Source organism: Sciurus vulgaris (genome assembly GCF_902686455.1).
Source record: "Sciurus vulgaris genome assembly, chromosome: 7".
In the NCBI taxonomy this organism is placed as follows: Eukaryota; Metazoa; Chordata; class Mammalia; order Rodentia; family Sciuridae; genus Sciurus; species Sciurus vulgaris.
In genome coordinates this window covers 111,455,764-111,522,028 of record NC_136467.1, presented here as the reverse complement: position 1 = coordinate 111,522,028, position 66,265 = coordinate 111,455,764, and the positions used below count along the sequence as shown (strand labels likewise).

Below are 66,265 nucleotides of genomic sequence, written 5' to 3'. Positions count from 1 at the left end.
TATATATACATGTTTAATTCATGTTTTCTTTTCCTCCGACCTTCAGAATCATCTTGTGTAATGCCTCTGATTTTATTATTCACCGCATTTAATGCTCAATTTCCTTCTTAATGTGTGTTTAAACATGCCATAGTTTAAAGAAGTATTATCAATATTAGTTTATTAACTATTATCCAAAACTTGGAATTTGATAGATTTAAATAATATAAAATCTTATTAGTTGATTTGAGTTAACAAATATGTAATTATATTAGCCTTTATTTTTGAGTATGCATGGAAATTATACCAGTATTTGGCCTTCATTAATAGCATACAAATGCACATTTCGCCCACTCAGTGGTTTCATTATTTCTGAATTTTGAGAAGTACGTGATTATTTTTCTTTCCCCATACTTTACCCCCAGCAGGCTGCTGTGATTGTCAACAGCAGCAGGTGCCACTTTGAAGGTTTGATAAAAGCAGATGAAGATGCTTAAAGAGGTCTGTTTACTGAAAATATCTGGTAACAAACAGGAATATATGTGAGTAAATATAGTGTGTTATCCTGATTTTTAAAAATAAATGTTATTTTTAAATAACTAATTGGTTGTTTTCAAGGATTGTTTTTTTCCTGGTGTAGTTTTAAGATGCTAGTAAAAAATTTAGAGACAACTTAAAAAAAAAAAACCTTAACCTTTATTTCTCACAGCTAAAATAGAAACTGGTTTAATTTAGGGCATCTGGTTTGATGCCAAAAGAATTCTTATACTCTGTAGCCATAATTTTTACTCATTGGTCACTCCCTATGAACTCAGTTATTCTCTCATTAAGAAGGATGGATAACTAAGAATGAGTGCCAAGCATGCTTACTGGCTGGGATAGAAGAGAAAAGTAAAATTGAAATTTATTTAAATATTGGAGAACTAGTCTCATCTGATACTACGTTCTGCTTTGATTTCTGTGACACTGTTCCCTCTTGACCCTCATCCTGTATGGGGTTTTCATTTGTCCTTTGTTAGTCTCTATTGGCTATTTTTTTGATGCCAAGAGTTCTTAAATTTTGGTTCCTTAAAGTTCTCTTCTTGGACCTGTTCTCAATTTTTATTCTTTCATTAGGAAGAACAACACATTTATGGGATTTCAGCTACTATCCTTATGTTGGCAATTCCCAAGCACATAAGGGGTCTCAATAAATGGCAGATGTTTGTATGATCAGTATTTCTGGTCTCTACTCATTTCTCAACTTTTAACGATGCATATCTATCAGGATGGCCTGCAATCCATGTGAGCTCAAATTTCTCAATCTTAAATCAATACTTTTTACACTTCCTCTCCTGTCCTTTCAAAGCTGCTGTTCATCCAGGATTTCCTGTTGTTCTATACACTAAGAAACCTCAGGGTCATTCTTGACTTCTCATTGTTTCTCTTATTTATCCAAAATGCTTACATTCAATTTTTAAAAAGAAAGCTACAGACCAATATTTCTTATGAACACAGGTGCCACAACTCCATGAGCTCTACTTCACACCCTTTAGGATGCCTATCATATATAAATAGATAGATAGAGATAGAAAATAACAACTGCCATTGGGATTCTGGAGAAATTGGAACCCTTGTGCATTGCTGATGGGAATGTAGAATGGTGCAGCTGCTGCACAAAACGGTATGGAAAATATTAAACATAGAATTACCATAGGATCCAGCAATTCTACTTCCAGGTATGTGCTCAAAATGACAAAAGCACAGACTCGAACAGATAGTTATACAGCAATTCCCCCCCCCCCCCTGGTACCAGGGATTGGATCCAGGGGCTCTTAACCACTGAGCCACATCCCCAGTCCCTTTTTTTGTTTAAATTTTGAGACAAGGGCTCACTAAGTTGCTGAGGCTGACTTTGAACGTGCGATCCTCCTGCCTCATTCTCCCAAGCCACTGGGATTATAGGTGTACACCACCACTCCTGGCTACAGCAATTTTTAAAGCAGCATCATTCACATGGCCAAAAGGTAGAAACAACCCAAATATGCATAAATAAATAGATAAACAAAATGTGGTATGTACATACAAAAGGAAGAAAATATATGTTATGAATGGATGACTCTTGAAAACATGCTGAGTGAAATAAGCCAGGCAAAAATATTATGGAATTTTACTAACTTGAGGTACTTAGAATAATAAAAGGGACAGAAAGTGGGATCATGATTCCAGGGTCTGGGGTGGGAGGAGGGAACAAAAAATTACTGTTTTGAGTACAAAGTTTCAGTTTGGGATGATGAAAAGGATCTAGAAATGGATAGTGGTAATGGTTGAACAATATGAATGTATGAATGTATGCCCCACAACTCCATACTTAAAAGTGGTTAAAATGACACACTTCATGTTATCTGTTTTTTGCCACAATAAAAGTCCTGAAAATCTTTAAAAATCCATGAGCATAGAAGTGAAAAAAAAAAAAAAATAGCAAATGAATCTGGTGTTATAAAAAGTATAATACATTGTGACTTAGGTTTATCCCAGGAATACAAGGTTGGTTCAAGATTTCAAAATCAACCAAAAAATTCACTATTGCCAAATCAAAAAGGAGAGAAAAAACATGTTAATAGAATGTGAAAAATATTTTATAAAATTCATTCTTTTCATGTTAAATGTTCTCCCCAAAAATGAAAAAGAAGGAAACTTCCCCAATCTGATAAAAAGAATCTGAATAAAATCTATGGGTAGCTCATATCATACTGGTAAAAGACTTTCCCCTCAGATCCCGGATGGAACAAGTATGTCCATTTTTATCATTTCCATTCACATCCATACTAGAGGTCTTAACCCTTACAATAAAGCAAGAGAAAGAAAAGGTACACATATTGGAAAGAAGCCATAAGTTGCCCTTATTCCTAGATGATACAGTTATATGTGTAGAAAATCCCAAGGACTCTTAAACATCTTCAAATGTTTATAATCAAATCTTAGGAAAGTCACTGATGTAAGGTCAATCTAAAAAATGAATATAGTTCTGTATGCTGGTAAAGAAAAATTGGAAACTAAAGTTTTAAAAACTAATATTTATAAAAGCATCAAAAAACAGGAAGAACTTAAGCCTAAAAAGAAAGATGTATTCACTGAAAACTGCAAGACATTCCTAAGAAAAAGAAGATTTAAATGGAGAGATAAACTGCATCCACGAATTTAAAAACTCACTATTGCTCTGAAGTCAATTCTTACTAAGTTGATCTCTATCTATAATGCAATTCTAATGAAAATCCCAGCAGGGTTTGTTTTTCTGCAGAAATTAGTAAGTATATTCTAGAAAACATATGGAAAAGTAAAGACTGTATAGCCAAAAAGAGTTTAAAGAAAAAAAAAATGTTGAAGGATTCATATTACCCAATTTCAAAACTGACTTTTAAGCAGTTTGAACAATAATCAAGAATGTGTGTTTTTGACATAAAGATGGACAGGTAGATTAGTGGAACAGAATATAGAGCAGAGGAACAGACCCATAAACAGGTGGCTAATTTTTGGCAAAGGCACCAAGATAATTTAATTAAGAAATTATAGTCTTTGACACAAATGGCAGTATAGCAATTGTATATCCATATACAAAATAAATAAAACCCTCAATCCTTATCTCACCACATACAAAATTTATTAAAAACTAATCATAGACCTAAATATGAGATCTAAAAGTATAAAACTTACAGCAAAAAACATTGGAAATATTTTGATACAGTTAGGCAAATTTTTCTTGGAGCAAAACCACTACTGCCTAGGAAAAAAATTAATTTGATTTCATCAAAATCACTTTTTTTTCCTTAAAAAAATAAGAAAGTGAAAGGCAGGACATATACTGAGAGGAAAATAAGTGCAGAACACATGTCTGACTTGTATTCAGAACATAAAAGAGCTCTTACAACTCAAAAGTAAGATGACAGCCCTTTTAAACGTGGGGAAAAGAGTTGAACAGACACTTCACCAAAGAAGATAGATGAAACCAAATAAGCACATTAAAAATTGTCAGCATCTTTAAGGACACAAAACCACTGTGCAGTATCACTACAGAGCAGAAGAATGGCTAAAATTCAAGAGACAGGCAATACCAAGTGCTGCTGAAAATGCAGAACTGCTAGTATGTATATTGTTAGGAATGAAAAATGACAGGGCCATTTTGGAAAATAAGTTGGCAAGTTTTATACAAAGTTAAGCATCCATTTACCACATGATCCAGCAACCCCACTCCTACTGGTTTCCCATGAAACCATATGTCCACACAAAGAAGGGTATGTGAATGTTTACAACAGCTTCATTGATAATCACCAAATATTGGAAATAACCTGAAAGTCCCATCATCTATTGAATAAATGTGATATTTTCATACAATGGATGATACTTATCAGTAAAAATTAACTACTGATACAACAACATGGATGAATGCAAAGGCCTTATATACTAAATGATCAAAGACAGCTACAAGCCATGATCCATTTATGTGACATGTTGGAAAGGGCAAAAGAATAAGCAGAGCAGTTTCAAGAACTGACCCCATGAGTGGTAGACAGCAAACAGGAATGGAGTATCTTTCTGAATAATGAAAATGTTTATATTTTAATTGTGGTACTCTATACTTCCAACTATATACATTTGTACTTAGTACTGGTGTGCATTTACATCATATGCAAATTCATATTGTATAAAAATCACACAGAATATTTAACCATGAATCCCACTATTATGTATAATTATAATATGGCAATAAAATAATAAAGGTATACAAACAACTGCATACATTTGTCAAAACAACCAACTGCACAATAAAAGGGTGAGATTTATTGTATGTAAATTCTCAGTAAGTCTAATTTTTAAAATATCTATGATTTTTTAATGATTAAGAGACTTAAGAGAGAAAGCATTTTTAAGAATTATCAGTATTACTAATAACTTAAAATTCATTACATGTCTACTGTACTGGTCCTTTGCCCACATTGAGTCATTCAGGCTTTGTAATTAAATTAAGTAAGATTTCTTTTTTTTTTATAGATGAGGAAACTCATTTGAAAATGTCATTCTCCATGTTGCCCTGACATGAGAAATAGGGACTTTCAAAATCTAAAATTTTTCCCTTTTCTGTTATGTTTTATTGCATCTCAAGCATTTATTTAATACAAACATATTAACTGTACTTACATTAATGCATGTGATCCTCAGAATAATCTCACAAGTTATGTATCATTGTGCCTATTTTCAGATGTGGCAACAGAAAATAAATAATTTGTGTGAGTCACATGGCTCCTAAGAAGGGAGGCCGATCCTGCAGTGACTCAAAGCTCACAATGAACTAGTCTTTAATTCTCTGTGTGTCATCTAATACAACTATTTGTGGACACCGAAATCTGAACTTCATAGAATTTTTTAAAATATGTTTAAAGACTTTTAAATTTTTATAGGGTTGCAAAAAAAATATACAGGGAGGTCCAGCACACCCTTCACTCAGTCTTCCCTAATAATAACATCTTTGCATAACTGTAATACACAATCAAAACCAGGAAACTGACATTGGTAAAAGCCACGGATCTAGGCTTCATCAGTTTACAAGACCGTGTGTGTGTGCGCGTGTGTGTGTGTGTGTGTGTGTATGTGTGTGGTTCTATGCAATTTTATCAACTTGTGTACCACCACATTCAAGATACCAAACAGTTCCATTAGCACACTTTTTCGTGCTACCCCTTTATAGCCACTCTCTTGCCTTCCCCCAGTTCCTGGTAGCCACTAATCTTTTCTCAATTCTGCTAATCTAAGAATTTTGCATAAAGACAAATTATAACTTGTGGGGAGGAGCTAATCTTTTTGCTGTTCTGAGCTACTATTGTCAACTTGCTATTGTACGTATTGTTATGTGTAAGGGCATAAATATATCATGTTTGTAAAATTCATTCTGTACAATTGCAGCTCAAGGTTGCTCTTCTGTGATATATGGGATATTATGTTTTAAAGACCATCTTGGAATACAATTAGAGAACTTAGAATTTTCATGTACTAGGACCTATTTTAATATTTTACGTTTGCTAAAACGTTAAAGATTTTTAAAAAAGAAAAATCATATGCAATGTAATCATATGAGTTTTTTTTTTAACTCTACATGATTCCCTGGAGAACATTCCAAGGTGTTGCACATATTGCTGGTTCCTTTCTTTCCCTTTTTGTTGCTGAGTAGTATTCCACAGTATAAAGATCCTGCCAAACCATTTATCCACTGAAGGATATTTGGGCTGTTTCTAATTTGGGGACTATTGGGAATATAGCTGCTATAAACATTTGTGTACAGGTTGTTGCATGAACATAAGTTTTCATTTCTTTTGTATAAAAACTCAAGTGCAACTGCTAGGTCTCATGACAAGTACACATTTTGTTTTTAAAATGCACTGTACTATCTTACATTCCCACTAGCAATGTGAGTGATCCAGTTTCTCCATATTCTTGTCATTGTTGATGTTAACACTATTTTTTAGTTTAGTCATTATCACTGGTATGTAGTGATAAGTCATTGTGGTTTTGTTTTTCCTTAATAGCTAATGATGGTGAAAATTTTCATGCTCTTTGCCATCTGTATATCCTCTTTTATGAAATGTCACTCACTGTCTTTTGCTCATTTTTACATTGTTCTTTTTAATACTGGGTTTTGAAAGTTGTTTACATACTATAGATACAAAATCCTAGGTTAACATGTGATTTGAACATATTTTCTTCCTATCTGTAGCTTGTAATTTTCATTCTCATAACAGGGTATAATTATGCTTTATAAACTATTCAATAAACAGTAATTTTCTAAGCCTCCTTAAAAGTGGCTTATTAGTGGTGGAGAAACTATAATCTCTAAAGTATGCTGTGTTTTGTTTAAAGAGGTCTAAGGTGGCTTAGAATAAATATGATTTGTTTTGCCCAATTTCCTTGTGTCTTGTTTTCATAAAAATATTAAAATAACATAGTATCTAAAGTTCTCATAGTATCTTAAAGTTCTTTAAAGGCCTTTTCCTTCAAAGGAAGTATTGAAACCTGAAGTATTGTACTAGGATAAGAATATTCCTCTTCTCTGCTTTTCTGAAGCCAAGGGCCTCTCTAGCCTAACATTAAGGAGTTTTAAATATTTTTTATAGAACTCAAAATATTTTGCTTAATGAAGCATGAGGGATATATAATTGGAGTTTAATCTTCATAATGCAGTGGTTTTTGAAATGACCCCATCCCCTTTTCAGCAGCAGAGCAGGACAGAAAGAAGTAAGCTACCTACTGCAGATACAGAAAAGGCAGGACATTGGGAATATCTGGGAGGATGGGAGGAGAAGGCTCTGGTCAGCCCATGGTGGCTGGATGATACACCCCACATCCTAGGATTAAGGCCCTTGCCATGGAAGGAGGTTGAAGGACAAGTTAAAAGGAAAAGAAAAGTCACAGTATCTACAACCTTGTAGTCTATATGAGTTTGGTTATACAGCTTGTAGTTGAAGTATTGAAATATTTTATTATTCTGTGTGATGATAAAACAATTTCCATAATAAAACCATTTTATAATGAATTCCTCCCATCCACTATAAAGGACATGGTGCCAGACTCCTTTCTCTTTTGTTAAGCATTCAATAGGTATTGACTGTCCAGCATTGTGCTAGGCACAGAGAATGTAAAAAGAAATGAACAGAGTCCCTGCCTTCAAGTTGTTTATATTGATAGGAGAAATAGCAAACAGTTGCAAAATATAATAGTAATAAGCCACTAGGTAAAAGGGAATAAGTAATTCTGCCATGGTGAATAGGAAGGCCATGAGAAAGAGGCATTTGAGTCAGATCTCACTAGATAATTTTAAATCAAATGTTAGTTTTTCTTTCATGTTGAATATAAAACAGAAAATTTAGAAAATGGAATTAAATTTTCAAGGTTGAGTACATCAGGGGAAAATCAAAGCTTCTAGAGAGATGAAATTCATTCATTCATTTTAGCAAATTATGTCTATTGCCTCCACCCCATGCTAGATCCCAGGAATACATGAGTCCTTGCCAAAGGAGCCTGTAGGATGGTAGGGTGAAGCAGACATCAATTGCATCACAATGAGAAAAGTGCCATGAAAAAGCAAGCACAGGGTGATTTGGAAGCACATGGATTCAGTCTAATCTGGATTGAAGACACAGATTTAGATCGTTAGGTTAGCATATTAAGCAGTCTTATTGTGTATTTAATATTTCAAAATGTGAAGTGAAATAAAAAGAATGAGCGAACTATGAGAAACTCCCGGGTATATGTCTAACTTTGCAAATCCCCAAAAATATAATGTAGACATATCATGAGAGCTTCCCATAGTTTGCCTGAATTTTCCACGCCACCTGCTTCCCCTTGACAAAAGGAAGTCTCAAAGGGTTGGCCGGGTCAGATTCGGGTGGCATTGGTGGTGGTGCTTCAGCAGACACAGCAGGAGTTAGAAGTAATGTTTCAGTCCTTTTACACTTCTGAGTCCAGTTTTGTGCTCGCTCTGAATACACGAAGAACAAAAGAACGCCTTCAAAGTTGGGATGGCAGAGTTTGCAAAGGAACCCATATCAGGTAAGGGTGGAGGGCATACTGAACAGTCCCCATATAGCTTCATACTTTATTGTGAGCTCCTGAAAACTCATCAATTCAGATGATGAAACGGGTTCACAGACTAAATAACAAGCAACCTGTTTGAGTTCACTAATACTCGGAGCAAGCAAAAGCACCCGTGTCCCCTCCAGGCGCAAGCGCACTGCTCCGTCTCAGCTTGCCAGCTCCAGGGGTCCTCTGAGAATTCGGGCCTCAACGCTTAGGAACGTGCCGTTGGTGCCTCCATTTGTTTCCCGTTTCCCTCCGGGAACTCCAATGGCTAGCACCGTACTTGACACTCAGAGCTCAATCAATAGTAACTGGAAGGACGTACGGGAAATAACTTTCTGGTTCAGTCCCCACCACTGCCCTTTGCCAAGACTTCACACTGAGTCCTCCAGAGTCCAAGGTGCTCTGACAGAGGCCGGCTGTGTTCCAATCCTCACATCTCGGCCTCCTGAACGTCTCTGGAAGCCCCTTCTCCTTTGCCCCAGCCCCCAAGTCGCCTTTCGGTAGCGACCACTCCCCGCGGCCGGAAGCTGGGCGCCGCCACGCGCTGCAAATGCCTGCGCGGCAACCGTGGCGGTTGGTCCGGCCGCCGGGTTTTACCTGTCCGCAAGGGTTCCTGAAGCCCCGCGTCCGGCGCGTCGCCCAAAGGGCGCCTTGCGCGGCGTCTTTCCCATTCTTTAGAGCCTTTGAGCTTGGTTTGGTGGGTCTCCGCTTCCCGCGGTGCAGAGGAGCTCTGGTTGCGTGGCAGAGATGAGCTCGACGCCCGGGCTGCCGACGCCCGGAGCCTCGCTGACCCTGCGGGTGTCCTTTGTAGACGTGCATCCCGAGGTGATCCCGGTGCAGCTATGGGGACTGGTGGGCCAGCGGCGGGACGAGTATGTGCGGTTGAGCCGGGAGATCCAGGAAGCTGCAGCCACGCGCGGCCCATGGGCGCTGGGCGGCGCCACAGCCTCGCCCGGCGAGCTGTGCCTGGTGCAGGTGGGACTCCTGTGGCACCGCTGCCGCGTGGTCAGCCGGCAGGCGCAGGAGAGCCGCGTCTTTCTGCTGGATGAGGGCCGCACCATCACGGCCGGCGCGGGCTCGCTGGCGCCAGGGCGTAGCGAGTTCTTCCACCTGCCCTCGGAGGTGCTGGGCTGCGTGCTGGCCGGCTTAGTGCCGGCTGGCGGCGGCGGCACCGGCGGGGGCGAGCCGCAGCACTGGTCGTCCAGTGCTGTGGACTTCCTTAGCAATCTGCAGGGCAAGGAGGCGCACGGTCGGGTGCTGGACGTGCTGCTCCAACATCGCCTGGTCCTTCTGGAGGTCCCGGCTGTGTTTCAGCAGATGCAGGAGCTCGGCCTGGCGCGGCAGGTGCCAGACAGTCTCTTCCGCTCGCTGCTCAAGCGCTACCTCACGACTGCAGGCGTGGGCCCTGGGACCCCGGTTCTTCCGCGAGTCCCACCCAAGCAAGAGCAGCCTGGCCTGGATTACTTCTATCCCCAGCTGCAACTGGGCGTGACAGAGCCCGTAGTGGTGACCCAAGTGTGTCATCCCCATCGCATTCATTGTCAACTCCGGAGCCTCTCGCAGGAGATCCACCGCCTCTCTGAGAGCATGGCTCAGGTATATCGGGGTTCTCTGGGGACAGGGGATGAGAACTCTACCAGTGCTACCTGGGAGGAGAGGGAGGAGAGCCCTGACAAGCCAGGCTCTCCATGTGCATCCTGTGGATTGGATGGACATTGGTACAGGGCACTCTTGCTTGAGACTTTTCGACCACATCGCTGTGCCCAGGTGCTTCATGTAGACTATGGAAGGAAGGAGTTAGTGAGTTGTAGTAGCCTTCGGTACTTGCTGCCAGAATATTTTCGAATGCCTGTGGTGACCTACCCTTGTGCCTTGTATGGACTCTGGGACGGTGGAAGAGGCTGGTCTCGGTCACAGGTCGGTGATCTGAAAGCGCTGATACTGGGCCAAGCGGTGAATGCAAAGATTGAATTTTATTGTTCCTTTGAGCACGTGTATTATGTCACCCTGTATGGAGAAGATGGGATTAATCTTAACGGTGTTTTTGGAGTACAGTCGTGTTGCCTGGCTGATCGATTCCTTCAGAGCCAGGGGACAGAGGAGGAAGAGGAGGGAGAAGAACGAGACCCAGTGCTACAGTCTCAGTCCCCTGCAGAAGACGTGGATGAAGAGGTTTCACTCCCAGCCTTAAGATCTATCAAGTTGAAGATGAATGCTTTCTATGATGCCCAGGTAGAGTTTGTTAAGAGCCCTTCTGAGTTTTGGATTAGGTTGAGGAAACACAACGGCACCTTCAGTAAACTTACGAGGAGAATGTGCAGTTTCTACTCCTCTGCCAGTAAGCTGGATGGTGTGGTTTTGAAACCTGAACCTGATGACCTTTGCTGTGTTAAATGGAAAGAAAATGGCTACTATCGGGCCATAGTCACCAAATTAGATGACAAGAGTGTGGATGTATTCCTAGTTGACCGAGGCAATTCAGAAAATGTGGACTGGTATGACGTAAGGATGCTGCTTCCTCAGTTTAGACGGCTACCAGCCTTAGCTCTGAGGTGCACCCTTGCTGATATTTGGCCTTTGGGGAAAACTTGGAGCCAGGAGGCAATTTCCTTTTTTAAAAAGACTGTACTCCACAAAGAATTGGTCATTCATATCCTTGATAAGCAGGATCATCAATATGTTATAGAGATTCTTGATGAATCTAGAGCAGGGGAAGAAAACATTAGTAAGGTAATTGCTCAAGCTGGATATGCCAAGTATCAGGAATTTGAAACAAAAGAAAATATTGTAGTAAATGCCCACTCCCCAGGGCATGCTTCAAACCATTTTATTGCTGATAACAAAATATCTTCTGCCAAGAAGGTAGAAGAACAGAAAGCTGAAAAAGAGAAAACCACCTCTGTTTCAGAACCTTTGACTGATACAACAGTTGTTACAAATGTTTCAACTGGACAAGTTGAGCAGGAAAAAGAGAAAAAATCCCCTGTTTACTCTCCCCTTACACCAAATTTCTTGAAAATTAAACCAGGTCCTTCTTATAAAGAAGAGCTGGAAGTTGGAAGTACAGTAGAAGTCAAAGTGTCTTATGTTGAAAACCCTGGCTATTTCTGGTGTCAACTGACCAGGAACACCCAAGGACTTAGAACTTTAATGTGTGATATTGAGGACTATTGCAAAAATACCACGGCTCTTTACCAGGGAACCACACCTGCTTGTTTGGCAAAGCGATCAGCAAGTGGTAAATGGTCCAGAGCTCTGATTAGTGGGACCCAATCTTCAGAGCATGTCAAAGTAACATTTGTAGATTATGGAGACAAAGATACCATTTCTGTGAAGAATATTTATTCAATTAGTGATGAGTTTCTCAAGGTTAAAGCTCAGGCTTTCAGGTGCAGTCTTTATAATTTAATTCAACCAACTGGTGAAAATCCCTTTGTTTGGGATGAAAAAGCAATACAAGCTTTCAGTGAATTTGTAGATAGTGCATGGCAAAATAATCTAGAATTAAAATGCACAATATTTGCTTTGGCCTCAATACATGATGAAGAACTGTTTAATGTTGTGGATTTGCTAACACCCTTTCAGAGTGCATGCCATTTTTTGGTAGAAAAGAGACTAGCAAGACCAGTAAAACTTCAGAAGCCTCTGGAGTCTTCCGTTCAGCTACATTCCTACTACTATTCTACACATGACATGAAAATTGGTAGTGAGGATTCAGTGTATATAACACACGTTGATGACCCCTGGACATTTTATTGCCAGCTGGCAAGAAATGCAAATATTTTAGAACAGTTGTCATGTAGTATTACACAGTTAAGTAAAGTTTTGCTGAATTTAAAAACATCTCCCTTGATTCCTGGAACCTTGTGCCTTGCTAAGTACACTGATGGAAACTGGTACAGAGGGATAGTAATAGAAAAAGAGCCAACTAAAGTCTTCTTTGTTGATTTTGGAAACATTTACATAACAAATGATAATCTGCTTTCAATACCTCGTGATGCTTACGATGTTTTACTTTTGCCCATGCAAGCTGTTAAATGTTCATTGTCTGATATACCCAATAATATACCAGAAGAAGTTACAGCATGGTTTCAGGAGACTGTTCTAGATAAGTCATTGAAGGCCTTGGTCGTAGCGAAAGATCCAGATGGACGGCTGATTATAGAACTATATGATGACAGTATTCAAATTAATGCTAATATTAATGAGAAGTTAGGGCTACTCGGCTACAAAAATCGAACCAGGAAGAAAAAGAAAGAGAGTGAAACACTTCCCTCTACACCTGGAACTCTTGAAGAAAACAATGAAAACATGACATCACCCACAGAATATATAAGTAAGATAGGAGAGAACAAATCATATAGTGTGGAGATGTTGGGAGAAGCATGCAAACCTAAGATCAGCTCAGCATGTAAGGAGCTGAAACGTCTACAAAGTTCAACAAAGACAAATTTAGTTGCTCTGTATCAGGACTCTGTGGGAAACAAAAATAATCAAGTGTTTTCATTACCAAGAGAAAAGAAAGAAGAAATTTTTGCTGAGCCATCTGTGAAAGCCACAAAACCAGAAGCCACTCTTCCAGAGAGAAGAATAGGAGATGTTTGTAACAAAGATTTGCCTCTAAAATTTTGTGAATTCCCACAGAAGATGATAATGCCTGGTTTTAAAACAACTGTGTATGTTTCACATATTAATGATCTTTCAGACTTTTACGTTCAGCTAACAGAAGATGAAGCTGAGCTCAATCGTCTTTCTGAGAGATTAAATGATGTTAAAACAAGGCCCCAATATCATGCAGGGCCACCTGTGCAAAGTGGAGATGTGATATGTGCTGTTTTCCCAGAGGACAACTTATGGTATCGGGCTGTAGTCAAGGAACAACAGCCCGATGACCTTCTCTCTGTACAATTCATAGATTATGGCAATGTTTCTGTGGTTCACACTAACAAAATAGGGAGGCTTGACCTGGTTAATGCACTGTTACCAGGATTGTGCATCCATTGCTCTTTAAGGGGACTTTGGGTTCCTGACATTGTCAACTCAAAGGAGATAGTGCATCACTTTTCCCAAAGGACTGATGAGGCTCAAGTAAGATGTGAATTTGTTAAATTCCAAGATAGATGGGAAGTTATTCTTGCTGATGAACGTGGGATCATATCAGAAGATATGATTAGCAGAAGTGCTTTGAGTGAAAAATCTCAAATAGGACTTTCTCCCCAAATAGTTAAAGGGGACTGTTCAAAGTCTGGTAAGAAATCCATTGGTGACACCTTAGTGTTTCTTAACTGGTATAATCCAAAAATGAAGATTGTGAGAGCTTATGCCACTGTGATAGATGGGCCTGAGTATTTTTGGTGTCAGTTTGCTGACACCGAAAAACTTCAGTATTTAGAAGCAGAAGTGCAAACCAGGGCAAAGCAAGTAATAGATTGGAGGGATTGCATCACATGTCCTCATATTGGAGATCCTTGTATAGTACGATATAGAGAAGATGGACATTATTATAGAGCACTTATTACTAATATTTGTGAAGATTATCTTGTATCAGTCAGGCTTGTGGACTTTGGAAATGCTGAAGACTGTGTGGAGCCAAAAACACTCTGGAACATGCCCTCTGACCTTTTGTCAGTTCCCATGCAAGCTTTTCCATGTTGCCTTTCAGGGTTTAACATTTCAGAAGGTATATGTCCTCAAGAGGGAAATGATTATTTTTATGATATAGTGACAGAAGACGTGTTGGAAATAACAATCCTAGAAATCAAAAGGGATGTTTGTGATATCCCTTTAGCTATCGTTGACTTGAAAAGCAAAGGTGAAAGTATTAATGAGAAAATGAAGAAATATTCGAAGAGTAGTATGGCCAAGAGTGAGTTACCATATGAAAGAAATGGCCCAGAGATAAAGGGACCCCTGGCAACTCCCAGTCCTGATATTGGACTTAAGAAAACAAGTACCAAAGCTGTACAAGATAAAACATTATATGTGGAACCACAGACAGATGAACTCACTGAAAGAATTGAAAAAGAGTTAAACATTATTGAAAACAAGTCAAGTAAATTCTATGACCTTGGAACTGATAACATTTTTGAAGTTTTTGAAAACTCTTGCAAAGATCAAATTGGTGCTGAGGTACTGGAAGGTGATGTAGAGTGCCGTTTTATTGACAAAGCAAAGTTTAATGATAAATACCTAATTACAGGATTTAACACATTGTTACCACCTAATGAAACAAAGGAGATGCTTGAATTGAATTCACTTGAGGTGCCACTTTCCCCTGATGATGAATCAAAAGAATTCTTAGAACTTGAATCCATTGAGTTACAGCATTCCCTAGTCGGGGATGAAGACAAAGAGGAGCTGGGTCTGGTGCCCCCAATTGTGCCTCTCTCCCAAGGAGATGACACGGAAATCGCTCTGGAACCTTTCACAGTGCAGCTTCCCCTCGACTGTGAAACTGAGACACAGCCAGAACTAGAACTACCCACAGCCCAGCTGTCTCTGGATGACAACACAAATCCTTTGTCTTTAAGAGTTAGTCAAAGAGTCCAAGAATCGAAGTGTGCGGAGGACATGAGAAGGTCAAGTGTGGAGTCTTTTGATGACCAGCATGGGGTACCATTGCATCTACATGGAGAGAATTGTGATCCCAAAATGCCCGTTGAAATGAGTATGTTAGAAGAAATTCCAGAATGTAAAAACAAAAACAGGGGTGCCATTTCATCATTGATACCTTTGTTCTCTGAAGAAGAATCCAGAGACGGAAGGAAACACAATAATGCTTCACCACATCACACCTCGGGTAAGGAGACTTGTTTTCTTTCACTTTAAGGTTTAATTTACTGTCTTCAAAAGTTCCAATTTATTTAATTATAATTTAAAAAATTTTTCATACCAGGGATTGAACACAGGAGCGCTTAACCACTGAGCCATATCCCCAGCCCTTTTTATTTTTATTTTGAGACAGGGTCTTGCTAAATTGCTAAGGCTGGCTTTGAACTCATGATCTTCCTTCCACAGCCTCCTGAGCTACTGGGATTATGATCTGCATGTGGCTCTTACTGGTTTTAAAGAAAAGAATTAATTATTATATTAATTTCTTAAATTGAGTTTTTGGAAGAAAGATTAAGCAGAGAAGTGAATCAGATTTGGTTTTTATGGAAGGACATTTTAAACAAGAAAAATTGGTTGTGGAATCAGTGTAAATTAATGTATGCTAAAATATTAATTTTGAGTTTAAAAATAAAATGCTTAAAATCTATGTTTCCAAAAGATAAATCACATTTAAAATGTAAGAAAATCATCTTACTATTACCACCATGCTGCACTTTCTTCTTCTTTCATTTTCTTTGTGTCTGTCTGCACAAAAACTAAATGCAGATCATACTGTCACACAGTATTGAATCCTGCATTTTAATCCCATAAAATGCTTTCAAAATATTTTAATTGCATGGTACAGCATCCTGTGGGTGTGTCTTCTCTTGTGTGATAATTAACCTTTTATTAGCTATTTATTCCTATTGTCACACTGTTCTAATAGCACTAGCTCTGTGGTACTGTCATACAGATCTGCTCACTGGCAACATGCGGTTTTGCTGTAAGAATGGCTATTGTAACCATAGACAACACCCACTGGTAGTAAAAGTCCCATTTTCAGTAGTAATTTTCAGTGTTAGAAATAAAATTTGCTGGGTGTGGTGGCACACACCTGTAATCCCAGCGGCTGGGGAGGCTGAAGCAGGAGGATTGCATGTTCAAAGTCAGCCTCAGCAATTTAGCCAGGCCCTGAGCAACTTATTAAGACCTGTCTCAAAATAAAAAATAAAAAGGTCTGGTGATGTGGCTTAGTGGTTAAATGCCCCTGGGTTCAATCCCTGGTGGAAGGAAGGAAGGAAAGAAGGGACAAAGGGAGGAAGGGAGGAAGTAAGTAAGTTTGTTCACATTACATCCTTCTGGTGTTTTCTGTTTTGTTTTTTAGGAAAGTGATAGTGATTATCTGGGGAGGCAGCACTGGAAGGATTTAAAATATTTAAAATAAAATTGAGAAAAAGAGTTTATTATCACCACATAGTGATTACATGATACTGATTACACAGGAATAACTGTAGATTTGAAAAGTACTTTGCTTGTGTATCTCACATTAAGGAATCAAGAGGTATACCTTGAGTCTTATTCTATTCAATTTGGTAGCTCAACCACCACGGAACACCTACACTCTGAAAGGATTTTCTGTTGGGTCCAAATGTGTTGTGTGGTCAAGTCTAAGAAATACATGGTCGAAATGTGAGATTTTGGAAATAGCTGAAGAAGGCACAAGGGTAAGTGAGATTTAAGTATTTTATCTCAAAATGCACTTGCAGATTGTTAAGGAATTTCATAAACTAAAGAATACAATTGGTAGATGTTTACCTACTTGTCCCCTTGGTAATTTGATGTAATATGAAGTCATTTTAAATATTCATCTGTAAGAATTGTAGCAAGAACCATTTTATCTCCCATAACCCACAAATCCTATAGTCCCAAGTTCCACACATTGCACTTCTTCTCTCTTTTTCAGAACCGTTTATACCTAATGCCTCTACATTAGGTGAGTTCCTTATTTCACAACTACCTCACTCTAATAATCTTTCATTTGATTTACTTCTGGTCTTCCTTCAATTCATTGTCCACACTGCTAGTATGAAGTTGGTCAAGGCAAATCCGACCACATCATTTTTGTACAAAATTTTTTAGGGACTTCCATTTGATTGTGTTTTCCCTGCAATCTGAAAACCACCAGTACCAGAATCACCTGGTGTGCTTTTTAAATTGTAGATTACAATTCCATTTTTCCTGTATTCCCACCTATTCCCAAAATGGTTAATTCCTATTTAAAGATTTACTTTAGGTATTACCTCATCTAGGAAGCATTCACTGAAATTGTTTTCTAAATGTCCCTATATCTTCAGATACCCGCTTCAAAAAAAGGAGCTTTATGCCTTACATGCATTATATTCTTGCACATGCACATATGGGAGCAGACCTCTTGCTGCAGAAGTCTGAATGTCTAACTTTGTTTTTCTCCACTAAATTTTGAACCTTTGAGGTCTAGACCTTATTCATCATTGATATTCAGGTGTTTACTCAATATGTGTTTGAACTGAAGGAGCATTGAGTTTGAAACATAAGATTGAAGTTGGTTTAGTACAATCATTTTCATTATCTTGTGAAGTGTTTCATTTTAAGGATTACTGTGGAACATGAGTCGCCACTTTCCATTAAACTTTGTTTTCTCTTGTAGGTTTTGAACCTTTCCAATGGTGTGGAGGAGATAGTGAACCCTGAAGATGTTTGGAATGGCATACCCAAATTGGACAGGAGTCCATCTGAGGTATGGAATTTTGTAAACAATTAATGAGAGCTCTGTAAACAACCATTTCTAAAGCCCTTGTGTGAGGAAAAATGAAGAAAAACTTACTGTAAGAACAATAGTTTAAAAAAAATAACAAAACCAGTGTTTTTGGACTTGATGCCAAGTTTCACTTTGGGAGAATTAGTTATTTTTTTACTCCTTGATTTTCACTTTGAGGTTAAAGAATGCAAATTGGTGTCCATGACTCTTATAAAATAAACATGTTTGATGCAAAAAAATCTGGGGAATATGGCAAAATTTAAAATGAGGAAGTAACAATCACCTGTAACACACCCATTCAAAGAAAAATAGGGGTATAAAGTTGGTTTTTCTGGGGCTGGGATCTAGGGCAATTGGTAGAGTGCTTGCTTAGCACGCACAAGGCCCTGGGTTCAATCCCTAAAAAGAAAGAACATCTTCAGTTGTTTTTTTCTTTTTCTTTGAATGAGTATTTCTTTTTATAATGAATGTAAATATTTCATCTATTTTGGACACAGTTGATTTTACAGTGCATATATTTCTTCATTTAGGACTATATGGTGGACAGTTTCTCTTGCTGCTATAATGTTTCTGGGCATTTGAATTTATCCTATTTGCTTCACAATCTCTGTCTGATTGATCCAGTATCTGATCATCTCGGTGTTTGCATCTGCCTGATGTCTTTTCCCCAGGGAAAGGGTCAGTTTTTTCTGGTTCTTTGTATGTTGGGTGATTTTGAATTATATCCTGAACATTTTGAGTCTTTTGTTGTAAGACGTGGGTCCTGCAAAAATCTTCTGGAGACTGTTAAGTTTTTATCGTAGCAGGTGATTAACCCAGTCAGGTTCACATCTGTCTCTCCTTCTGTAGTTGATGGTTCCCATGTCAGTAAGTTCCATTTTCAAAGCCTTGACCATATTGTTCAATGCACAAGCTACTCAGCAGTTATTTGGGGACTTGACACTTCATTAAGTGGCCAGTGGCTTCTCTTTTGCCTAACATAGCTCAGGGGTGATCCCAACTCCTTTTCTCTCTGAGATTTCTTCCATACTTTCTGACTCCTAGGGTTCTCTTTTATGCAGTCCCCAGAGGCCTCCTTTTTGAGTCCCCTGACCAGAAAGTACATGTGTTTCCCTCTGATCAGTCCTGCAGTTCTGTTGGGAGTGATACAGATGAGAGAGAGAAAATAAGAATTCCTTCCTCCTGCTCTGAAGATGACAGAAGCCCTTTTCCTGGTTCTGCTGCCCAGGGGAACAGGGTTCCTTTCACCTTTTCAGGCATCTGCATTGCCACTGGTGTCACCAGGTGATCACCTGGGCTAGTACCTCAGGTGGGACCAGAAGACAAAATAAGGTGGAAAAAAACAGAGGAATTTCCCACCCCTTCCCTATTTTGTAGCATTCAAGGGCCCTTTTCTCTAATTTCTGACTAGAAATAGGGAATTTCTCTCAGTTTTGTAGTCCACCCCAGCTGGGCAGTTTTAATTCATCACATTCTCAGGTTGAACCATCAGACCAAGAAGTGAAAAAAGAAGAAAAAAAGAAGCCTGTCAAACTCACCCCTATTGTGAGCTATTATTCAACTTTTTACTTTAGATGTCAGTCTATCTGTTCCTGTTTGGTTTTGAGAGTTCTCAGATGTTTTCTTTTTGAATTCTGCCCCAAACTTTTCATTTGTAATGAGTCAAAGAGCGGCTCTGGTATGCTTGCTCCATCTCAGCTGTAACCAGAAGGCCACAAATGTATTTAACAGTTGCATAGCACTGTACGACATTCATGAGCCATAAAGCATTATACTATTTCTCTTAGTGTTGGATATTGACTTCATTTAAAAATTTTCTCCATCAAAAATCATGGAACTTCACTTCTTTGTGTCAACTCCATTATTGTTTCCCTATCAAAGGTACAGCCTGCTATACTTTTTTTTTTGCATTGATATTTACTAAAACTTTCTTTTATATTCTGATTGTCTCTATTCGTTAATTTTGAAAAATCCATAGCCAAAGACATATGCATGTACATACAGGATTCTAGTTGGATAAAACACCCTATGTATGCCAAAGAGAAAAAACTATTTAGGACTATTTAGAACTAAAGTGCATATTTACATATTTAAGCATTTAAGTACATACATATGTATTATTCAGGTGCATACTTATCCAGTTTAAATAGTGTATGTAATGTCTACTTTGTATGCACACACATATATTTACATGTACGTGTATGTATGTATACACACATACACACACACACACACACATTTAACCTCTGACTTTAAGCTAGTAAGCAAATATATAAAAACTACTTATGAGTAAGGCTTTCCAATTTTTGATTTGATTATTAATGAGATTTAAAAGAGCCTTTTCTCAAATTTTGAGGTAGCCTTAAATAAGAATACCCATCTTCAAATGAGATAGTTTTCCTTAAAAAGTGAATATTATGAAGTATTGAATTACATGAAACTTTTTTTATGACACATTAAATCATTATGATCTGTGTGTTTTTCTGATTCTATTTTTAAAGAATTCTTAAAACCTGATCTATTTCATTTGTCATAAGAAACTGTCTCAGGAATCAGTTTCTGTATCACATCAAGCATGCCCATGTTGCTACTAGTATTGAAAGGAACAGCAGAGGAATGTCTCTTTTCACTGGGTCGTTAATCATCTGTGGTGTTCAGTGGACAGTAGTGGCCCCTTGAGCATGACGTCTCTCCTTCCCTCACCAAACACCCAAGTCGTCAGGGGTCTGGGAGCTGAAGCTTAGAAAAGGGTACCAGGGGAGATGTTCAGAGACATGAGTATTTGAAAAACAGAAAATGTACATGAGGTGATTCTTCACTATAAAACAAGATTGTCATAATTTTAATAAAAATACATTTTGTTTACCTTTTTCATGGCTTATCTATGGTCCTTATTCTGATTTGAACTACTTTGTCCTTTCATGTAAAATTTGGTTCTAACTCAAAGTTTCCTTTTGTTAGGCTGTATTCCACACACTGGGAAAAGATCTTTACTTCATGTCATCGGATGATACCACATTTAAAGGTAACTCATCTTTTTAAGACAAAATACTTTTATTACCCTATGTTGCCAAGTATTTAAAGCACCTTCATCCTGACTATGTCAATTTTCTTGAAAGATATTAGCACAGTTTTTGTTTTGTTTTTGTAGGAAGGTTAGGTAAAAAATGTTTAATCATGTCTTTGGGATTAAAATATCCATGAGGAAGATAACTTGAAATGTCAGAGGAATTTATTGAATTAATCTTGAAAGTTAGATTGTGGATCTGGCAAATTCATATTTTAAAGGACTTAAGGAATTTTTCTCAGGGTTAATTATGTTCAAATGATTTCTGTAGGTTAATCTTTTATAATTTATTCCTGGACTTTTAGATTATCTATATGGTAGAATTCAATTTATTGGATGTTCTCAGTTATTACACATTCCTGTTCATAAAGAGCGTATTTGTTCTTAGAACTGAGGCACATTCAGAATGAAATCAGCTCCTGGTGTCTTTAGTATTATGTGAAAAACCACACACTAATTGAAGAGAATGAAGTCCTATTGGTTGTCAGCCTTGTTAACCTCATTCTAGCAAAGTGCAAGATATATCCATTTTATAATCTTTTAAAGAAACTTTGATAATAGGTATAGTATGAGAACCAAAATATTAAAAATAAAATAATTTCTACAGGAATAATAATATCTGTAGTGATTAGAACTCATCTTTGCCTTGGCCCCCTTTTAGAGAACATTAACTTTGTCATTGTAGAACTCATGTAAAAAATTGTCTTGTTCTTAGGTTTCTTTCTCAGCTTAAGGTTTTTCTCATCTTGTTTCAGAAAAGGGGTCAGGAGGTGATATGGATTTAAGTGTGGATCCATAAGTGTGACTGGTCCGAAGCTGCTCAAGAACAAGTGGCATCTCACCCAGACCAAGTATGTCTGAGGAAATGGAAGGCATGCAACCACAAGAAATTGTCATTCTTTTGAAAACTGATATGTATCGAAATCAAACTTGGTCTCAGGTTGATGGTGCAGGGGGTTTGTAGTGGGATTCTATATATATATGGCTCCAGGATCTTTCCTCTGCCTTGAATTATCTTGTGTTTTTATTCAGCTGGGAGGATTTATTTGGCAAAACAATCTGCTAACACATCACTCACATTTCAAAGGAACTGTTGGTACCTTTTCAATATAGTGTTTACATTAACATAGAAAAATATAGGTCCACGATAAGAACATTACACGATGCTACTTAGGAAGATGACTTTGTTAGCAGTTTCTCCTTCAGAATTTCTTTTTTTTTTTTAATTTTAAAGCTTTGCCTTGTCTGTCTTGTTAAACATTTAACTATTATTCTGTTTGAATTTGGAAGTATGCTAATATGACACAAGATTTGAATAAACTTTATCCTTAAAACCGTGGTGGTTTCATTTCATTTCATCTGTGGTTCCATCTCTCCTCCACTATAATTGGGGAGTGGGGAAGGCTTAGTGATATTAAATGTTAGCTTTCAGGTATGAGTCACTCAGCTGGAACTTTAAAAGGCATTTCCCCATTTTAACATCAGCTCTGAGGGACATGTTAATATTACCCAGATTTTATAGGTGAGAAAAGTAAAGTTTTTGAGAAAAGTTAAGATAATTTGCCCAGGTCAATTGGGAGTCTCAGAGGCTTGATCAAACTCAGACTCATCTAACTCCAAAGCCTATGCATTGGAACATGGTTTTGTATGGGTCATATACAGATTCTAGCTTTTGGAAACAGATCTTAGTTAAATGCTGCTTACTAGATATGTGGTTTGGGTAGGTTATATAATACCTTTGAGCCCTGATCATCTTCATCTGTAAATTGTCGATAATAAAACCTTTCTTGCAGAGTTTTTAAGATTAGACATAATTTATATGAAGTGCCCAGAAAATTCAATACATGTTCAATAAAGTCAATAAATTAAATAAATCCTCTTTCCTGAAAAGTACTCAGTGTACACTATGCTGTTTATTTTTAAACCTTAACTCATGGCTGATATTATCAGCAGTTATTTTCTCGTCTCGGCATCTTCATGTGCCACCAACAAAGAATTGTTAAAAAAAATTACTCCTGAGTGAGAGGTCAGTACAGTAGGAATGTTTGTCCATTTGTGAAGTCAGTAAGGAGAAGGTTTGCCATATGAGAGGGAAGAAAGTAGATGGATATGAAACATAGCCCCTGAGAAGAGTGGGAATTAAGCACTTTAAAAACTGAGTACCATTTCAATAAGTAGAGAGGAGAGGTAGATGAATTATTGCCTGCTCCAAGATAAGGAGTGTAGTACATGAGTGTGGAATTACCAGGAGAAAAGGTCACAGAAGACACATCAGGGCCAGATTGTAGAAAGGTTTGTTTCAAGGTGAGTTTGACCTAACTTGCTAGTAAACATTTTTTAAATAACTTGAATGACTATAGGGAAGGAGAATTCAAATTTCTCAAAATGAATGATTTTGTACCTTAAACCACTAAAGATGGCCTGAGGTGGCAAATCAGGACACAGCTACTTTTTAACTTGGTAGAAGAGCTAGGGATTGAAGTATCAACCAGACTCAATACTGATTTCCCTTGTTCACACAGGTTAAATTAAAATTCTGGAGAATTTCGAGGAACATCATACTGAGACCAAAATATTCACTTAACAAATGAAGTTTGGTATCCCTTAGGAAACAAAATCATTTCCCATGATTCCCAGATGTATAAGTGTGTTTTTTTTTAAGAGATGTTTTAAACCTCTATTTAACCATTATTCTACTGAAGAACTACCACATATAAAATTTAAAATGTCCATTAAATATTCATTGGGAAAACAAAGAGGTTAGATGTAATTCAGAATGTTGCCTCTGTTATCCCTCACAGTCTTTGGGTGAATAACTAAATTAATGTATTATAGTGGGAATCCATGGCCTGTCTTTTACAACTGTAACACCAAGGGCACCTTTGTTTAGTAAATAGAATGTATGGAAAAGAGCATTTAAAAATGCAAAGAAATTGCCAACTTGCTTTCCAAGCCTCTGCCTTGTCCCCAGCATTCCCAACCTTGGTCCACTCCCCATTTCCTCACCATAATGAAATTGTATACTATCACCAATCCTGCATTAAAACAATGACTTTATTATCAACCAGATGTAATTTTTCTCATCATGACCAAAAGTTAAAGAGAAACACTGCCCAGTTCTACTTAGAATATCATTTTGCTAAAACTCGATTCTACTACTGCTAACAGAGAATAAAGGACAAGAACACCTATTTTTACTGTATGTTTAGGGAATCTTATCACAACAGGTTTTCACTAGCATTGTGCCTGTTTTAATATACTTCCATTAATTAAAGTAACATAAAAGCCAATTTTAATTTTGAGACAGAAAAGGATCAACCAAGTAAAAATATAATTTGAACTGGTATGATTTTTATATATTGCAATCTTTCCTTAAAGAAAAAAAATTCTTAGTCCAAACCTCAATCACTACTACAGTACAGCCTAAATTTTAAGGTATGAGTTATTTGAGAAAATACAATTGATTCTCTCCCTCTCTCTCTCTCTCTCTCTCTCTCTCTCTCTCTCTCTCTCTCTCTCTCTCTCTCTCTCTTCCTCTCGCCCTCTTTCTCTTCCTCTCTCTCTCTTTCTCTATCCCTCTTGCCCTCTCTCTTTCTCTTCCTCTCTCTCTTTCAGTTTTTAAATGAAACTTTCAATAAAGTTCTTTTAATTCACATTCTTTTTCTCTATTCCCATAGAGTTCTGTGGAGTGTCAAGTTGGGTGGGTGTATGAATTTTTGGTCCTGGAATTAGATTCTTATCAGCTCCTTCCATCAGAGGGTCCCACTGATCGAAATCTTTATGAAGTCCTACAAAATATAAACATTAACAAACATTAAACATTTCTGAGCACTGAATAGTCCAGAACCTCTAGAGGGCACTATAGAACTAGACATTAAGCAAATTGCACAATGACAGTGGCAAGGTGTTCATGTCAGCTGTCCCAGGGCTTCATCACCTGCATGAACTGTAGGAGTGAGACACCCTTCTTTTTGTCAGTATCCCCAATAGGCAATTCCCCCCCCTAAGGTTTTATGGAGAAACTAACTTTTAACAAGTAGAATTGCTTTCTATGTTGAGTAGTATACAAAGTAGCAAAACTATCTCTCAAATTTTTGCTTTTCAAATTGATTTACTGTTTTGTTGAATTAACTAGAAATAGTTAAAACTAGACTGTTAAATAACATGCTTTTGTCTGGAGAATATCAGTTTAGGAAATATGATTCATTTCTTACCTAAATACTTTTGTAAGAAAGCTAATGATGCTTTGTCGATGAGGTCAATAGCAACCCCTGAATCTATATGTCCTTTAAATTTGAATATGTGTCCAATTATTTTACCAGCTGCAAAAGTGAAGTCAGCAAAATTATGATGGACTGAACCCCTAAAAGAGAAATGAGAAATTTATACCATATGTTATTTGATAAAATTACTTTTGTAACTGAGATGAAAAAAAGATCCTGGCCCCATTCATTTATTTACTGGAAGTCAAGGAAAGAAAACTTGTAATTTGATCTCCTTACATGTATTTGAGGGTAACAAGCTATTCATTTAGGGATCCTAAAGTACAGTCCTCTCCTGCTAGAAAAACAAAGAGTCTTGGTATCTTGATTTTAGAAGAAATGATTCCCACTTTTTTTTAAGTTATATTTTTTGGTACTGTGGAGTGAACCCTGGGGCACTTGGCCACTGAGTCACATCCCCAGTCTTTTTTTATTTAGGGATGGGGTCTCACTAAGTTGCTGAGGCTGGCTTTGAACTTGTGATCCTCCTGCCTCAGCCTCCTAAGCTGCTGAAATTACAGGTATATGCCACCATGCCCGGGCCAATTCCCACTTTCTAATACTTCCAATTTGAGTGAATAGAATGTGCTATGTGTTGAAAGACCTTGAACTCAGAGACGAAGCTTGTCCCTCACACCTGACACTTATCTTAATATGTATTTGATGTTTGTAAAACACTACAGAGTTAATCCTTTTTATCTATTAAATAATAACAATATCAAACACCTGTCCCTGTATTGGTCTAAATTCATCAACAGTCTAACATCAGATAGAAGGCTCCCCACTTTTTTTGATACTTGGTGACTCTTGTACCTCTCTTCATTTCCTTGACATCACACCTTCACTTCTGACTTGACTCTTCTTCCACCAAAATGTAGGCATTCCTTGAGATTCTATTCTCAGGCCAGTTCCCTTCTCATTTTGAAGCATCATATATCCCAAAGGTTTCTTCTATAACAGCAGGCAAGTTCAGTCCATTTCCAATTTGTGGCCAGATGTCTTGACCTAGTCTTGCAAGTTCTCAAGAAATTCCAAGGCTAAAACCCAACCTCAGACCGGCCCCACCCACTATGACTCTTCCTCTTCACTTTGCAGGTTCCAAAAGCAAAGGATCATCCTTTTAACCACCTAAGCTCAAAGGACAGCCACTGTCTCCCTCTCCCTCTTCCCCACATTCCAGTCAAACCTTGAGTGTCGGAAATATAAAGAAGGTAAATAGAGACAGGGTTATAAGAGAGCTGAGAGCAGAAGCCTGGATGGGGTGAGTATGGCCTGAGAGGAGTGGGATGAATGATTCGAGAGACTGGATAGGGGAGCTCATGGTAGCCAAGGGTGCAGGACAGGTAGTCAACCATGAAGCACAGATGGGTGAGAAAGGCTGGGACTGCAGAGGCTGAGTGTGCTGTGAGCTGAAGCAGGACTTGGAGTGTCCATGCTGGGGTGGGGGTGGGGCTCAGGAAGCTAGACTACAAGTGTCAAAAAGAGCATAGAAGTGCATGAAATGTTAAATGCAAGCTATCTTTCAAGATTTCTTGAAAGAAAATGGCAAAGAAAAAAGTGAGAACCAAGAAGGAAATAGGTTTGAAGGAGGAACAGGTGAGCTGTAGCATTTGTCAGCATTAGGCTTGCACATACAAATAAGCTAACTTGAAGTCTTTACCTGAAATACCCAGACCTTTCCTCAAATCTATCTAAGCTCCCTCAATCCTATATGATGAAATCCTGGTGCCATCCCTTCTAATAACACTTTTTAGTTGGAAAAGACTCCTCTGTTTTCTGATTCCATAGTGGCTATTGGCCATGCTGTCCAGTAGTTACCCTCTACCCAAAGGGGATATATGAAATCACAGGTAGTAGAGAACCCTACATTAATTTTTTTCTCTATATATCCATGCCTATGATAAAGTTTATAAATTAGGTTACAATAACATATTGGGAATAACAATAAAACAGAACAATTGTAAAAATATACTATAAATAAAAATTTTATGAATGTGATCTCCCTCAAAATATCGTATTGAGCCATACTTAAACACAAGCATTATGATACTGTGATAGTTGATCTAATAACTATGGTACTAAGTGACTAATAAGTGGGTAGCATATACAGTGTGGATACATTGGACAAGGGATGATTCATGTCCTAGGCAGCATGCAGCTATGGTACACAATTTCATTATGCAACTGAGCATGGCACACATTTAGAACTGATAAATTGTTTGTTTCTGGAATTCTTCTCATTAATATTTCTCTATCATGGGTAACTAAAACTATGTAAAACACAAGTGTGGAATGATAATTACAGATAAGGGGGAGACTACTCTATGTGTATCTTTCCTGCCCTTTTCCCTAAATAAACTGGGTTTCGCATGGAGAAGCTGAGTTCCACCCTCTCTGCTTTGTAATATCTTATTGTGAGTTCAAAATCCTATTTGGAGTTCTTTCTCATATTCAGGATAGAAGCATAATGCTAACCCTCAAAAGCACCTTGTTAAAAGTTCTGGGGAATTAATAAATTCAGATTCTTTCCCAACAGGTCAGCACAGTAGATGATCTGACTACTTCTTTAGGAGTTTCTAGCCTGGCATAAGGATGAAATACTTTGTTCCCCCATCCCACCTTCAAAAATGTGTTTAGATAAAAGGTGTACATAGTCTAATGCAAATTTAAATTACCAGTACCTACACTATATACATTAACATTACTGAAAGCATTTTCATTTTGAAGAGAGTAAATGTAATTACAAACTGAGATCATCTAACATTTTCCTCATTGAAAGTCTAAATAACTGATTTAGCAGTTCTGTAATGGCTATCAAATAATAACTGTTGACATTTGTCCAAGTTCAAAGTTTCTGTTTTAGATGAAGTAAGTCACTAATACTTACTTGATTGTAATCATTTTTCTTTCTTTATCAGGTAGATAGAATTTTGTCATTTTTATGATGTCATTAGGAGACTGGAATCGTTCTGAGTTGATAAAGAAGAGGGGCTGAGGGATTTTGGAATACACATCATCACTCACTGGATACATCCACGGATCAAGGGCAATACCACACCTGCAGATATTTGTTGACAGTGATGAAGAAAGGCTGCTTACACACTGGTCAACGTATAGGGCTTTCTAACACACCAATTTATTATGGGTTATCTTGCTGGGATTAAGAGCTATTACACTTCAATGTGAAAAGGGGATATCATTAGTTTTATAAGGTAGCAGACCTGTAATTATATAATCATTTTCTGTAGGAGGTGTTTAGGAACTGCAATCTCTGAAAAGATATTTCCTTAAACACTTTTATTGTCCATTTTTGTTACATCATTTTCAAAATAAATTTAAAACTAAAAAGTCATTTCTTCAAAACTGTGGGGTGTCTCAAAAAAGTACAATAAATGCACCATTTCCTCTGTGTTTCCAGAGCTTCTGGACACTCCATAGTGTATTTATTATACCTGTTCCAGAGCCACAAATGGATTCATTGCTTTACTTGAAAAATTATCTGAGAGCTGCAGAAAAATGTAGGAAGACATCATTTAAAGTGTCACTAACTTTTTTTTTTTTACAAGTAAGTTTATGTTTTCTGACCTTTTGAACAACCCCTCTGAGGCACTCAGTGGATGAAAGAAGAAACTGAAACAGATTTTAAACAATTTAATGTTAAATTTCACAAATGATCCTGCCTACTTTTGATATGGTTGGTTCTATGTGATCTCACCTGTCTGGAATGAAGCAGTTCAAGAAAGAAAATATTTCTGCAAGTTAGAAAACTGGGTGGGATCTGGTCCTGACTCCTACACAAATAACTGTGTGCTTTTACATCCAGCTCTATCTTAAAGATAGAGGGAAGAAAAACTAATTTCAAAAAATCCTTTCGAATGGGAAAGTCTAGAAATATTATAAGATGGCAATATTATTATCACAATCAGTATGTGAAAACCAAGGTGTATAAAGATAAACTTCCAAGTCAAAACATTAAGCTCTTGAGAGGATAAATAAGAATGATGGAGGAAGTATACAGGGTTGGGAAGAGTTTTTTTTTTTAATAGCAGGAGAAGTAAATGGTTTCTGCCTAGGTAAATTTATATAGAGTACCTGATGGAGGCAAAGGGATTGACTTGTAAGCCTGGACACATCCCTTTTTCACTAGGACTTTGATAAAAAAAAATTATGTCTCACATGTGTTCTTACTCCCCCTCTTCTAATAATTTACTGTTACCTTGCTTTATTTGTCTTATTCTCTTACCTGAATCTCTGGTCTTCACTAAGAGCCTGAAAAACTGTTGCTCCACCAAAAGAATGTCCAATTACTGCTATTTTATTCCTATCGATGGAGCCCTATGTGAAAAAGCATGATAAAACATCCGTAAGTATGGTGAGAGAAGAATAGACTACATGATCTTGTCAATCATACACTCATTACTCATTTCACAGGCATGGGTATGTACTTGATTTCTTTTTAAAATTTTTTTTATTTGTTCTTATTAGTTGTACATGACAGTAGAATGTATTTATACATTTTGATAGTTCATACATAAATGGAGTATAATTTCACATTTTCTGATTGTACATATTGTTGGATCACATCAGTCATGCAGTCATATATGCACATGAGGTAATAATATCTGTTTCACTCTACTATCCTTCCTACCCCCATATCCTTTCCCTTCCCTTCACTCCCCTCTACCTAATATAAAATAACTCTATTCTTCCCTAGCCACCCCACTTATTGTGAATTAGCATCTGCATATCAAAGAAAACATTTGGCCTTTGGTGTTTTGGGGTTTGGCTTACTTTGCTTAGTGTGATATTCTCCAACTCTATTCAATTACCAGCAAATGCCATAATTTCATTCTTCATTTAAAGAGTTCATTCTTCTTTAAAGCTGAGTAATACTATTGTGTATATATATACACACACACACACACATATATATATATATATATATACCAATATACCACATTTTCTTTAACCATTCATCTGTTGAAGGGCATCTAGGTTGGTTAGCTATTGTGAGTTGAACTGCGACAGACATTGATGTGTCTGTGTCACTGTAGTATGCTGATTTTAAGTCCTTTGGGTATAAACCAAGAAGTGGAATAAGTGGGCAAATGGTGGTTCTATTCCAAGTTTTCTGAGGAATCTCCATACTGCTTTCCATAATGGTTGCACCATTTTGTATTCCCATCAGCAATGTATGAGAGTACATTTTCCCCCACACCCTCGCCAACATTTATTGTTGCTGTATTCTTCATAATTGCCTTCTGATTGGAGTGAGATGAAATCCTTGAGTAGTTTTGATTTGCATTTCTTTTTTTTTTTTTTTTTTTTTTTTTTGCGGTACTGGGGAGCGAACTCAGGGCCTGGTGCTTTCGAGGCAAGCACTCTACCAGCTGAGCTATCTCCCCAGCCCTGATTTGCATTTCTTTAATTGCTAGAGATGTTTACATTTTTTCATATATTTGTTGTTTGATCGTATATCTCCTTCAGTGAAGTGTCTGTTCAGTTCCTTAGCCCATTTATTGATTGGGTTATTTGGTGTTAAATTCTGATAGACAGTTAATCCAGATGGGGACAGGGTCTGGGGGTCATGCACCCTTCTTGGAGGGCATGATGCCTGACTAGATTGTTGATGATAAGGCAGGAGTCAGTTGAGGGGAAGGGTGTGTCAGGCCAAGACTTTGTCAACATGTACAAAGGCCTGGATACTGGAGAAAAAGAGGCTGCTTGAGGGACTGCAAACTCTTCATTGACTTGGAGCACAGACCATCATCTTATCCTCAAACCAAACTGCTTCTAGTTCCCCTGCTGCCTGCACTCCACCCTACACCACCGCTGAACACTTTTTTGAGTCTTCGCTCATGCCATCCACTCTGTCTGATATTCTTCCACTCCCTCCCAAAATTGTGTCCAAAACTTTTGATCAACTTTTCAAGTTCAAGTTCCAAAACATGTAGGAGCTGTCCAAGAAATTATAATATTTCCCCTGAAGATAGTAGGTTGATCCAAATTAACAAGCTGTTTTTGTAGATTAAAACTGTTGGTCATTTCATTTCTAGTTCAACCTAATACATTCTTCATTGCTATACTATTCTGCTATATTTTTAATGCTTTGTTTTTGTTTTCTATAGACTTTTACCCTACAATATAGCTGAAAATCACACAACACAGAACAATAAATAACAATGGGCAGGGGGTGGGGGGAATTTTTTTTTAAAGCTCACCTTCAGTTGTTGCACATCAAACCCTAAATTTAATACATCCTTCACTGGCCTTCCATGAGCAATGTCGAGAATCACATTGAGAGCCTGGGAACATTCCTTTGCTCTGTGCTGCACCTAATATGATTAATAGAAGAAAGAAATGATAAAAGGTTTTAACATTTATCTTAAAGTTTGTGTAGAGGTTGCATTTGGTAAAATAGTTGGTTTGTTATGAACTGGAAATATCTGAGTAATGAGTGATTAGAGTGTATGGGGACATGGGCACTAGCTTCACAGGGAGGTACAGTTAAGTCCAAATCCTGGCTCTTTCCTTAAGTGTTGTGTGATTTTTGGATAATTTATTTAACCTCCCTGGGTTTCCACTTATTGTATAATAATGTCTACATCAATGAAATGTGGGTGAACTTCAATGCCATATCATATGTAAAATGCCAACTACAAAGAAACAACCAATGTGCTTTATTTCACTTAATTGTCCCAATAGCTCTGTAAGACAGATACTGCTATTATAACTCACTGTGTTGTAAGAGAGAAAACATGGAAGCAAAAGAGAAATCTGTCCTGGTTCCACCCACAGCAAAGTGACAAAGCTAGTAGAGTTCAATTTTCAAATGTAATAAACTGGATTGTGAAGCCTTTACTCTTAGCTCTGTTGTACACTGCCTCTCTGAAGCCATTTTTTTTATATTGCTTCTAAGGGTGGGTGATCTATTGATTTATTTCCTATCACTTTTGAGAGTCTAAAATTAGAAGTTTCAATACCAGAGAATTCTGCCACAGAGACTTGTGTTTGCTTTTACTGTGAACCAGACATTTTCTTAAGGGAATCTTGCTACTTGGACATCTTCTGACAGTTCTTTTGGTAATGGGAAGTAGGACAGCCAGGAGTATAGTTTGCCATGTGTAAAATTAAATTAACGAATGTCATCGTTCTGTACATGCTTTAGGCCACCAGGACACCTCTCTTCTCATGACAAAGTACCTGCTGTTTTCGTATATCCGCCTCCTCATTTTGTTCTAGGGTTTTAAAGTAGAGCCAGGACCTGTTCCTTGTTTCTGCAGCAGACTGGTCCTCAAAATAGTAAGTTGCAGATGCAGATCCGTCTCTACAATACAAACAACTGATTTTATACGTGTCCCTTCCCTCCTCATCTGACCCATGTTCCTCAACTCCATCCTTGACTGAACTTTCTTCCGATTTTTTAAATTGTGTTTCCTGTTTTAGTATACATTTTTTTAATTAAATAGGACCCCAAGGGAGCTCTAGGAAATGGGCCTTATTGTTCATCGTCAAGTCACATGTAAAAACCCCTTGCTCAGTCTTCACAATACTAGGAGGTAATGTCAACCATGCTGAAAATGCACTGGAATCAAATTAAAAGCATAATTGTGGGCATCAACATTCTCTGTATTTGTCTAATGACCCCAGACACACCACAATACATACCTGTGTTCTACAGCAGCTACTATAAACCCATGAGATGCCAGGTCAACACCAATAGCAGAATAAACTGTCCTTCAAAACAAAAAGAGAGAAGTATTTCAACTACCAGGCATGATGACAGTCTGGTTCTGCTAAGACAACCAGGAACAGAACAGGGAGGCCAGTGCCCTGCGGGTAGAGTGTGGAGCTCTGGTTCTCCGACCTTAACCCTTAGGGGCCCTTTGACAATGCCTAGAGGTGTTAGTTATTACAACGGGAGAAGGACACTAAGGGCATCTAGTTAGTAGAGGGACACAGCTAAACACCCTAGGATGCATAAAATTATTTGGCCCCAAATATCGGTAACATTGAGGTTGAAAAACCCTGGTACGGTGAGTATAAATATTGCCTTTGAGAGTTCTGGGTTTTTAAATCTTGACTTTGCCACTAACCAGCTATATGAATTTCAGTGATTACTGCAAAATGGGGCTAGGAATAAAGCCTTTCTTCAAGGATAGTTGTATGGTTTGGATAGACGATGGACACAGGACTTGACAAGACAGAACCAGGAGAACTCAGCACACCACAGACGGTTCTTGAGGAAGCCCAGCACCCCCAGGACAAGGGCCAGTGTGACATTCTAAAATCTGCTATTCCTTTTTTGGGAAAAAAATGTATCCGGTCATTAATTGCTAGAGGATAAAGCTGTCTAATTTCTCAAACATTACCTAAATGCTCCAAGACCATGAGAAAATATAATAAGTGGATATTTTTCACCAGTCCTCAGAGGAGAATTCCAATTTGCAGGAACTATCAGTGAACCTAGACAACAACGGGAGATTAGTTAGTATTTTCTCTGACTTGAATGTTGTTAGTTAATTTAACTTATATCTTCTTAGCATAAAATTTGGAAGCATGGAATTTATGGATTAAGAGTAAATTTATTTGAAAGTCAGCTACTGGTTACTTACCAATCGAATACTGAATTGTGTGCTCTTTTTTCACATGGTACTATCATTAGCTATCAGTTCTCACTGCCAGCTCTGAACTAAGGTGAGAGATTTTCCTACACAGGTGTATTCAGGAGAACTGCTACTTATTACCATTTTGAGGTTTGAGGAAAAACTTCAAAGGGAATGTTCTAAAACCAAACCATGCAGCAAACTCAGGAACATTATACTGAAAGCCAGAATCTGAGAATCAGAGACTCCTGTCATTACAATTTGTCATGATCCAGAGAAGGATGGTGAGACCACTGACTTCATACTTAGAGGTGGCTTTGGGTGCACTCTGCCATTGACTAGCTATTGGCCTTGGGAGAGTTACTCTCTGAGCTTCAGATTCCTCTCTTACAGCTACCTTTTAGGGGTTTTGTGAGTTTTATTTAATTAAGTAGTATCATTGAGTACCTATCTACTCATCCAGTAAGGGGCTCAAAAAATGGAAAATACTGTCCTCTGTTCCTGCACAATTGTCAGGCCATCATAATTATGACCATAGTTTTTTGTGGTTTCATTTCTTCTCATCTATAAAATGAAGATGTGGTCATGAAGACTGAAGGCGATGATTGCTATGAAAGTGATTTATACATTATTCACAATAAAGACAGGTAATAATGACATTCTCATCATTTCTACATTAGATTGGTTTTTAAGAAAATTCTAAGTTAAAATTAATTCTAGAACTTGTAGGTGTTTTTGATGGAAAAATTTGAAGATGGCAGTATCTGGTCAGATTGGTGAGGAAAGTCTGTGTTAGCACAATCTAGACACACTAAATGATGAATGAACATCAGATTATTAGTGAGAGGCTGGTTCCTTATGGGGAAGTGATGAGAAGAGAGTCAAGTCTCCTCATTTGTGACAAGTAAGAATTTAGCAATTTTTTTTTAATCTGTACAGTTATGGTGGCTTCTACTTTCTTCCTCTTTCAGCCTAACAGAGCATACGGGGGAGTGGTCCCAAGCCAACTTGTTACTCTTGCTACATCCCTGCCTCCCCCAGGGGTACATAGAGGGAAAACTAAGGATCAGCTACAGAAAGATGCTAGAGTAGGTCTGACCCTTTCACCTACTCCCGTCAAATTGAGAATGGACAAATGAGAACCCTGGATTCTCTCAAAGTTGCCTAGGCTCCTAAGAAATACTGTCCTTGTCATCTTAGGAGATGTTTAGATTGCAGAAAATTGACTTTGGTCTTAATTATCTAAAATTCTTATTGTTTCCAAGCATTTCTCATATTCTAGAGCCAACAGAGTAGGAGCAATGGAAATCTTACCATATAAAAACTTCAAAATTTTGCTCATAGGCTCGTGTGTTCCAATAAATTTACTAAGACCCAAAAAATATTCTTTGTTTGGGATCCAAAGGGTCTCAAAGTGATCATAATCTTGGGATGGATAATACAAACGCAAGAAGGTGCTCTGTTAAGGAAAGAAATTAATATGTTTTTAGTCAAGTTGCTTCTCAAAACTATTCCAACAGCTATTTTGCATATTTTATTAGTGGGGACCCAGATATCTCTGTTGTTCATGAAGAGGTCCAGACAACTTTTAAAGCTTCTGTGGTGATTGAATACAGTGAGTAAGGAGAAGAAAAATAACAGTATGTTTTTTTGAGTGAGAAAAGAAAATGAGCACCTTGCTGTAGACATTGAGGAGGGGGAAAGGAGAGTTCATAGTCAATCAGATGCCAGTAAAGGGCTAGGGAATGACTAAATTAGCAAAGGCTTCGTATGAAGCAATATAAATGGCAATATTAGTCATTTTCCGGTGAGGGGAATGTCAAGTTTTAACACCCGCTATTGGGTCCTAACAGTGGTTAATATTAGAGTATAAGGATAATTTGTATTAATCAAAGCATTACCTTATTGGTATAATCAAACATCAAGTCTGTGCAACCAACAGAGTAAGATCCACTTCCTCTGGGGATTTTACTATGTTCAAAGCTTACAGCGGCCATCAGCATTCGTATTTGATCAGTCCATCCTGAAAAATAAGGCCCATGTTACCCTATTTATCACCCATTACACCTCAGGCCTTATTATGCAAGGAATCCCAAAGGAATTGAGTTACTTCCCATAATTTCTGGCCTCTCTCATTTCTTAAACTAATTGAGGACCTGTTGTATGTAAAGCAATATGTAGGAGTTTTGAAGAAAAAATCATTGAAGGTAGACCTGGTCTTCCCCCAAGATGTTTCGGACTATCACCTCCTAATAAAGCTTGCTGTCACCTGCTTCTGTCTAGAGTATATTAAAGATGACTTTCCAAACCTGTTTTTTCTAAACATAAACTATCTCACATTTCAGATTTGTGCTTAAAACTTCTCACTGGGTATCTCTCTGGCTGAGGCCCTCCCCATAGGAATGTCAACAACAATGGTCCAAGATGAAACTAAATAGTCATCGCCCAAATCACACAGCTCGCAACAACAGAACTCCCTCTCCATGCATAGATAGGGAGAGAAACCTGGAATTATCCTACTCTTTCGGCTTTTTCTCACCAACCCCCTATATTCATCCAAGTCTCATTTTCTAATATTTGTTTTTAAGTTAGAATTATCTCCCCAGTATATATCTCCCCAGTATATCTCTGATCTTGTCACCTGTGTCATTAATTTCCTCTCTGTCTCTTGATCAAGCAGTTCCATCTCTATAACTGTGCGCAACTTGGATCTTGACTCCTTAAGATACATCCCTTACCCGGCTCTTGAAATGATTCAATGCACAAATCTCACCAGGCAATTCTTAAAATCTGTCACTGGCTCCTGTCGTCATGGTTTCTCTTGAAGGGGTAATGTATGAGGTGCCTTTGGAAGGCAGTTTGTAGGAGGTATTTAAATCAGCATGTGCCCTCCTAAGCAAAAGCACTGTGACTTTAAGCACAAATGTGGCCTATCTTTCTAGTGTCCTGGGGCTGAAGCTCATTGAGGTCACAGGCACACAAGTTAAATTCCAAGTTCCTGTAAATCCTCTATGCTCAAGCTCACTGCCTGGTACTCTTCTGCCTTTTCCCCTTAAGTAATTACTTTCCCTGTGTCTTAGCACACTAGGATACCGGTGTCTCTGTAACCTCACAAATGCTATTCTAGTCTGTGCTTGAAATCCCCTTGGCACTTTCAGAAGTCATGCCTTCCTTGATCCCCCAACAGACTTAATCTTTTCATTCTCAGTATCACTGATTTTAATATGTACATATATATGTATGTATATGTAGATATATAATGTGAATACACACACACACACACACACACACAAACAATTCTTCCTTTCATACTGTATTAAAGTCATGTATTCACACACTGTCTCCCACAGTAGGAGCTATCTCCACATCTTTGTATCTGTTGATCTTAATGCACTTTCTGGCACATAGTGAGCACTCAATAAATATTTGTGAAAATGATTTGAACTAAACTGAATGGCCATTGGTCTCTCTTGCTCTTCTTTCAAACCTGTCAAATATACTCTTTTACCGTACCACTCCTGAAATTCCTTTTCTCTTTCTGGTGCCAAAACCCTTCTACACACCTGAAGCTTCGTCTGTTCTTTCTGAACCACAGTCAAATCCATGCTTCAAGATGTTGGGTCCATATATCAGTATACCAGACGCTCATGTTTTTTGATACATTTGGCCTGCCCACCCCTTCTCCTTTATGGACTGTGAGAGTTGAATCCTCTGCTGGGCAGATTCTGCTGTGTTTTCCATTACACTCTGCCTCTGCCAGTGTGTTAGGTATTACACCTGCATCAATATGATTGCTCAGGAAGGTTTTTAGTCATGGGAATAAACCTATTTACATCTGCCACACTGGTGACTCACGTGGGAAGCACCTGCCAGTGATGGAGGTCACCTATTGAAATACATAAGGACTTGCTACTCAAAGCTGATCCACAGACCAGCATCATTGGCATTTCCTGGAGCTTGGAAATGCATGTTCTCAGACTTTACCCCAGCTCTACCGAACAGAAAAGGTTCAGTAAAGTTTAAGAAACACTGTGCTAAGGTACCAGGTCACCTGGCTAGACACACAGGTCAGCAATGTATGGTCAGTGACAGGAGGTAGTTTTGAGGAAGACCCTGGGTGAACACACTCTGGGTATAAGATCCAGGTGACACTATTTCAGATTCCAGGTGTACTTCCTACAAGCTATACTGCTCTGGCCTAGGCAACTTATTCCCCTCTCTGATCTTCATTAATAAAATGTGGATGAGGGCACTTATCCAGCCTGGAGGACAAGTGAAGTGACAGTGTGGGTCAAGTACATAGCAGAGAACATGTCCTATAATAGGCACTCAACTGAAATTGTCCACTTTCCAGATTTAAATTAAGCCAAATTCATGGTAAGGTCCTCAGAGGAGTTTAGAAGATTTAAACTGGAGCATCCCATTTTCTTATCGGGCAGATTGAAAATGCAAGGTACTTCTACAGATTTTTTTTTTTTTTTAACTTTACCTGTGTAGGTGAACACTTCGGGGTTTGTTTAGAATTATCAAAGGCTCTTCCTCTCCCATTCGAAACTTTCTACTGAGGCATGTTTCATGGTGTAATAGGGAGACATCAGGTTCAGATCACAGTTGGGAAGCCATACCTGCCTGTCCTGTGACAAGCAGCCTGTGAGCTGCTGTGCCCCCCACAAAGGCAGCCATGGCATGGGAGTACTGGGTTGGAAGGGGGGTTTTGGCTCTCACAGTTCACTGAGGAGCCCCAAAGAACCCATGGCTGCCTTGGAGACACAACCTCTGGAAGTCATTCTAGAGCCCTGTGAGAGCTCCAACCTGCACAGTGAATCTCCTCCCTTGTGAGATCTCAATTCCCCTAGGCCCTGGTGACCTTCCAATAACCTAGGTCATCCTGGTTATTCAAAACATGATCTGCCTCAAAACCTTCTCACCCAGTATTCAGGAGCCGTAGGTCAAGGTGAGGTGATAGGTCTGCCAATTGCAAGACACCTGACTCTGAGAAGGTCACAGGACATGTCCAGCTGACCCAGGTTTTGGTACAGGTTTCGAGAGTCCTACGGCTTATCAGTGCCAGGGCGGCTATAGAAAAGGTTCAGTAGCCTGCAGTTCAAAGGTCAAACCATCACCAGGAATCAGCACAAAGGAAGGGAGGAAAACTTGTCAGGTGGGATGTCACTCTTAGATAATGTAGTTTGTGGTTCAGAATTTACAAATATCTCTTCCTATTTTTGTTCAACTTATTTTAAAAAGAGAACTGGAACCTATAGGGCACTATTAATCTTATTACATAATTTTGGGGGTGTTCATTTGTCAAATACTCCTGATATGCAGTCCTGGAGATGAACCGTACACCTATTAGAATAACCTTCTCTTCCATGGCTTTATGACCTACATTAGCAAATCACATATCTCATCATTATTTATAAACCTTGTACCTTCATATTTATATTGCATATGTATTCATTTAGTCAAAATTATAAATAATCTATTGTTTTAAATATTATTTAATAAACTACAATATTTAAGAATATTTATGCTTTCATTTTTGAGTAAGATGAGAAGGGCATAGGGCTCAATCTATTACTAAAAGATAAATGAAGTAATGTTACTGTCCTCAAGTTTCTGCCAGTACAATGACAGTTATTCAATGACTTTTAAATATAAGGAAATGTGGGGGGGGAAGATGTCCTGAATTTCTTACCCTGTGCCAATAAAAAGTGCATGATGTAAATGTCTCCAGTTGCCCATCATGTAAAATGCTACTTATTTTCAGTCCATGGAATTTCAACTGGGTTTCAGAATGCTTGACTACAAGCTCTCTTAGTCATCAGAGCATCCTGATGCCTAACTTCCTGGTAAGTGTTGTGGGATGAATGGACCTTTGATATATTATTCTATTTCCTATAAGATACAGTCCCTCTCCTACAAGGCATTCATTTCTCCAATTAAGAAGTAGGGCAAATTTGTCTTGATGAAATTATGAAATCCCTTTTGTAAATGTTATGGTAATGAGTCACCCATTGAGCTTGAACAACTAGATCTGGGGTGACCACATTTATTAAGGTGTGAAGATCTATGGGTGCAGATAATGTAACAACACTCATAATCCACCCACTGTTCTCCATAGGAAATAAGATAGAGAAGTTCATGCATCACAATCCTCTGAGATAAGCAGGTATTCAGAAAGCTCCAGAAACAATCTCTTTGCTGTAAAGGGCCTTATTGGTGACACGAGATGAACCTGTCTGGAGATGGCTGTCCCACTTGGGTCACTCTTCCTGGACTTCTCCACGCCTTCCTGTCCTCTCCTTCCTTTCTTACCACAGGTGAAAGAGCAAGTGACCACATCCATTCTCCACTGGCATTTCTTGGTGTCTACTTGTCTCCACTTCTCCCAACTCTTTGATAGAAAAGATCAGTGCCCTGTGGATCCCAAGACCTTAAAATGTCATCCTCTCTTCCCACCCTCCACTACTGACCAGGACTCTATTTGTTGACCAGGACACCTGTCTCTTCCCATCTTCATGGAAGCAGGTTTTGAGACTGCCTTGGAGGGAACTCCAGGGCTGTTGTGTTACCCTGCCTGGGAGGGAATGGGTAAGGGCAGCAAGGGAGAGAAGGGGCAGCACTGAGGAAGTTTTCTATCATCAATGCAAGCTGAGATTCCAGTAAAATGTCTCATCCTGGTTCTGTCCTGCAGTCATGATATGGCAGTACATGGGCACTACCTCAGTTTCCGTGATAAAGAAGAAAAAGTGAGGTCCTCTTACTATGCCAGGAGAATTGAGGGTCCCCAAACCAGTATTTCCTGATAGAACTTGCTTAGAAGTCCAAATGTGCAACAGCTCTGAGGTCACCTGGGTTTGGCAACAGATCAGTTGTTCAGGCCCTTCAACAAATATACCTCTTACCTGATGATTTAATAAACCCAGTGGGATTTAGGTGTTGCCAGTCAAAAGGATGAACCAGTACGAGGCAGCTGCAGAGGCAGAAAAGCACATGCAATTTGGGTGGTGCCATCTTGGTTGCTGAGCAGTGGTTTCAGCTTAACCTCTTCAAACAGAAAATTAAAAGAAAAAAGAACATGCAATGAAGAGGACTTAAATAAGCTGACAAGTCAGTGAGGCTGGGGTACTAGTAATATTGGGAAAAAAATGGAACATGCATTTTCTGAGCTGGGTCTTATGTAGGTTCTAGGATGGCAAAATTCTTGATCCTGCTGGATGATAGAGCACAGAAATAATACTGTTAGATAGTTCTATTACGTTTTTGGTCATGAGTTCTCTCATTTTATAACAGTCTAGTTTGATTATAAAGAAGAACATTAAAATATAGTAATTATAACAGCCATATATCATCTTTTTAATATCCACAGGTACATCCAGTATCCAGTAAACAGTTAACAGCTTTTGCTAATGTTTCCATCATAATTATACTGCTGCTGCTGGGGTTATTTTTGGTGTTAATGATGTTATAGTTTTTCCTGGTTTTTATACTCCTACTACATTGCAAGCTTCTAAAAAGCACAGGTTGGCTCTTATTTATGTCCCCTGGGCTCAACAGAGGGCCAGGTAGTCAGTTGATGTTGCATGAATGCTTTTTGAATCACTGAATGAAACACTGACTTCTGGACTTGGGGTAATAATAAAAGGCATCACAATCAGATTGTATGCTAACATCTTATCAGCAAAAGCTATCTTGCATTTGTGAATTTCTTTTCCCCTTTAAAATCTGTCCTTGCAACTTTTCAGGATGATGGCAATGGTCCAAGCCACTGCCATCTTTCAACATGAATTCTGGTAATAACTCTAACTGGTCTTCTTTCTTAACCCTTGCCCCATAGTCTATCCTCAACACAGTGGCCAGAGTGGTTATGTTACTCTTCTGCTCAAAGCTCCCAAATGGCGCCATATGTCACAGAGCAAAGTAGTATGTAAGGTTCTCCTTAGTCCCTTTTCAATAGACTGGAAGTCCTGCCTCTATTCCTTCTTGCACACTTGCTGCAACAATAGTGGTAGTAGCCTTCTTGTCACTCACCCAACATGCCAGGCATTCGGAGCTCGCCATCCCCACCTCAGGGTTTTGGATGTGTTCCTTCCCATAGGAAAGCTCTCTTCCTTGACATGCAAAGGATGTCCTCTCACTTCCAGGGTTTTGTTCCAAAGTGACCTTTGCACTGAGGCTTTTCCTGCTCTATTTAAAATTGCAATCCAAATTCCACCCCCCCCCATTAATTACATGCTCTATTTCCCTCCCTACCTTATTTTTTTCTCCAACATTTATCACAAACTATCATGCTCTGTACATTATTTGTTAAGTGTTCATCTTTTTTCCACTAGAAATTCAGCTCTATAAATATAGGAACTTCGTTATTATTTTCCCTCTTCTGTATTCCCAAGACCTAGAATAGTGTTTAGGACATAGTAGGCACTCAATAAATGTCTGTTGCATAAATAAACCTTGAATCCTAGTAGTTCCTGAAATGTGGTTATTAACACAATCTGAGCTACGTTTCATATGTGAGTTATAGGTCCTACTGATATTGAGATGCTAACTAGTTGATGCAGTTGTTTTGTAGAAGATACAATACAGACATGTGGTAGGACAATTAGTGCTCCCAAATATCTATATGTTTCCCTACATGTCCTGGTCTCCCCCTGTGGCTGGGCTGGGGCAACAGTCTCAGAATGCAACTAATTCTCAATTAATGGAAATCTCAACAGAAGTGTTCCAAGTCACCTGAGAGTCAGTGTGTCTTCTCCATCTGTTCCTTTGCCCAATAAAACCAATCAGAGGTTAGGTGCTGGTAAATAGGGGTCTCGAGGTGGAGGAAGCCTAGATCCCTAGTGCCCGGATAAAGAAGAGTCCCTGCCAATGCACAGGAATCTTTTACAGACAGGAAATAAACTCCTGTTGTGTTAAGTCACTGAAATTTCCAGGTTGCTATTATATGAACATGATTATGGCACAGCATGGCCATCCTAATACCAGACCTCAGACATTCAATCAAAGGGTATTTATTAAACACTTACTGTATACACCCTGTGTGGCAACAACTGTGGTAAATACTGGAAATCTTAATCGCAATAGTTGCCCTAAAAGAGCTTATAATTGGATTTCAGAGAGAGGTCTAGCACATATAATATAGGAAGAAAGAAAATTACAGAGGCATTTGACAATTCCTAAATGATATGGTACAAATTCAGAGAACAACAGAATTCAGAAAGAAAGATTTCAGAGTAGATGGGTCTATGGCAAGATCAACTATCATTGTAGAAAGTAAAACAGTCCCAGATGGATAGATGGGGAAATTGTCACTTGAGGCCTAAAATTCTCAGGCTATTTGGAGTCACTGTATTTTCTTATCCAATATCTTTTTTTGTTGGTTCGAAAAGAGTAAGCATAGTGCAACTTTTTAAAATTATTTCTCATTTCGGTAGATTCTATTTTGTCTTTTTTTGGTATTATACTTAATTTTATTATAAGGTTAATACATGATTTCAAACATCCAAACATGACAGGATAAAGTGAATCAAATATTGAGCTGTCCCTTCACTGATAATTTCCTGCTAACAGATTTTTTCCAGATGGACAATTATGCTTGAGTACATGCACACACACAGTACACCCAGGGATGTGCATATAGATATACAAATATAAATACAGAGTTTTAAAATTTGTTTATAAAACTTCATATTATATATCCAACTTATTATTTTGATAAAATGGAAGAGATACCTTTTCATTCTTAATTGGTCATGATGTTTTGAAATCACACTAGGAGTTACTCAAAGAAGTTCATTCACCAAATAAATAATGATATAAGCAAAATTGGAAGGTTCACTGCATGCCCAGCATTTTGCACAGTTCCTGGCACCAAGTTTCCTTTTTAATCATCATCAGAACAATCCATGAAAGAAGTTTACTTTTCCCCATTCCAAAGGTGAGGAAATCAAGACTAGGAGAGTCTAGTTGATTTGTCCAAATCCCACAGCTGGAAGTGCTGGAGGACAGGCTCGTACCCAGAATGTCTCAGTCCGTGTTTTTTAACTGAAACATACCAACTGGAGTAGTGTCTGCTTTTGTTTGCTCTAAAACTGTAATCTCCTAAAACGAATACACAAGACAATGACTTAAATGATACCGTGGTGTTTAGAAACTGCTTCCTGTAGCAAGAGGATGACTTGAAGAGTTGGACATTGTTCTCTAAAGAGATGAAAATCTGTCTCAGCGTTTCCACCCCACATTATATTCATGGAGCAGCTTGCTAGACCTGGGAAACTGCAGAGGACTGAGTGTGAATCCAGAGGAAAAGCTACTGGGCTTTCCAAATAAGCAACAGTGTATTTGTTAACCTGAAGCCAGGCTATTTGCTTACCAGCTTCCATGGCTAACCCTCCATTAGACTCTCACAACTGGGCTTTTCATAGATCACATCACCCACAGGAAGTATTTATAGGAACATGAGTAGAGGGCTGTATAAAATTCCATCCCTGATGCTTTTAGCCTGTGACTGAATAAGAGGAGGGCCATTCAGCCCATCTGGAAGATCAATGGGGGTAATCAATGAGGAGAGAAGAGGACAACAAAGTGAAACATACAAGGAAATTAATGTTGATTTTTAATAACTTACTCTAATCAAAGGTCAGCTTGCCTACAGTTTCTTGGTGTTCATTACATCTTTCCCATTAGTAACCCCAGGAAGCATCACAGAGAGCCAACTACTGGATAGGATTCCCCAAATCCTCCAAGCAGAACTGGGGTGCTCTGTTGCCTCCACATTTCCAATCAGATCGGTGTCAGAACCCTCATCCTGGGTCCTCAGAGTGGAGCAGTGCAGAAATAAGGCCAGGTGAGATGGCACACAGGGTTACAGCCTGCCCTTGTGCAGCTACTACAAAGGCTCTTGGATACCCAGATCTACTATCCTCTGAATGTTGGTCTAGCATCTGATATAGCCAATCCCAGAAAGCAGTGTTTGGAAATGGCCGCAATGGGACAATGGTACCATTTGTTTAGTTTTATCACTGCCATGTCATTGTGATATCTGATCTGATCTTTAATCTTCTAAATAATTTACTGACTGCCTGGCTCACTTGTGTTCCCTATATTCATTTGTTCATAAATTCACTGACTCAGTTTTAAGAATATCTGTGTATTAGTCACTATGTTTGCTATAAAAAGATTTTGAAAGTCAATGGAATTTTTGCTTTCAAAATCTCCAGCAGTGAGACTTTCCAACAATAATGAATGCTTGAAAGATTATTTACAAAGTATAATAGGAATCAAAGAAGAGAAGCATTGTACCTCTTGAAGCATGACATCAGTGAAACACAGAAAGTCTATGTAACCTGTCTGAGATTACCCAGTGAGTTTTTTGGCATGGAAAAGACTACGTGGAGGGTCTTTTTTATTCCAATGTGCTGAGTGACAGAAGAACCCAAATGAGATCCCTCTTCTCTCTCCACCTTTCCAGTGCTACAAAATTCCTTTCCCTTCCTCATCTCCTCTGGCTTATCCGCTTGCCAAGACTGGCGCTGGCTGATGGCAAGGCAGCTGTGTTCTAGCAGTGGCAAAACCCTCCCCAAAGTTTCTCTGAAGTCAGGAAGGGGGGTTTTCTCTGGACCTGGCTCCTCAAGAGCGCCAAAGAAGACACTGCCCACCTTGGCAAGCAGAGGCCACCAGCAGCACAGCAGCATGCCTCCTGTAAGCCCTTCTTTAGGGCACATGGCACCTAGTACTGCAAGGCTCCCTTCACAGAATTGCTTCAGCAGGTAGCCTGTCGGATCTTCAATGTTCTGGAGAAAAGAGGACTTTCAGTATCCTCTAAATCAGCTCCCACGGGCAGTGGTGCACTCTGGCTCCCCAGCACCCCTGAATACCAAGTTTCAGACAGGAGTGAGCAAAGGCACCTCCAACTCCATCACCACCATACACACACTCTTACATACACATTAGGAACCAGGTTCTTCAGAGCATGGTCTGTGATGTCACTTCCATGTTCAAAGAGAGAGGGAATGGATAACACCTAAGGGTGAAAAAACCTACAGAACAAACAGTTCTATTTTTGGAGTGCCAACTGTTCTTGCATTTCAATTAAAAACAAAAATGGGGAAATTGTTCTGCTAGAAACTTAACGTTCTCTGGCTTGAGGCAATATGAGCCAGTCCTTTCTCAGGAGTTTTCAAAGTGAGACAGGCAGTTCTGGACAAGACGTTCTTCTGAGACTCAACTACTTATTCTTTTTGAAACTGAGCACACTGATGTGTGACAAAGTAATGAGAAGTTTTTGATATTCCTTTTCTGTCTGCCAGTTTACATTTCTTTCTTTAAAAAAAAAAAATATGGAATGCTTCTCCAGTTTGTGTGTGATCCTTGAGCAGAAGCCATGCTGAACTTCTGTGTATGGTTCCAAGTGAGCGCCAGTTTTACGTTTTTTAAAAAACTGAGAAAGAACCCCTGAGATAAGGGAGAGGACTTGATGAAGCCTGTTTCTGGAAATATCCACAAATGACTCCTGATTAACATATCACAGGCATCCGAGGAGAGGTTTGGGATTGGTTTTCCAGTGTCTCAACTTGTTGATTTTGGTTTTGTTTTGCTTTAACATTGAACAGGAATGCCTAAGGAAAGCAGAGAAGAAATCTGCTTTCAACTCATATCTTGGGAATCCAAACCTTGATTACTGGTTTAGTTAAGGATAATTAAAAAGGCTAGATATGAGACATAAACAGCAATCATATATTGAGCACCTACTATGTACCAGCAGTGTCCAGCTCCTTACTTCGTGTAGTATCAAGTCCTCACAAGGAGGAGTTAGGCAGTACCATTACCACCACTTGACTAAGTTATGTGAATGACAGGATTTAGAGCCCAGCAATTCTCTGAAGTGCATAAGAAAATAATCTGTATAGTACTATCTTGTTTTAATTTTAAATATATAATTCATACACAAATAGAAAAATTCTAGATGAATATAATCCCAGAATTCTAGATGAATATAACCCCATAAAATATTCTAGATTAATATAATCTCTGTAGGAAATCATGGTTACCAAAGTAAAAGGCAGAAAGAATTCTAGATGAATATAATCCAGAAATCCCAGAGGAATATCATCTCAGTGACTACATTTAAGTGGTAGGATTACATGTACTTGGCATCTTCCCCACAAGCTGTGACAAACAGAAATGCCTCCAGACAATGCCAAGTTTCCCTTGGAGGGTAAAACTGCCCCCAGTTGAGCATCACTGGTCTACATAAAGGGCAAGCAGATAAAGCCAAGTGGGAGATGGGACAAAATCAAACACCAGGACATGAAGAAGGCTGAAAGCTATGTTAAGAGAAATAACACTCTGAGAGCCTCTTGCCCAGCGGGTAGTAGATTCATCTAACACTGTACACACAGCTTGCTTTGTGTTGCTTTAGTCTTACAAAGATGTGTGGACCCGTCATTAATGCATTCCACCAGGGACATGGACACATCGTCACGCTTGCTTTCAATTTGTTCCCCAATCAGTCGAGTTGGGTATCTTCCTCCATGATGCTCTTCTGGTTTCCCCAGCCAGAGGCACCTGCCTTCTTCCCCTCAATGCTCACGGCAACTTATTTCCTCTTCTTCCCCAGAGCCTTTTCTTTTCCATGATGTACCATAGTAGTCTATGCCTCAGACTATCCACGGACTATCCATGGACACACCCATCCATTCAAACCTTTCCTAAGCACCCTCCACTTGCCAAGCACAGAGCACATGCCTGGTTTCTACTACAGGCACATTAAAGCTCTGTAGAGAAACGGTGCATAAGGAGTCCAAAATAATGGGGAAATTACAGCTTCTCTAATGAGAAAAACCTAGAAACAAGTTATTATTCTAAAGTCAATATATACATGAGCTTTGTTTTCTGGCACAGTGTTGTCTTTATATTGCGCTACGTGCAGAGGAGGAGGATCTGTAGCATTTGCAGTGCTTGGGGCTTCTGAAGTGTCTTCGCCCTGCTTTGGTGAAGTGCTGAGAAGGTGTGGAGGGAGCTATGGGTTCTATAAAGTGCAATTTTAAGTTAGAGATGTTTAGACAAGAATAGATTCAGTGCAGACACAAGGAGAATGGTTATTTCTGGGATGGGAGGAGGGGACATAGGAAGTCTTTGGAGAAGAGGTCACACTGGAGCTGACCCTCAGAAGAGGAGTAGTGTGAGCAGACTGATTCGGGTGCACCAGAAAAGGAAGAAAGGCATTGCACACCGAGGACACAGTGATAACAGCGCTTGCTACAGCTGAGGAATTGGCAAAATGTGTGGTACAGGACATTAGGAAAGGGGTGTCAGGAGGAAGGAGGTCGAAGGCACAGAAAACCTCACTTGCAGAACATCTAAGTTTGGACTTCTGTCCTACAGTTAATAATAGTCCCTCTGTGCCCAGTAGTGAGGACCTTTCACCCACCTGATGCACCATGAATGTTTGCTGGATTAACATAGAAAGGACTTCTGCACTGCAAAACTGTGTCTATGTGTGTCCTCAGTCCAATAGTGTGTGTGCATGTATGCATGCATTTTGCTGGGGACTCAGGGATGGAAAGTCAAGGGTCTGGAGCCTCTGCCTCTCCCTTGAACACAGCGATGCCCAGGTCTGTTTGTGTCCCAGTGATTTCATGGAAGCCCCTTCCTTAGTCCTTAGTGCACCTCTTCCTCCTAAGCTGTAGTCCTCTATTCTTATATGGATAATTTCTCCTTCAACCTGTCCTCTTGTCACTCATAATAGAAGAGCTGAAAACATTTTTCTCCAAGGAGAACAGAGAACATCGGGGCTATATGCCCTCCCCTTTGGCTCTGACCTAGTTCGGGACCAGTGCTCACCCCTCCTCTATCTTCCCACTCCTCTATCTCCCCTCATACTATGCTCTGGGGACACTGATCTTTTGGACACCAATTTCAGCTTCCCCCAGTGCTTCCTTAGCACCTACACACCATGCTCCCTCCACACAATGACTTTTCATTTAATTCCCACGTCGCTTTTTCACACTTAAAAGCTTTTCTCATCCATTTCTTTCCCCAGGTTCAATACCCTTCACCTTTCAAATTTCCTATAGTTCTATGTGCCTGGTGGGCCTGTAATAATAGGTTCTTCTGGTTTTTGATCTATTTCTCTAGCTTTAGTTCATATACCAGCTGTTTTATTATTTCTTAAATGGATAAACTCTCCTTCAACCTGTCCTCTTGTCACTCATAATAGAAGGGATTTTATTGCAAACAATTACCAGTCCTCTTTGAAAATATTATACATTTTAAGTAAACAACCAAGCATTTTCCATGTTACCAAAATGAAACAAAGCTTGCTTTTCTGAACCAAGCTCTGCTACAAGCAGCCAAAAGTCCTTGACTCCCTTCGACACTGGATTCTTTCCCCTTCCACTGGTGATGTGTGAGAGATGACTACAGAGGCCTCTAATCCTGAACATAGAGGAATATTTCAAAAACAAGTCTTTAACTCTTAAAGTTCTCTTTCCACCAATAAGTGCCTTTTCCTCAAGTGGGAGATATAAATCAGCTAGAAGTATCTGTACATTTCAGAGGCAGAACCCGGAAAAGTCTGGTGGTGACTTTGGACATTCTCTTGGAACTAGAGACTCCAAGAAGAATTTTTTGGAACCCTTGATACAACTTTCTTCACAATCGTGATGTATGAAAACCACTTCTACAGCCATCACCTCCGGCCAATATGAAAATACAAAATTTTCTTTGAAAAAGACATAACTGGACAAAAAGAACAACAGCTGGTAAGGCAAAAGCCTAGCAACACAGGACTTATGTGTTTTTTTTTTTTTTTTTTTTAATGTTTTGTTTTGTTGTGCGGGGGCGGGGTACCAGGGATTGAACTCAGGGGCACTCAGCCACTGAGCCACATCCCCAGCCCTATTTTGTATTGTATTTAGCAACAGGGTCTCACTGAGTTGCTTAGTGCCTTGCTTTTGTTGAGGCTGGCTTTGAATTCATGATCCTCCTGCCTCACCCTCTCGAGCTTCTGAGATTACAGGTGTGGGTCATGGCACATGGCAGGGCTTATGTTTTAATACCAAAAATATCACAAAACAAGTCAAGGTTATAAACAAATATACTGATGTCACTTAAATTGTCCATTCCCTTAATTGACCTTTTAATTACATTTTTGGGATTACCATAAAAAGACCTTATACACAGGGAAACAAATCTAAAAACTTTGTGCAGCACAATATGTATTTCAACTCTATAAGAGAGACAGTATACATACATATACCTACAGTGGAAACCCTACAATGTCATTCAGGGGATGACATCAATTGGATTTTATTCTGTTATTAACATATATAAAATAATTCTTTACAATTGAGAAAACTGTCCACAATGCGATTTTTAATTGAAAAAAATCATATAAAAATTGCCATGCAAAAATTCATACTAAAAAGACAATTGATATAAAAAGGATAATGGACTCATGCAATAATGTATTTTTACCATTGTTTCACATCTTTTACAATAAAATGTACTGCTTTTCTAGTAAGCATTTTAAAGGACATTCATTTAATTCAGATTTTGTATGATCATGAAGTGCTTATGTTTAATCTAAAGTAAGATATCATGTAGAGAATTAAGAGAATTATCTGTGATCCCAGAAAAAGGTATATGAAATTGAAGAGGAAGAGGAAGAGGAGGGGGAGAGACAAAATAAATATTTTTTAATTTTTGAAAAGTTTATCTTTGGAGAGTTTTATATAGTTAGAAACTAATGGTAATTTTTTTATCCTTATATCAACTTTTCTGTTTTCTAATATTTTAAGTCAGTGGAAATATGTACTTAAAATATTTTTTGAAAGGGAGTCTCACTATGTTGCCTAGGCTAGTCTTGAACTAATGGGCTCCAGAGATCCTCCTGCCTCAGTATCCCTAAGGACTGTAAGTATACCACCACACTTGGTTAAAAATTAATAATTTTTAAATAGTAAAGGCTGAAAATAATTTTCTTCAATCTTACCTCCTCAACCACTAGAGAAAATATAACCCTGGTGATCAAAAAGAACTTTTAATGAAAGCTCAGATGGTACATTCTATTTAAATTGATGTCACTTTTTAAAAAAATGTAGACTTCAAGTTTACTGCTAAAAAACTACTTGCTCTTCAAATCTCAGCATGAGATCTAGCATAACCACTACTAATCCTGATTTCCCTTTGTCCATCACTATTAAGTTCTCATTAGGCATTACTTTTTTTTTTTGTGAAACAAAAGATAAATCAAAACAAATAGTAAAATGTCAGTTTCAAATTTGGAATTTCTGTCCAGAGCTAACAAGCTGTTCAAGTAAAATCCATTCCTGGCAAGAGACTAGGACATGCATGTCTCAACTCTTCTGTTATTAGTAAAGAATCAAAACAGAAAATATTCTTTCTGGGCATGATGGCACATGCCTATAATCCCAGCAAATTTGGAGGCTGAGGCAGGGGGATCAGAAATTTGAGGACAGTCTCAACCATCTAGCGAGGCCCTAAGCAACTTAGTGAGACCATGTCCCAAAATAAAATATAGAAAGGACTGGGATGTGGCTCAGTGATAAACTGCCTCTGGGTTTATTTCCCAGTGTACCCAAGAAAGAAAAAGAATAATTTTTAGAAAGGGAGCAGAACTCCCCCACTCCCCCAAATGTCCTCATTCTAATCTCTGGAATGTGTGAAGATGCTGTGTTGCATGGCAAAGGGAAATAAAGAATGCAATAAAGTTAAAGCTGTTCATCTCAATTGTCCTTAAAATAGAGAGATTACCATGGATTAACCCTAGAGTCCTTAAAAGTGGAATAGGGATGGCAGAAGAGAAGGTCTGAAGAGATTTGGGGTTGTCCCAGCTGGAAAGGGGGCTGCTACTGCCATCTAATGGGTAGAGGCTGGGGATGCTGCTAAGTATCCTACTAAGCACAACACAGCCCTCACAACGCAGAACTATCCCCAGATGTTAAGATGCTGAGGTTAAGAAATCCTGGTGTTAAGAAAAGGCTGGAGCAACTGCATCCTTGTTTAATAAGGAAGAAAGATTTATTCATTCCAAAACAGTCTATAAGGAGGCAGACACCCAGAAAAAAGGAACAATGTTTTGATATTTAGGTCATTTATAATGCCTATTTCACCTGTCCAAACATTGCTAACTGGTCCCCGGCCAGGAATGCTAAAATAAAAGGAATGCATGGGTGGGGTTAGACTCTGATGTCCCATCTTCATTTAAGATATAAGATTCTTTTCAAAAACAATTTCCTACTCTACATTTGCTAATATTGAAACTAGGAAAGGGAAAACATAATATCAACTCTAACATTACTTTTTATTTCTACCATGTTAGCTAATGGAATCAGAACTTAATCTCACATTCTCTCAAAAGTATAAGACCGAAGTGACTGCTGCAGAAGTGTCTAAGGCCTCTTACTTTGCCCACAGTTGATAACGACTGTTGTGTAATCATTTCACAACCTCAGGAAAGAGGTACAGTCAAAAAAGCAAAATAAGAAGCAGTTCCCTAATTGTGAAAATAATTTAATAATAGCCACTTATAAGTGTTTAAAAGCAGCAAATAAAATAAAATAAATTAATTCTACTCACATCTGGAAAACAGGAACTCATCTGTATCTAATATACATATGTCCAGAAGTCTGATGCCCTATGTCTTTATGTCTTAAAGGCCATGAGGTATAAACATTATCTAAGATCACTGTGCAGCTTGCTGCCGTGCTGGGGTTCCTGAGCTTACTCTCTGATTCAGTCCAGGCTGCATGCTCAGGTAACCTAGCATGGGCACATCAGTTATAATACTCCTAATCTTCCAGTGAGTGAAGAGCTTCTAAAGAATAGTCTTAGTTTGTGGCTTGTTCTTAAAGGAACAGGAATCCTAAAATTATGAAAAACTAAAACCAAAACCAACCACTGCCCTTAACAAATGAAACATAACAGAGGCACAAGAACCAAGTGCGCGCGTGCGCGCGTACGGGCGCGCACACACACACACACACACCCCATATGTACAATATGATGTGTGTGACAGTAAGAGGTCTTTTGAGAGTTGGATGTATTCATGCCTACATGATGGTTAAGGTTAAGGTCACAGGTATATTCTTTGTGAAAATTTCCCTGGGACAGAATAATGACTCAGAAATCTGGCTCTAGCTTCCAGCTGCCAAGGTTCGAATCCTGAATCTGCTACTTATTGGCTTGGGGAACACAGTAAAGTTCTTACTCACTTTTTGCTTCTCTCCTCATCTGTCAAAGATGAGCCTTATCATGGGCTTGTTATAGAGCTTTAAGTCCTATGGGAATGTCATTATTATTACTCAAAGTAGTATTACTAACTTCTGCCTGGCCCCAACAGACTGTCATACAGGAGCAGACCACAGTGACTGGGCTGTAGGAGAGAGGACGGGGGCAGAGAGAGAAACTGGGAATGAACAAGATTCTCTTTTATTAGAGGAACTCAATATCATGTTCTTCAAATGGGAACTATAGTTTTAAACCTGACACATACACCCCCAAACAGAGGAAGATAATGAATCTGAAAAAAATGATACAGTAATCCCTAATTGTGCATGAGGGATACTTTCTAAGTCCTGGAACCTTGGATGCTTGAAACCACAGATAGTACCAGGCCCTATATATATTATGTTCTTCCCTACAGACCCTGCAACTTTTGCCACAGAGTACCAGAGTTAGTCTGTCCTTTGTGTTTTATGCTCTGATGCCTCCTTTGAATCACTATATTTGCATTTTGGGGCTACTGTAAAGTAAAATAAATATTATTTGAAAACAAGCACTGAAATATCCTGATAGCGGACCTGATAACCAAGATAGTTACTAAGGAACTAATGGGTGAGTAGTGTATACAACATGGATACACTAGGCAAAGGGAAGATTCACTTTCCAGGCAGGACAGGGTGGGATATAGCAGGATGGCACATGATTTCATCCTACTGGGGACCATGGCACACATTTTAAAATGGAATACAATTTAAAATTTATGAATTGTTTATTGTTGAAATTTTCCATTTAATATTTTCTGACCACAGTTTGACCATGGGTAACCATAGATGGAGGGGAGGCTACTATAACGTGGGCCTTAGAGGGAAGGCAGTTCTGGGAAGATCTCTTAACAGTTCCCTAAAATATCCAAATACACAAATGCATCCCACAAAGCTAAGACTAGAAATGGAGTTCTAACTCTCAAATTCACTTGTCTGATGTCTTATGTACAAACCAAAGACAGTAAAGTGAGGTAGAAAAGTAAGATAATGTTTGTATGGCAGTTAGCAATAATGATTATTTACTCTGTACCAGCCATCATTTTAAGCATTTTATATAAATGAACACATTTAGTCCTCAGAGTTCAATACACAGATGAGAAAACAGAGATAGAGAGGTTAAATAACATGTTCAAGGTCACAGAGAGAGGAAGTAGCTAAAACAGGATCTGAACTTAGGCCCTGATTCTACAGAAGATTCTCCACTTCAGTGCTACTGATGATTCATGGTGGGGGGTGGGGCTGCCCTATGGGTTGAAGGATGTTTAGCAATATTCCTGGCCTCTGTCCACTAGATGCCAATAGTAAACCCCCAGTGTGGCAACCAAGTATGTTGATGACCTGGACCCCTGGGAGAGCAAACACCCTCATTAGTTGAGAGCCAGTGTACAGTGATGGGTTCTGCTATAAATGCTCAGGAACTATCTAAGTAGAAAATAAGCCATAAACACAAGTCAAAAGAATAATGGATTAACAACAACAAAAAATATATATGAAGACATCTTAAGCTGCATAACAAAATTATAACATCTTGGAGAAAGGGAGGTCACCCTCCCACGGCATTCTGTACCAGTTGGACCACATCTTATCACACTGGTTGAGGCTTTAAGTATTTTAACAAATGAAGGCTCATACAAAAGGACAATAACCCAACAATAACTGTAGTTATGACAGAACAAGGCAGCAGGTCACATGAAGAGCTTCAGAAGGAATGGAGGGGTATGCACAACCCAGATGGCACATGACAGGTACTGTTCTGGGCACAAGGTCTTAGATATGTCCCATGGGTACCCAGATTGTTAAACTCCAATAACAGAGGCTCTTCAACAATTGGCCTTCTTTTCTTCCTCACAGGACCTAAGTATAGGTCTGAGGCCTCCCAGCATGGATACAAGAATAGGAATTCCTGAATTGGATGAGGGTAAAAGTGGGATAGGGCAGGTTGGGCTAGAGAGTCGTAACCTCAGGTTAAAAATTAAAAATCTACAAGGGTCACCCCCCAGGTAACTTAAATGAGTCAAAAAGACCTATGCAATGGAACAGGAATTGTAGGGACTGTGGCCAACTGTACCATGCAGAAGGGGCAACTGCCTCTCAACTGTAGTTGATGACTTTCATGCAGGAATGAGAACTCTATGATATTAGATCTTCTCATCATTTTCAAACCACTCATTTTTAAAGGACTGCATTTAATTGAGCATTTCAAAACATCGTATACATCGGACCAAACAGATTTAGGGCCCTATGGAGAGACTGTAACATCTCACTTGAAGATGTCCCCCCACCGCCATATAATTCTGATGGTAGATTTAACAGAACAGAAATTGTACAGATCCCAGATTTACTGTCACATGTTGTCAGCAATTTGAATCACCAGACTAGCCACTTCAAGTTGAAATTCAGACACACTGTGACCTATGATTAACTAATGGCATCTGGCACATGAGCGAAACCCAGAGGACATTAATTCAGGAAGAGCTGAAATTTCCACTGCCACTGCATACAATGTTAATGAGGAAGAACTTGTTTTCATCTAAAAGACACATCTCGTTTTTTGTAAGTTGCACGTGAAAGTGAGTCACAAAAGAGCCAGGGGGTTGCCTCATGTGGCAGTTAGGTTCTGTCATGAGAAGGTCACCCCCATCCTAGTTGGTAAACAACTTCAAAACTCTTCCCTGATTCTAAAACTTAGTCAGAGATCAACTGGGGAAAGTTCAAGAGTTTCCTGTGAGAGAGAATGCTTCACTAAGGGAAACAGTTCTATTCAACTCTGGTCCACAGTCCTCTCTAGAAATTCTGCTGCCATGTGTAGATTTTCAATTATCTATAGATCTTTCCACTCACAGATATCTATGCAGCCATATCCAGGACAAAAGCAAATCTGTCCAAAGAAAAAAAAGAGTTTTTGATGTTTTTCCAAACTCCAGCTTCAAATATTCCATTTTTAAATTTTTCCTGAACACATTAAAACTTTCAAAATTAAGCCAGCTATTGTCTTAGCATTACTAATATTGAAATTCTATGATGGTACGTTTTCTAGGTAACTCTTAGTTAAGGGATTTCAAAGCTCTGAACAGAAAAAAATATTTTTATGTATAACAAATCAGATTTATGGAACAGAATAAAAGTACACATTGAAATTTATTAGAGCAAGTTGTAAAAATGAAGCATAGAGCACTGAAAGTAACACAATGTTAGCAAATAATAATAGCAATAAATATTACATTACCCACATTAAAGGTATTGTTTCTATGTTTTTACAGGATAAATGGTCTAGACACCAATGCCAGCCCCATTGTGTGGAAGGGAAATGTGGGACAGAGAAACACTAACTTCTCACTCTAGCTCCATAAAAGAAGCCTATAGCCATGTACTGCTGTCACGCTCAATAACTTAGGTCACCATCAATAAACTTAGTCTCTTTCCCCCCTTCTTCCCTTAGAATTCATTCTCCACACTGCATCCACAGCATTTTCATAAAAAAACGTGAAGCTGTGACACAATGCCTCTACTGAAACACCATTCTTGGATTCCACTATGCTTAGAATAAACTCTAAATGGTTTGCTCCAGCCTGTGACTTGGCATGACCTAGATCCTGCTTCCCTTCCTGCTTCTTTACTCCTGCAAATCTCATTCTCCCTAACCTAATCCTGGTCATGTTGGCCTTCCAACTGGGCTTCCCATACATGCCATTCATTCCCAGGACTTTTGTGCTTGTGATTCCTTCTGCCAGAACCATCTGCCCTGCTTCCTGGAATCTTGTCTCATCTCAAGTCCATCAGAGAAGTCTCTCCTCCAAACTGAATCCAAGAACCGGGGTCCCTCCCACCTGTCCAACATACATACCACCAATTCTATCAATACCACCACTGCCGCCCAAAACATCACTATACCACAGCACTCAACTTTTCTTAAAAGTATTTGCCACTATATGAACTCGAGTTCATCTGCCCATTCTAGAATGTGAACTTCATAACAGCTTAAGTATCTTAATCATTGCTCTATACTTAACTTCTGGAACATAGATGATGCTCAATAAATATTTTTGACATGAATGAATGAACACAGTCTGATAGGAATCAGCTAGTTACTTAATTCAATGAGTATTCTTACAATAAGTATTTTCCTTCATCTCAGCTACTGTTTATTTCTTTCAAAAACAAAACTATAAGCCTATATTTATTAGCCTGTTTGATTTTAGTGTTATGAGTCATTTCTCCAAAAAATTAAGCAAGGCGACAGTGAAGGCATATCACAGGCACCTCGCTTAACAGGGCAAGGCAGTGGGAACCCTCTGCTCATGCCCTCAAACCACAAAGCTTTTCCAGAATTCTGGAACAATATGACTTCAGAATTAAATGGTCCTCTTCAATTTCTTTGAAATTGAGAGTATTTTCTCTTCAATACTTGACTTTTATGGAAACTTCTCAATGTCTCCAGAGGTCAATCTGAATGTCTTTCAAATTTCATGAATGGGGGATGGGAGGGCAGGGGATCAGGCTTAAGATAAATCCCAGCATAAAGAATCAGCTGATCATTTTTCTTTCCACGAAATTCCTATCTTTGAGGGTGCTGGGGAAAGGAACACAGATTGACAGGACTTCTAAACTATACCTGGCCTTCCCAGATACAGTTTCTGCTCCAGTTTCTCAGGTACCTACTTAGCTTTTCTCTTAATGCTCTATGCCAAGAAAGCCTCAAAGACCTCAAAGAGAGGAATAAATTGTATTTGAGTGTAAACAGATCCAGGTAAGAAAATATGGTTAGGGCCCTGTGTGTACATCAGGACCAATGCACAAGAGGGGAAATGCAGAACCTGTGGCCCAGATTTGACAGTCCTGTTTGAGGAGAAAGCCCTGGGGTGCTGGCCAAACCTTTTATACCTCAGAAGGGGTTTCTCTATTGCAAAATGAGAGTTGGAGCCAGATTAACCTCTTGTCCAACTCTGGTGCTTGGTGGCTCTACTGAGTCTACAGCCTCAGCAGCTCTGCTGGCAGCAACAGTCTGTGGTGGCAGACTCTCCTGCCAACCCCAAGTTTGATGTGCCCAGTTCAAGAAAGAGTCACATGGCCAACAGGAATTTCTTGTGCACAAACCTCTGGGGGAGAGAACATACCCTCAATACCCAAGGGCCTGGTGCTGACCTGGGCATGCTGGAAAATGCTAATTGGCAGGCTGTCTATTCGCCTTCTACAGGACTACATTCTGTAAGGTCACCAGAATTCCCTCTCTGAGGAAATCTGCCTGAAGTTGGACATTTTGCAGTGTCTCATGGCCACAAGGTCGTCTCCTTACTGCTTAGACCAATACTTAGTGCCCTGATCCTAGAGTTCAGTGTTAGCCCCAAATTTGGTTCAGAGCCTGCAAGATTGTTAAAGCTCGAGGGGATACATTTTCCAGCTCCTACTCACGTACCAGACTCCTAGCTCGGATTTTCATTTGGGTCAAAGGTAATTTGTGCAAGACTGATTTGTTAACATGTGTCTCCCAAACCTGAATCTGTGTGCCCTTAAAGGATGGCAAGTCCCTATGTATGAGTCAGATACACCCACTCCTTCCTCCCTCAGCACCTGTGCAGAAATACTAAGACCCACAGGCCTGAAGGAGTGTCCAAACTTTTCTGTTTTGGGAAATATTCCTCCTATTCCAGAAACTTCTATCAGAAGTTCCAGGAGTAAATGAGGAAGACAGTGTTTTCTATTTTCTGGTTTTGCTCGGGTTTTTGAAAAAGGGGTCTCACCTCAGACTCAGGGTAGGGGGAAAAAAAAAAAAACAAAAAAACTTTATCTTATCTGGAAGGCAGGAGGATGCTCCAGGCAAGGGTGGTATTGTTTTGTTTTAGTAATTTTGTTCCTACAGAGGCTTCTTGAAATTGGGCTCCGAAAGAAAAATTCCCCCAAACGTGTATGTGTCTGTGTATGCCCGCGCGCGTCCCGGTAAGAGCTCTATGGATTAAAAAATTCCTCAAATTCCCGCTTCGATCAGCCAGATTCTCCCCATTAGCACTGAATTCTTAGGGTTACTTCCTCGGAAAAAGGCTTGGGATCCGCCACCCTTCTCCCAACGATTCTAGCGCTGTTAGCGAGGGCGTCCGGCACTGAGCCCAGGACCAGCCAGGAGCGCTCTGCAGCTCCCCCTAGCCCACCCGGGCGGGTCGCGGTCCTGGATCCCCGCATCAGCGCAGCGACAGTGCCGCCTTAGAGGAGCGCTCCCCGCGCCTCTCCTGGGGCTCCGCTTGCCCTCGGGTCCCCTCCTCACCTGGCGCTGCACTGAGCTACTCGCGGAAACCCGGGTCCCTGGGCGGACGGACGCAACTCCAGCACACCAAACCCGACTGCCTCTCGCCGCCAGCACTGCGGGCCTCTAGCCATCCACGATCACCGTGGCCACCGCGCCCTCCGCCCTCCCCGTGCGGCCTTATCGCCTGATCCTCTCCTCCCCCGGCGCCGCGAGAGGAGGGACCGGGGAGGAGCGTGCGGCCGCCTGCCTCGCACAAACAGCGGCGGCTCGGCACCCGAGCCCTTTCGGGCGCACCCAGCACTCCTCTCCCCTGCGCGGGAACCCGTAACCAGGACCCGCCGGGAGCCTCCCCGCCTCGGGAGGGGTCCCCCCAGTGCCTCCAACAGTACTAAGCTCCTAGGTCCAGTTCGCACACCAGATTCTCATTAGATCTGCTCCCTGCCTAACTCACCCACATCAAGCCAGTCTTGCTAGTTTCATCTTGTTCTCTTAATTCACAAACAGCACTAGATTACTCTGTAATCTGAAATGCGCGGCGCATCCCGCTTGTCAGTACATTGCGCACTGAACGCGGCTTTAGAAATCGTGTGGACTGGGCTCCAGCTTGGAAAGCCCGCCGCGGTGTCAGTCTCCTTTCTTCGTGAAATATGCATTTGTGAGTTGGCGGGAAATGGTGTTGGAAGGGGATATGTTACCGCTCAGTTTAACCTGGAGTTAAATTTGAGATTTAACTGAAACGCCTTCGTTTTCCAATGTTTTCTCCCTAATCCACTTTCTAATAAATTAAAAGCAAACACGTTTTAAAGCTTTAGTCAGAAACGTAGATAATATAGGTTGTGATTTATATGTGGTGTTATTAAATTTTTGTTTTATTAAATTTTATTAAATTTTAAATAGTGGTTTGTCATTGGCTAAGTGACAGAATTGGAGATTATGTTTTTTAGATAGATTTTATTCTTAGGACTGCAGTAAGAAGTCTCGGACTGTAGCTTGCTTCTCTCACTTATTAGTGGTGTGATCTTGGGCAGTTTTGTTATCATCTCTGTCTCTCAGTTTTCTCATCCCTGAAACACATAATCAATCAGTTAGACGTATATTGTGAGAAGGAATGCCGCTACATGTGAACTGCTCAGGACAGAAGCTAGAACTTGGGAAACATTCACTCAATATGCGGAATCTAATATTAACAGCTGGAAAGAAGTAGTGACTTATTTAAACGCAATAATAAATGAAAATTTAAGTGAAACTCTATCAGCCTAGTGACATTTCACTGTACTTCTTGGTAGAGCCCCCTGTAAAATAAATTGCCCCACAATGTTAATCTCAAAGAGGACATTATGCCTTACCAAAGAGAACTCCTAAGGCCCGTCTTTCATTGATCTTAAGACCAGATCAAGAAGTTGGAGACTTCCAAGGCTTTGAGAACAGGTCCCGAAAATAAGTATGAAATACATTGTTCACCTCTCCCACTGCCAGCAACATGCCATCTCCCACAGTCATCTGATGACTTTTCTGGGAAGGGATCCCAGAGTGATTGGCATTTGTCAGGATTAGTACCTTGAGAAGATGCTCAGTATGGGGTTTCCAGATTTTCCAGATTCAGCAAACAAAAAATGCAGAACTCTCAGTTGAATTTGATTTTAAACAACAAATAACTTTTTAGTATGTCTTATGTAATATTTGGGACATATTCTACAAAATTATCTGTAGTTTACCTGAAATTCAAATTTAACTAGGCATCCTGCATTTTATCAGGCAATCCTAATAAGTGGAATTAGTAAAGAATATTCCTCATATTCTAAAAAGACAAGTCAACAGAGGCAAATTATTAGGTGAGTTTGATGTGGGTAGTAAAGAAAAAATGGAGTTGTGTTTATAAGTTGATTTGTTATTGAGCTACTTCTTATCTCTTACTTTCTACCTATATCTCCCATTGACAGCAATGCTTCTTTACTGTTTACATAAGTAAAAGTGATTGCTTTTTGCTTCAATCAACATACTGAATAATGCGTTCAACGGGGGTTTATTTAAATAGTGTTTATTGAGGGCCAACTACATGTCAGGTACCATTTCACAAATAAATAAGACAAAAGTCCACATCTGCAGGATAAGGTAGGTAAATAGAGAAGACTGTGGGTGTTCAGCAAAGTGAGTTTATTGTCCCAGGAAAGATCCTGTGGGAACCAAGGATGGGATCCACTGCATGGGATCCAATAAAAATCTGCTCCAACCAGAATGAACAGAAGAGTGAAGACCCAGGATAGCACTTGTGCGTGAAAGTCTGGAGAGCAGCTCATCACGATTGGAAAGCTCCGGGGGGTGAGGGGTAAGTGGAAACCCTTGAGACTATTAGATGGTGACAGAATGCATAGAAAAAAAATGAGACTATATTGTTCCACTTTAAAGTATAAATTTAAAATTAAAACCAGGAATTCCAAGAGGGAAACATTCAGAAAAGTTCTGACACACCCTGTAATGGATTGATTTGAACCTACTGGGACTATCTCAAACAGGAGACACCATTAAAACCTGAAATCCAAGAATATTCTTCAAATAACCCAGAGAAGGGAGTATGATCAGAAGGTTATGCTCAGCTGCAGGACACAGTTTTCTAGTTGAATCATAGCAGTACCGCTTGTTGGCTCTCAACCTTTAGAATCACATTGTAAACAAGCCAAGGAAGAATTAATCTCACTATACCATGTTAGGCAAAAATGACTGATTTTTTAAATGTGCAAGTAAAAGTGGATAGATAGCAGGATGTAGGAGTGGAGAGCCAAGGAGAGGAGGTTGGGTTACTAAGGTGATCAGTTTAGAAAGTAAAAAGTCAGAAGATACTGTCTTTGGTGGGTAGAAGAGGACAGTAAGATCTGGTGAGGAGGAGAGAGCAGTGGGGGTTCAGCATAGAGAGGGATCTCTATTAGGAGTAGAAGGGCCAGAATGTATATGAACTAAATCTTTAATTTACCTAAGAGAAATTAGGTACGTAGGGCCTAAGATGGTACACCAAGAAATAATGACAGCAGGCTCTTGTGGAAATATGATAATACCCACCAGAAATCTAAAACACAAACCATTAAGAGTTTAGGGAATGAGATTAGAGTTGGGGTTAGGGTTAGAGTGGGCTGATGTGGGGAGCTCATTTTTCTTTTTTAGTACTTCAGTACTTTGGAACAATTTGAACTATATGCATGATGACACTGAATAAATATTTAAAACTTTTAAAGATTAGAAACTTGCAAATAGGAAGACTTCTCTAAGAAAATGGATTTTAAGAATCAGTAAGCAATATGGAGAGTCCTCAGAAAACTTGGAATGGACCAACCTTTTGACCCAGTTATCCCACTCCTCAGTTTATACCCAAAGGACTTAAAATTAGCTACTACAGTAGGGCAGCCACATCAATGTTTATAGCAGTTCAATTCACAATATCTGGATTGTGGAACCAACCTAGATGTCCTTCAACAGATGAATGGATAAAGAAACTGTGGTATATATACACAATGGAATATTATTTAGCCATAAAGAAGAATAATATTATGGCATTTGCAGATAAATGGATGGAATTGGAGAATATCATGCTAAGTGAAATAAATCAATCCCCAAAAACAAAAGACTGAATGTTTTCCCTGATAAGTGGATAATGATACATCATGGGGATGGGGGTTGGGGGGGTGATAGAAGAATGGAGAAACTTTAGATTACATAGAGGAAAATGAGAGTGAGGAGGGGCAGGGGTATGAAAGCTGGTGGAATGAGACAGATGTCATTACCCTATAACATGTATGATTATACAAATGTTATGAATCTACATCATGCACAAGCATAGAAACTAAAAGTTGTACTCCATTTGTGTACAATGAATCAAAATGCAGTCCGTAAAAATTAAAAAAAAAAAAAAAAAAGAATCAGTAAGAGTTAATCTGGAAAAAAAAAAAAAGAGAACTTTCTATAGAAAATGGGACTGCATGAGCAAAGGCACATGGGTCTCAAAGTGAATGGCACACCTTGGGAATGTCCAGGTCTCCACTGAGGCATCAGGTATGTGGATGAGACAGAGAAGAAAGTAAGAAAGAAAAGGTGAGCTGGGGCTACTTGGAAGAGTCCCCTGAGCAATGCAGCTGGGTTTGGACAGTGAGCATCTCCAGGGCAGGAATCATTTTTATTCCCCTGCATCAAGTATAGAGCCTAACACAAGAAGTCACCCAATAAATGCTTTTGGAATGAATGACAATTATTTATAGGCAATGGAGAGCCATCAGAGTTTTTAAGCTGAGTAGTATTATTCTTATTTTTGGAAGATAATTTTATACTGAAAAAGATGAACTGAGAATAGAGAAATCAAAAACAAGCCATGAATTAGGAGGCTGTTAAGTGAAAGGTAATGATGCAAACCAGGATACTGACATGCGAATAGAGAGCGAAGGTATGAACCAGGCCAAAATGGACACAAAAGATCAAGAAGAGAAGTAAGTCCCAAGTGGTCCTGAGACTTCTAGCTGGGGAAACCAGGAAGATGATGAAGCCCCTAGTTGATGAAAGAAAACAAGGAAAATGAACAGGTGTCAAAATGAGATAACAAATGCAGCCTGCATATACTAAAATTTGAAAACTCCAAGGATGATGTTTTCAAAATTGAGGACCTTGGGCCATTCATAGCTTATGAAGTCTATGTGGTTAGTTGAGGCAAGCCCTGCCCCCAATGAAATGAAAAATGAGATAAATTTCAAAGTGCATCACATGTGGTGAAATATTGTTCCACAAACTTACATTTTCATTACATACATATGTATGCATCTGTTGTAAAATTACTTTCCTACTATGTGTTAAAAACAATGTTTGAGAGCTTTTACCCTCAGAACACAGGCAGACGCAGTGGTAGAAGTCAACTTCCACCTGCTCAAGAGGGTCACCTCGGCACCTCTCTTTCTAACTCTGCCTTCAGTGACTTCGCATTGTGTCTTTTTAAAAATCTTTTCTTTAAAGTATTTTCTTTGTAGTTGGAGATGGACACAACACCCCCAATTTATTTGTCTATTTTTATTTGTTGGCTCTTAACCTTTAGAATCACATTATAAACAAGCCAAGGAAGAATTAATCTTACTATACCATGTTAGGCAAAATTGACTGTAGTGCTGAGCATCGAAACCAGGGCCTCACGCGTGCCAGGCGAGTGCTCTACCACTGAGCCACAACCGCAACCCTCCCATCTTCTGCTATTATAGCAGAATGCTACAGACCAGGTGAACTATAATCAATAAGTTTATTTAGCTTATGGTTTTCTGATGGCTGGGAAGTCTAAGATTGTGACACTGGCATCTGGCAGGAGACTTTGCACTGTGTCATGACATAGCAGGACAAGTGAGCATGCTAGAGGCAGAAGGAAAAAAAATCAGGCCAACTTCATCCTTTTTTTTTTTTTTTTTTTTTTTTTTTAATCAGGAACACAGTCCATGATAACAGCATTAATCTATTCATGAGGTGGAGCCCTTATGGCCTATTCACTCCTTAAAGGCCTTATCTCTTACTACTGTTATAGTGGCAATTATATTTTAACATGAGTTTGGGAGGAGACATTTAACCTGTCAAACACTGAAAGCTTAGAATCAGCTGTAGTAGGAAACTATGCACAGAAGCTGGCAAACACAACAAAATAAGAATGCATCCCCCAGCTCTGGACTCCCACCTGCTCCAAGCAGTCACATCTCTGGACAGATCAATCTCATAATTAATTATTCACACAAGTCTGAAGCTCAATGTGGAGACCTGGAAAGAAGCTGTTTATCTGGAAGGTGTTTATTAGTTGTGGGGTTAACAATGAGTGTGCTTGTAGAAAAGGAACTCTAAAGAACACCCGCTTCAGGCAAGGTTGGAGGAAGAAGAGCTGGTGAATGAGATTTTCAAAGATTGGTGAAAGCGAGATGGAAATTGGGTTAGAGAAGCTCTTACATATAAAGAGAGAAAAGGGGCTTTCAAAGGCAAATAGAATCAACACTGCTGACTCAATAGGATGGGTGAAGAAAGGAAGAAAGGGTTTTGGAGCTTAGCAATTGGGAGGACATTGGTGGCCTTTAAATAAACATAACAGGCTATGGGAATAGATAGGAGAGGGGCCAAAAGGTTTAGAGATAAGGATACAAACACAGAGTGAGGATTATTTTTAAGACATTTTGTGAAGAAAGAAAGGAAAAAGAATCTGGCTGTAGCTTGAGGAAGAAAAAGAATTATGAGGGTAAAATTCCAGAGCATCATAGTGAAATCCTCCTGGAGGTTGGAAGTTTTCTGAGCCCCTCCTACACCATGATGGCTGGAATTCACTTGTTAGTCCTGGAGTTGGATCATGTGGTGGTGCATTTGTCCTGTGACATCTGGAAAAGATATGACAGAAGAGAGTTTTCTGGGATTAAAATCTGGGAGAGTAGATTGACCAAAGGCAAAAAAAAAAAAAAAAAAATGAGGGAGTTTATGTTAATTTGAAAGATAATTTTTTGTAGTTCTGATGCAATATTCTCACAATAATTCACATTACTGGAAATCTAAACAAATCAGAACAGTAAAAATAGAAAGCAGGGGACCTCCATAGCCCAAACTCAGGAAGTAAGTATATAACAATCTGGTACAAATCTTCTAGATGCTCTTCTAGATTAAGAGGGACAGTCAGACCATTCTGGACCTGAGTCCAGCTCTACCTGTCCAAGCTCTAAGGCTGTGGGCATGTCATACAGCCTTTGAACACCTCAGTTTCCTAATCGCTAAGATGCAAATGATAGAACCTTCATCATAGGGTTGTAGTAAGGATTAAAAGAGATAATGCACATAAAGT

General features: G+C 39.2%; 2 protein-coding genes across 4 annotated transcripts; one reads left to right on the top strand and one right to left on the bottom strand.

Annotated features, from left to right (window-relative positions):
* Nucleotides 1–9,333: 9,333 nt before the first annotated feature.
* Nucleotides 9,334–23,240, top strand: TDRD6 (tudor domain containing 6; the record flags this gene model as incomplete). Of its 2 annotated transcripts, none has more annotated exons than XM_079148309.1 (5): nt 9,334–10,924; nt 11,495–15,385; nt 16,774–16,901; nt 17,864–17,953; nt 20,936–23,240. In XM_079148309.1, the coding sequence occupies 5 exons, from the start codon at nt 9,334–9,336 to the stop codon at nt 21,014–21,016; spliced, it is 5,781 nt and encodes a 1,926-aa protein (XP_079004435.1). In that variant the 3' UTR covers nt 21,017–23,240. The 2 variants fall into 2 exon arrangements, with proteins under 2 accessions (XP_079004435.1, XP_079004434.1); XM_079148308.1 differs by having other exon boundaries at nt 9,334–15,385; nt 20,936–20,999; nt 21,797–23,240.
* An 836-nt stretch (nt 23,241–24,076) lies between these two features.
* On the bottom strand, nt 24,077–59,706 carry PLA2G7 (phospholipase A2 group VII). 2 transcript variants are annotated; one of them, XM_079148312.1, is made up of 12 exons: nt 59,461–59,705; nt 40,818–40,959; nt 35,811–35,932; nt 35,224–35,368; nt 33,676–33,769; nt 32,972–33,040; nt 32,507–32,630; nt 31,525–31,638; nt 29,547–29,638; nt 28,191–28,361; nt 25,256–25,404; nt 24,077–24,829 (listed from the first exon to the last, which is right to left on the bottom strand). In XM_079148312.1, exons 2-12 carry the CDS (start codon nt 40,924–40,926, stop codon nt 24,687–24,689), a joined length of 1,332 nt encoding a protein of 443 aa, XP_079004438.1. In that variant the 5' UTR covers nt 40,927–40,959; nt 59,461–59,705; the 3' UTR covers nt 24,077–24,686. The 2 variants fall into 2 exon arrangements, with proteins under 2 accessions (XP_079004438.1, XP_079004439.1); XM_079148313.1 differs by lacking the exon at nt 40,818–40,959 and having other exon boundaries at nt 59,461–59,706.
* Nucleotides 59,707–66,265: the final 6,559 nt, after the last annotated feature.

Excerpts from the sequence above, each read along its gene's own strand:
- PLA2G7 (XM_079148312.1), bottom strand. The coding sequence starts at position 40,926 with ATGGCACCACCCAAATTGCATGTGCTTTTCTGCCTCTGCAGCTGCCTC. Across the intron at positions 32,631-32,971 it reads GTAGCTGCTGTAGAACACAG|AGACGGATCTGCATCTGCAA; the intron begins GTATGTATTGTG and ends TTTGTATTGTAG. Across the intron at positions 28,362-29,546 it reads AGTGAAGACCAGAGATTCAG|GTGTGGTATTGCCCTTGATC; the intron begins GTAAGAGAATAA and ends AAATATCTGCAG.